The following is a 72,089-nucleotide window of genomic DNA, read 5'->3' as shown; positions in this document are numbered from 1 at the left end:
AATATAACATAATATAATATATCTCACATCTTCTTCATTTATTCATCTATCAATGGACACTTGGACTGCTTCTATAATTTGGCTATTATAAATAATGCTGCTATAAACACTGGGGTACATGTATCCTGTTGAATTAGTATTTTTCTGTTCTTTGGGTAAATACCTAGTTGTGCAATTGCTGGATCATAGGATAGTTTTATTTTTAACTTTTTGAGGAAACTCCATACTGTTTCCAAAGTGACTGCATTGGTTTTAATTCCCGCCAATAGTGTGAGAGAGTTCCCCTTTCTCTGCATCCTCACCAACACCTGTTGTTTGTGTTGTTCACTTTAGCCATTCTGACAGGTGTTACCTCATTGTAGTTTTGATCTGCATTTCTCTGATGATTAGTTGAACATCTTTTCATGTGTCTATTGACCATGTGGATAATTTCTTTGGAAAAATGTCTATTCATGTCTTCTGCTCATTTTTAATTGGATTATTTGGTATTTTGGGTGTTGAGTTGTAGAAGTTCTTTGTATATTTTGGATACTAACCCTTTATCAGGTATGTCATTTGACAGACATATTTTGTAGGTTGCCTTTTATTTACTTGATTGTCTCCTTCCCTGTGCAGAACATTTTTATTTTGATGTAGTCCCAATAGTTTATTTTTGCTTTTGTTTCTTTCACCTCAGGAGACATGACTAGAAAGTATTTGCCTTGGACGATGTCAAAGAGGCTACTGCCTGTGTTCTCTTCTAGGATTTTTATGATTTCATGTCTCACATGAGGTCTTTAATCCATTTTGGGTTTATGTTTGTGTATGCTGCAAGAAAGTGGTCCAGTTTCTTTCCTTTGCATGTTACTATCCAGTTTTTCCAACACCACTGGTTGAACACACTATCTTTTTTTCATTGGACATTCTTTCCTGCTTTGTCAAAGAATAATTAGCCATTTAGCTGTTGGTTCATTTCTGGGTTTTCTATTCTGTTCTATTGATCTATGTATCCATTCTTGTGTTAGTACTATACTGTTTTGATTACTAGAGCTTTGTAATATAACTTGAAGTCCAGAATTGTGATGCCTCTGGCTTTGTTTTTCTTTGTCAAAATTGACTTGGCTGTTCAAGGTCTTTTATGGTTCCACACAAATTTTAAGATTGTTTGTTCTACCTCTGTGAAAATGCTGTTGGTATTTTGATAGAAATTGCATTAAATCTGGATATTGCTTTGGGTGGCATGGACATTTTAACAATAACAATATTTGTCCTTTCAATCCATGAACATGGAGTGTTTTTCCATTTCTTTGTGTTTTCTTCCATTTCTTTCATCAATGTTTTATAGTTTTCAGAGTACAGGTCTTTCATCTCCCTGGTTAAATTTATTCCTAGGTATTTTATTGTTTTCGGTGCAGTTGTAAATGGGATTGTTTTCTTAAATTCTCTTTCTGGTCCTTCATTATTAGTGTATAGAAACTCTGATTCTATATCCTGCAACTTTAAAAAATTTTTTTCTTTACGTTTTTGAGAGACAGAGATTTTATATCCTACAACTTTACAAAATTTATCAGTTCTAATAGGTTTATAGTCATCTTTAGGACTTTATATAAAAAGTGTCATGTCATCTTCAAATAGCAAAAGTTTTATTTCTTCCTTACCAATTTGGATGCCTTTTATTTCTTTTTGTTGTCTGACTGCTGTGGCTAGGACTTCCAGTACTATGCTGAATAAAAGTGGTGAGAGTAGAGCACCTGAGTGGCTCAGCTGATTGAATGTCTAACTCTTGATCTCAGCTCAAGTCATGATCTCATCGTTTATGGGTTCGAGCTCCATGTTGAGCTCTGTACTAACAGCATGGAGCCTGCTTCAGATTCTGTCTCTCCTTCTCTCTCTGCCCCTCCCCTGCTCATGTGTGTGATGCATGCACAAAACTCTCTCTCTCAAAATAAATACATAAACTTTAAAAAGTGGTGAGAGTGGATACCCTCATCTTATTCCTAACCTTAGGGTAAAAGCTCTTAATTTTTTTCCCATTAAGTATGATGTTAGCTGTTGGTTTTCCAAATAAAGCCTTTATTATGTTGAGGTATGTTCCCTCTAAACCTGCTTTTTTGAGGGTTTTTATCATGAATGGATGTTGTACTTTGTCAACTACTTTGTGTGTGTGTGTGTGTGTGTGTGTCTATTGGAAAGATCATATGGTTTTTATCCTTTCTCTTATTGATGTGATGTATCAAGTTGATTGATTTGCAAATCTTGAACCACTCTTGCATCCTGGGAATAAATACCACTTAATCATGGTGAATAATTTTTCTTAATGTCTTGTTGGATTTGGTTAGCTAGTACTTTTTTTTTTTTTTTTTTTGAGGACTTTTGCATCTATGTTCATCAGAGATTTTGGCCTGTAGTGGGTTTTTTTGTTTGTTTGTTTGTTTTGTGTGTGTGTGTGTTTTTTTTAAATTGGATTTAATAAAATTTTAACGTTTATTTATTGTTGAGAGACAGAGAGACACAGAGCGTGAGCAGGTTAGGGGTAGAGAGAGGGGAAGACACAGAATCTGAAGTAGGCTCCAGGCTCTGAGCTGTCAGCACAGAGCCCAACTCAGGGCTCCAACTCACAAACCATGAGATCATGACCTGAGCTGAAGTCAGTCACCTAACTAACTGAGCCACCCAGGTGCCCCTGTTTATTTGTTTGTTTGTTTCTTTGTTTGTTTAAATGGTGTCTTTATCAGGTTTTGGTATCAGAGTAATGCTGGCCTCGTAGAATAAATTTGTGAGTTTTCTTCCTCTTCTATTTTTTTGAAGAATAAGTATTTGAGAGGAATAAGTCTGAGAATTAGTATTAACTCTTTTTTAAACGTTTGGTAGAATTTTCCTGTGAAGCTATCTGTTCCTGGACTTTTGTTTTTTGGGAGTTTTTGATACTAATTCAATTTCATTGCTGGTAATTGGTCTATTAAAATTTTCCATTTCTTCCTGCTTCAGTTTTGGTACGTTTTATGTTTCCAGGAATTTATCCATTTATTCTAGGTTGTCCTATTTGTTAACATATAATTTTTCATAATATTCTCTTATAATCCTTTGTATTTTCATTGTGCCAGTTGTTATTTCTCCTCTTTCACTTCCAATTTTATTTGAGTTATTTCTCTCTCTTTCTCTCTTTAATGAGTCTGAATAGAGGTTACCAATTTTGTTGATCTTTTCAAAGAACCAGCTGCTGGTTTCATTGATCTCTTCTCTTGTTCTTTTAGTTTCTATATCAATTATTTCTTCTTTAATCTTTATTATTTTTTTCCTTCTGTTGGCTTGGGGCTTTATTTGTTGTTCTTCTTCTAGCTCCTTTAGGTATAAGGTTAGGCTTTTTATTTGAGATTTTTCTTGTTTCTTGAGGTAGACCTGTATTGCTATAAACTTCCCTCTTAGAACAGCTTTTGCTTCATCCCAAAGATTTTGAAACTTTTTGTTTTAATTTTCATTTCTCTCCATGTAATTTTTTTATTTCATCTTTGATTTCTTGGTTGACCCTTCCATGTATTTGTGGTCTTTCCCAATTTTTTCTTGGGGTGGATTTCTAATTTCATAGCATTGTGGTCAGAAAAGATGCATGGTACAACTTTGATCTTTTTGAATTTGTTGAGATTTGTTTTGTGGCCCGATATCTGATCTATTCTGGATAATGCTCCATGTGTACTTGGAAAGAATGTGTATTCATCTGCTTTAGGATGGAATGTTCTGAATGTATCTGTTAAATCCAACTGGTCCTGTGTGTCTGTCATTCAAAGATACTGCTTCCCTGTTGATATTGTTTGTATCATCTGTCCATTGATGTAAATGGTGTATTAAAGTCCCCTATTATTATAGTATTACTATTGATTAGTTCCTTTATGCTTGTTATTAATTGTTTTATGTATTTGGGTCCTTTCATGTTGGGTGCATAAAAATTTATAATTGTTATATCTTCTTGTTTGATTGTCTCCTTTATGATTATATAGTGTCCCCTTTGTCTCTTATTACAATCTGTTTTAAAGTCTATTTTGTTCAATATAAGTATTGCTAACCCAGCTTTATTTTGACATCCTTTTGCATGACGGATGTTTCTCCATCCTCTCACTTTTAGTCTGCAAGTGTCTTTAGGTCTGAAATGAGTTTCTTGTACACAGCATAAAGATGGGCCTTCTTTTTATCTGCTGTGTCACCTCATGTCTTTTGATTGGAGCATTTAGTCCATTTACACTCAAAGTAATTATTTATAGATATGTGTTTGTTGTCATTTTGTTACTTGTTTTGTACCTGTTTTTGTAGTTTTTCTCTGTTCCTTTCTTGCTCTCTTTCATCGTTTGCTTGCTTTCTTTTTTTTTTTTTTTTTTTTGGCTCAGTCAGTTGAGCATCCAACTTTTGATTTCTTTTTTTTTTTTTTTTTTTATTTTTATTTTTTAATATATGAAATTTACTGTCAAATTGGTTTCCATACAACACCCAGTGCTCATCCCAAAAGGTGCCCTCCTCAATACCCATCACCCACCCTGCCCTCCCTCCCACCCCCCATCAACCCTCAGTTTGTTCTCAGTTTTTAACAGTCTCTTATGCTTTGGCTCTCTCCCACTCTAACCTCTTTTTTTTTTTTTTTTTTCCTTCCCCTCCCCCATGGGTTTCTGTTATGTTTCTCAGGATCCACATAAGAGTGAAACCATATGGTATCTGTCTTTCTCTGTATGGCTTATTTCACTTAGCATCACACTCTCCAGTTCCATCCATGTTGCTACAAAAGGCCATATTTCATTTTTTCTCATTGCCACGTAGTATTCCATTGTGTATATAAACCACAATTTCTTTATCCATTCATCAGTGGATGGACATTTAGGCTCTTTCCATAATTTGGCTATTGTTGAGAGTGCCGCTATAAACATTGGGGTACAGGTGCCCCTATGCATCAGTACTCCTGTATCCCTTGGATAAATTCCTAGCAGTGCTATTGCTGGGTCATAGGGTAGGTCTATTTTTAATTTTCTGAGGAACCTCCACACTGCTTTCCAGAGCGGCTGCACCAATTTGCATTCCCACCAACAGTGCAAGAGGGTTCCTGTTTCTCCACATCCTCTCCAGCATCTATAGTCTCCTGATTTCTTCATTTTGGCCACTCTGACTGGCGTGAGGTGGTATCTGAGTGTGGTTTTGATTTGTATTTCCCTGATAAGGAGCGACGTTGAACATCTTTTCATGTGCCTGTTGGCCATCCGGATGTCTTCTTTAGAGAAGTGTCTATTCATGTTTTCTGCCCATTTCTTCACTGGGTTATTTGTTTTTCGGGTGTGGAGTTTGATGAGCTCTTTATAGATTTTGGATACTAGCCCTTTGTCCGATGTGTCATTTGCAAATATCTTTTCCCATTCCGTTGGTTGCCTTTTAGTTTTGTTGGTTGTTTCCTTTGCTGTGCAGAAGCTTTTTATCTTCATAAGGTCCCAGTAATTCACTTTTGCTTTTAATTCCCTTGCCTTTGGGGATGTGCCGAGTAAGAGATTGCTACGGCTGAGGTCAGAGAGGTCTTTTCCTGCTTTCTCCTCTAAGGTTTTGATGGTTTCCTGTCTCACATTCAGGTCCTTTATCCATTTTGAGTTTATTTTTGTGAATGGTGTGAGAAAGTGGTCTAGTTTCAACCTTCTGCATGTTGCTGTCCAGTTCTCCCAGCACCATTTGTTAAAGAGACTGTCTTTTTTTCCATTGGATGTTCTTTCCTGCTTTGTCAAAGATGAGTTGGCCATACGTTTGTGGGTCTAGTTCTGGGGTTTCTATTCTATTCCATTGGTCTATGTGTCTGTTTTTATGCCAATACCATGCTGACTTGATGATGACAGCTTTGTAGTAGAGGCTAAAGTCTGGGATTGTGATGCCTCCTGCTTTGGTCTTCTTCTTCAAAATTACTTTGGCTATTCGGGGCCTTTTGTGGTTCCATATGAATTTTAGAATTGCTTGTTCTAGTTTCGAGAAGAATGCTGGTGCAATTTTGATTGGGATTGCATTGAATGTGTAGATAGCTTTGGGTAGTATTGACATTTTGACAATATTTATTCTTCCAATCCATGAGCAGGGAATGTCTTTCCATTTCTTTATATCTTCTTCAATTACCTTCATAAGCTTTCTATAGTTTTCAGCATACAGATCTTTTACATCTTTGGTTAGATTTATTCCTAGGTATTTTATGCTTCTTGGTGCAATTGTGAATGGGATCAGTTTCTTCATTTGTCTTTCTGTTGCTTCATTGTTAGTGTATAAGAATGCAACTGATTTCTGCACATTGATTTTGTATCCTGCAACTTTGCTGAATTCATGTGTCAGTTCTAGCAGACTTTTGGTGGAGTCTATCGGATTTTCCATGTATAATATCATGTCATCTGCAAAAAGCGAAAGCTTGACTTCGTCTTTGCCAATTTTGATGCCTTTGATTTCCTTTTGTTGTCTGATTGCTGATGCTAGAACTTCCAGCACTATATTAAACAACAGCGGTGACAGTGGGCATCCCTGTCGTGTTCCTGATCTCAGGGAAAAAGCTCTCAGTTTTTCCCCGTTGAGGATGATGTTAGCTGTGGGCTTTTCATAAATGGCCTTTATGATCTTTAAGTATGTTCCTTCTATCCCGACTTTCTCAAGGGTTTTTATTAAGAAAGGGTGCTGGATTTTGTCAAAGGCCTTTTCTGCATCGATTGACAGGATCATATGGTTCTTCTCTTTTTTTTTGTTAATGTGATGTATCACGTTGATCGATTTGCGAATGTTGAACCAGCCCTGCATCCCAGGAATGAATCCCACTTGATCATGGTGAATAATTCTTTTTATATGCTGTTGAATTCGATTTGCTAGTATCTTATTGAGAATTTTTGCATCCATATTCATCAGGGATATTGGCCTGTAGTTCTCTTTTTTTACTGGGTCTCTGTCTGGTTTAGGAATCAAAGTAATACTGGCTTCATAGAATGAGTCTGGAAGTTTTCCTTCCCTTTCTATTTCTTGGAATAGCTTGAGAAGGATAGGTATTATCTCTGCTTTAAATGTCTGGTAGAACTCCCCTGGGAAGCCATCTGGTCCTGGACTCTTATTTGTTGGGAGAGTTTTGATAACCGATTCAATTTCTTCGCTGGTTATGGGTCTGTTCAAGCTTTCTATTTCCTCCTGATTGAGTTTTGGAAGAGTGTGGGTGTTTAGAAATTTGTCCATTTCTTCCAGGTTGTCCAATTTGCTGGCATATAATTTTTCATAGTATTCCCTGATAATTGTTTGTATCTCTGAGGGATTGGTTGTAATCATTCCATTTTCATTCATGATTTTATCTATTTGGGTCATCTCCCTTTTCTTTTTGAGAAGCCTGGCTAGAGGTTTGTCAATTTTGTTTATTTTTTCAAAAAACCAACTCTTGGTTTCGTTGATCTGCTCTACAGTTTTTTTAGATTCTATATTGTTTATTTCTGCTCTGATCTTTATTATTTCTCTTCTTCTGCTGGGTTTAGGCTGCCTTTGCTGTTCTGCTTCTATTTCCTTTAGGTGTGCTGTTAGATTTTGTATTTGGGATTTTTCTTGTTTCTTGAGATAGGCCTGGATTGCAATGTATTTTCCTCTCAGGACTGCCTTCGCTGCGTCCCAAAGCGTTTGGATTGTTGTATTTTCATTTTCGTTTGTTTCCATGTATATTTTAATTTCTTCTCTAATTGCCTGGTTGACCCACTCATTCGTTAGTAGGGTGTTCTTTAACCTCCATGCTTTTGGAGGTTTTCCAGACTTTTTCCTGTGGTTGATTTCAAGCTTCATAGCATTGCGGTCTGAAAGTATGCATGGTATAATTTCAATTCTTGTAAACTTATGAAGGGCTGTTTTGTGACCCAGTATATGATCTATCTTGGAGAATGTTCCATGTGCACTCGAGAAGAAAGTATATTCTGTTGCTTTGGGATGCAGAGTTCTAAATATATCTGTCAAGTCCATCTGATCCAATGTATCATTCAGGGCCCTTGTTTCTTTATTGACTGTGTGTCTAGATGATCTATCCATTTCTGTAAGTGGGGTGTTAAAGTCCCCTGCAATGACCACATTCTTATCAATAAGGTTGCTTATGTTTATGAGTAATTGTTTTATATATCTGGGGGCTCGGGTATTTGGCGCATAGACATTTATAATAGTTAGCTCTTCCTGGTGGATAGACCCTGTGATTATTATATAATGCCCTTCTTCATCTCTTGTTACAGCCTTTAATTTAAAGTCTAGTTTGTCTGATATAAGTATGGCTACTCCAGCTTTCTTTTGGCTTCCAGGAGCATGATAAATAGTTCTCCATCCCCTCACTCTCAATCTAAAGGTGTCCTCAGATCTAAAATGAGTCTCTTGTAGACAGCAAATAGATGGGTCTTGTTTTTTTATCCATTCTGATACCCTATGTCTTTTAGTTGGCGCATTTAATCCATTTACATTCAGTGTTATTATAGAAAGATATGGGTTTAGAGTCATTGTGATGTCTGTATGTTTTATGCTTGTAGTGATGTCTCTGGTGCTTTGTCTCACAGGATCCCCCTTAGGATCTCTTATAGGGCTGGTTTCGTGGTGACAAATTCCTTCAGTTTTTGTTTGTTTGGGAAGACCTTTATCTCTCCTTCTATTCTAAATGACAGACTTGCTGGATAAAGGATTCTCGGCTGCATATTTTTTCTGTTTAGCACACTGTAGATATCGTGCCAAGCCTTTCTGGCCTGCCAAGTTTCAAAGGAGAGATCAGTCACGAGTCTTATAGGTCTCCCTTTATAAGTGAGGGCACGTTTATCCCTTGCTGCTTTCAGAATTTTCTCTTTATCCTTGTATTTTGCCAGTTTCACTATGATATGTCGTGCAGAAGATCGATTCAAGTTACGTCTGAAGGGAGTTCTCTGTGCCTCTTGGATTTCAATGCCTTTTTCCTTCCCCAGTTCAGGGAAGTTCTCAGCTATAATTTGTTCAAGTACCCCTTCAGCACCTTTCCCTCTCTCTTCCTCCTCTGGGATACCAATTATGCGTATATTATTTTTTTTTAGTGTATCACTTAGTTCTCTAATTTTCCCCTCATACTCCTGGGTTTTTTTATCTCTCTTTCTTTCAGCTTCCTCTTTCTCCATAACTTTATCTTCTAGTTCACCTATTCTCTCCTCTGCCTCTTCAAGCCGAGCCATCGTGGATTCCATTTTGTTTTGCATTTCGTTTAAAGCGTTTTTCAACTCCTCGTGACTGTTCCTTAGTCCCTCGATCTTTGTGGCAAGAGATTCTCTGCTGTCCTGTATACTGTTTTCAAGCCCAGCGATTAATTTTATGACTATTATTCTAAATTCACTTTCTGTTATATTATTTAAATCCTTTTTGATCAGTTCATTAGCTGTTGTTATTTCCTGGAGATTCTTCTGAGGGGAATTCTTCCGTTTGGTCATTTTGGAGAGTCCCTTGCGTGGTGAGGACCTGCAGTGCACTTCCCCTGTGCTGTGGTGTATAACTGGAGTTAGTGGGCGGGGCCGCAGTCCGACCCGATGTCTGCCCCCAGCCCACTGCTGGGGCCACAGTCAGACTGGTGTGTGCCTTCTCTTCCCCTCTCCTAGGGGCGGGATTCACTGTGGGGTGGCGTGTCCCGTCTGGGCTACTTGCACACTGCCAGGCTTGTGGTGCTGGGGATCTGGCCTATTAGCTGGGGTGGGTAGGCAAGGTGCACGGGGGGTGGAGGGGCAGGCTTAGCTCGCTTCTCCTTAGGTGATCCACTCCAGGAGGAGCCCTGTGGCAGCGGGAGGGAGTCAGATCTGCTGCCGGAGGTTTGGCTCCGCAGAAGCACAGAGTTGGGTGTTTGCGCGGAGCGAGCAAGTTCCCTGGCAGGAACTGGTTCCCTTTGGGATTTTGGCTGGGGGATGGGCGGGGGAGATGGCGCTGGCGCCTTTGTTCCCCGCCAAGCTGAGCTCTGCCGTCAGGGGGCTCAGCAGCTCTCCCTCCCTTTGTCCTCCAGCCTTCCCGCTTTCCGAGCAGAGCTGTTAACTTATGACCTCACAGACGCTAAGTCGCGCTTGCTGTCGGAACACAGTCCGTCCGGCCCCTCCGCTTTTGCCAGCCAGACTCGGGGGCTCTGCTTGGCCGGCGAGCCGCCCCTCCGCCCCGGCTCCCTCCCGCCAGTCCGTGGAGCGCGCACCCCCTCGCCGCCCTTCCTACCCTCTTCCGTGGGCCTCTAGTCTGCGCTTGACTCCGGAGACTCCCTTCTGCTAATCCTCTGGCGGTTTTCTGGGTTCTTTAGGCAGGTGTAGGTGGAATCTAAGTGATCGGCAGGACGCGTTGTGAGCCCCGCGTCCTCCTACGCCGCCATCTTTCGGAACCTCCGCTTGCTTTCTTTAGTGATATACTTGCATTACTTTCTCTTTATTGTTTGCATATCTTTTACTAGTTTTTGATTTGGAGTTACTATTCAGTCTGTATATAACATCTTCTGCAGATAGCAGTGTATATTAAGTTGGTGGTCACTTAAGTCTGAACCCATTCTTTAAAGTTGGATCATCTTTTAAAGGATATCCTAGTTTTCCTTAGAGGAGGGAAGGATAATCCTGTCTTATTTCCACTGCAGATGATATTAGCCAATCTTAGAAAATTCCCCTTCCTCTCAGGCAAGTGTAAGTCAGGCAAATAGCAGGAGACCCACATTACCTTCCATCCTAACTGGACCATTTCTATGAATTACCAATCCTTACAAATTGTTCACTATTTATATACCTACAGCTTTTGGCTTCCATTTCTTTTTCTATATAAAACAGAGTTATTCATTTTTATTCCTGGGAGAGTTCTACTGGGTGTTTTGAGATGGGCAATGGTTTTGAGGATCATCTTAGATATATGGATAGGGGAAAGTCATCTGTATTCAAGAACTCTGGCATATCAAGAAAGATTTTCTATGCATAAAATATCTGCACTCCCACTATCCCAAAGAAAAATGGTAAAAGGAATTTTGAGATGTCTAATAAGTCTTTAGGACCCTCAACTAAGACTTTGAAGACGCTTGAACAAAAAGAGAAGCACCAAATGGTTCAACTAAATGGATGTGAGGAAGGTGAATCATACTGTCTTTAGAAAACCAACAACTTGTCACATGATAGAGACATTTGAAGAGCATACATCCCTTTCCAAGATATTAGCATGTGGTTAGAGGGAACACTGTTGGTATGATTCAATGTGATGCCAGTATTTCTGTCCTAAAAACAAATGCTGAGTGCTGAGTGTGCAGGTCATCAGTGGAATCTGCTAGGATGAGCAGTGGTATGGCGGCAACAACTCAGGAGCACAAAGCAGCCTAGGTCACAGGATCCTGTCAGTAGAGGGACTTGGAATTCGGTAACAAAGCAGATGAGGTCTCTATGACTATGATTGTCACCCAAACACTGGATGATTTCCAGACTAATAGACTCTGAGAAACAAGGAGTTAGGTATTATCCAATGTTGTCTAAATCCAAACATAAATATAACACAAACATGCACATTATCAGAGATCTCACCACCTGTTATTCTTGATCCCCTAAATCTGGCATACCCAGAGGGGCAGGGCAAGACAAAATTCTGTTGTCCCTAAACAGAGCTCTGTTTTTCACTGTCCACTTGAAACTTTAAAGCAGGCTTAATGTTTTATTTCTTAACCCACTCATATTACTCACTACTAATAAACTGCTAATCTTATTTGATTCATAATGGAAAGGTGCTGAAGATGAGAATGTCCAGTGCAAATCAGCTGGTTGGTGTAAAATATGCCTATACAAACATATGGAGATTTATCTCTAAAACTATTTTTCCCTTTGGTATTTTGAACCAAAGCAGTGTGAATACTGAAATCCAATCTGGAATGGTTATGGACCTGAGCCTCAAAAGCAGTAACTGAACACACCCTCCCCGCATGTCACCTGTTCTCCTTGACCCTCCAGGGAATGACGGTATCTGTCTCTTAAACTTTCAACAGGTCTTACTGCTGACGATTGAAAGATGACCAATCAGAACAGTTGTCCCATCAACTTTAGGAGGGAAATTCAACATTAATATCAAGAACTTTTGTTTACTTTTTCCAAAATTGCTGTATTTTTCAGCCCATTCCCACAATACCTACCAAAAGAAAAAAAAATGATGACAACCAGAAAGAAAAACAAATTTGCTAATTTTACCTCAGACTTTACTTCTCTTCCTTGTCCATCTCCATTTTTTCCCAAGAGGTTGCTTATCTTCAATTTTAGGTCATTTCATTTTGCTCTTGACAAGGTTTGCACTAGAAATTATCATGTTGTTTTAGAAGAGTGTCTCTAACTAATATTGAAAAATTCTGCACACGGGGCGCCTGGGTGGCTCAGTCAGTTAAGCGGCTGACTTCGGCTCAGGTCATGATCTCGCAGTCTGTGAGTTCGAGCCCCGCGTTGGGCTCTGTGCTGACAGCTCAGAGCCTGGAGCCTGTTTCAGATTCTGTGTCTCCCTCTCTCTCTGACCCTCCCCCGTTCATGCTCTGTCTCTCTCTGTCTCAAAAATAAACGTTAAAAAAAAGTTTAAAAAAAAAAAGAAAAATTCTGCACATAATCATAAAGAAAATATCTAGACTTAAAGACATTTCTGCCAGATTCCTCAGAAACTTTGCTAGTTAGTGACTAAGGCAGCCTAATCACAAGTATCAAATAAGCCAGGGCTCACTGAATCAGGTGCAGAAGAGAAATAGCATGGTTGTGAGTTTGATATAGAGAACACTTAGTAAAGAAATAAGAATTGCACACCTGTCAGCATCTAACCAGGAACATTGCAGTGCAAAAAATTTTCAACCCAGTGTCGTCAGCTAAAATGGATTGGCTTTGGTTGTCAGTGGACCACATGTAAATACCAAATGAAAGAACAAGACCCAAGGTCTGATTCCCATCCCATGAGGTATTGGAAGATCTGTTAATCTGAGAGGAAAATTATTTGGCTGGGCCATAAAATAGTATGCTTATCTGTCAGTGTGGTCATGTTTTTATTGAGGAAATAGATTATCCAGAAATATGTACTGTTTATAGTTCTATCAGATCAAAGAGTTGTTTCTAACTCACATAACTTCTTTCTTGTCAAATATACAGCCCCAGCAGTCTTCTTCAAAAAGATGGCACAAGTCCTGAAGCTCAGGTTCTTCATTCATTCATTCCTGTATTCATCAGACAATGACTGAAAACCAGTGATGTGTGAAGACCTATTAAAATTTGATTACATAAACAGAAAATCAAACAAATGAGCTGGCTGAGGATATAGGCACAAAAGCAGATAATTATTAGTTTGAACTATATGAAATTGCCATTTTTATGTCAAAAATGATTAATATTGGCAATTTCATATGGTACAACCATTTTAATGCAATTTGTTAAACTCAGTGACAGAAATATGTATAGAGTTTTCATTGTTTGTTTGTGTTTCACATTAGAAAAGGATATTGGAGCTGGAGATTATGGATTGGAGAATGGGGACAAGCCTATCTGGTTAGGTTTGCTGGAGGACACCTGGTTACAATAGAAGAAGATGTGAATTCTTCTCTATTCTTCTCCTGAGAGAACCTTCTGGAGCAGCATGCCTTTAGAAAATTATCCTGAAGTGGCCTTAGTTATTTAATCAGGAAAGTTGTTCAAAAAGAGAACATTAGGACAAAAGTGCTGATGTCCTAGGGTACTGATACAGAAGCCATCTCATATCTAATTGACCTTTTGGTTTCTTGCTCTTACTGACCTGGAGTGTTCCACACCCTTTATTCACTTACCTCCCACCTTAATTCCTGGAGATGGTTCACTGATCAGCAATCTCTGCAATAAGTGGTAAAGACCTTAAGTACCTTATGATTCACGGTCATATGTGAGGAGCTTTTGGAAATAGTCCTTACACCTACTGTCTGGATTCTAAGCCCTGATTTTTTTTTTAAATTAATGTTTATTTATTTATTTTGAGAGAGAGAGAGAGAGAGAGAGAAAGCATGTGCGTGAGCAGGGGAGGGGCAGAGAGAGAGGGAGAAAGGGAGAGAGGGAGAATCCCAAGCAGGCTCTGATAGCACACAGCCTGATGTGGGGTTTGAGTCCTCAAACCTTGAGATGATGACCTGAGCTGAAATCAAGAGTCAGAGGCTTAACTGACTAAGCCACCGGGTGCCCCAAACCCTGATTTGTTGATTCAAGGTTGATGACTCCAAGCCTATAAATGCTGACTTTGGCTGGGTTTAATATTGGCCTCACCCTTGCAAAATCTTTTGGTTTTCATTTCCTGACTTTCAAAACCTCCGCTCTTAATTCAACTGGTGCTTGCCATATATTAAGCAGGTCTCATTCTCTGGTTCTGCTTTCTATTCTGAGCAAGCAGTCCCAAGTTCTGAGAAAAGCCATTTTGAAGATCTAACACAAGAGCACAGGGGACAAGAGCATATTGAGTTAGACTCCAGTAAACTTGCAGCGATTCAGGGTTCTCTTAAAAGTTCATTGAAAGTGTGTTACCACATCACTGTCTGGGAAGCTCTTGATGGTTCAGGCTGCCAATGGTTTCACTTTACACTCTGTGGCTTACCACGCAGACATTTATGGAGGAGAAGAACACGCTTTCAGCCTAATAATTCATTAGAACTGGAAAACGTGTGGCTCATGAAGATAAAAGGTTGTATACATACACATGTTTCTGGATATGCATTGCCATGAATGATGAGAAAGAAAACATGACAGTTAAGAGGAATTATATCCTTCACGAACACTCTAGAATGTTCTCTGCATCACAGAGAGTTTGGGCTTATTGGACTTAATGCCTCTTAAGGTTTCATCCAATTCTATGATCCCGTGACTTGCAAAACACCCCAGATGTGAAATAGGATGCTTTGTTACCTAACATCACTAAGGTAATATTACTGTATGTTCTATGAAGAATGTGCTGCATTCCTGGGGACATTTCAAATCATGTACTACCCCAAGCTTTTAATCATTCCAGGAAAGGCCTGTTGACCCATTGATAAGATCAGAGTGTGTGTAGAAGGTGGTTTAGAGCCCTAGACCGCCACGTCTAGATGATGACGTGCTTTGAGACACAGTTGGAGATGTCATTTGTGGCCATCCCACTTCTATTTTTTTCCCGCTATCAAGGAATAATCACTTTCTGCATGGGCAAACACAGTTTGATGCTTCATTCTTACCTTTTTAGTAAAGTCTACCAGGAACTTGTTTTCTATGATGACAAGATGCATCCCAAATTACTCTAAAGATGATATTGATTTTCTTACAAATAATAAGTCCAGCCGCAGGAGAACCATAAAACTTCAAGCTGTTGCTTCAGTGAGTGTTACCATGTAATGTCAGTAGCTTTGGTTTTTATTTAATTTTGTGATTAAAGTTTTTATTGATTTCCCTGCAGGGTAGAATATATCAATACCTTTGGTTTCAAAGGAGCATTCAGTAACAAGAAAACATAAAAGGACTCAAGTACAGAAAACTGTGCAATATTTTAAAATTTAAAAAACTGCCACTATGAATCCCCAAGGTATATCTTTGGAAATAACTTTGGATGGGGCCACTCAGCCTTGTATGTTAGCTAATCCCTCCAGTAGCAGCTGGTTCATAGGCCTATGAAGTTTTGTTGAGAAATGCTTAGCTAGCAGTATTAAGAGCTAATACTATTTTGCCAGAAGCGGATGCACCAGCAAGTGAATCACACTCCACGTTATCATAAATCATATGTGTTTCTTTCTCTTCACCAGAGAAGGAGTAGCCTAATATTGCCCAATCAATGGAGGCCTGTGGGAAGCCTTGTGTGTTTTTAAGAGATTGTTCTTTTCAGAGGTATTGCATCATTGAGAAACACCGTCAATGCTAAGACTGAATTTCTGACTCAGAATGGACGCCACAATGATTCTAGAGCATCTACGAAACTATACAGGAAATGTGTGGTTTCCTTTAGAGTTAGAAAGGGGGCGTGCCTGGGTGGTTCAGTTGGTTAAGCATCCAACTTCAGCTCAGAACATGCTCTCGCAGTTTGTGAGTTCGAGCCCTGTGTTGGGCTCTGTGCTGACAGCTCAGAGCTTGCAGCCTGCTTCAGATTTTGGGTCTTCCTCTCTCTCTGCCCCTCCCTTGCTTGCACTCTCTGTCTCTCTCTCAAAAATAAACATTAGGGGCACCTGGGTGGCTCAGTCGGTTAAGCGTCCGACTTCGGCTCAGGTCACGATCTTGCGGTCCGTGAGTTCGAGCCCCGCGTCGGGCTCTGGGCTGATGGCTCAGAGCCTGGAGCCTTTTTCTGATTCTGTGTCTCCCTCTCTCTCTGTCCCTCCCCTATTCATGCTCTGTCTCTCTCTGTCTCAAAAATAAATAAACGTTAAAAAAAATTTAAAAAAATAAATAAACATTAAAACATTTTTAAAAATTTAAAGTTAGAAAGGGTCATGCTACTCTCAAAGTCACCCAATTTTGTGTGTTATCCTCTTCTCCCCTTCATACTCAGTAACCCCACAGGTTGTCTTCCCTTTTGTGGGATGGACATGGGGGACATTCCCTTTGTCTAAACTACTTACTATCACACAGACGGACTGGTTATATATCCTTAACACTTACAGTAAAATTAGGGTTTCACAAGTGACATTTTACCTGATCCTTCTGATGGCTCCAATGGGGCAGGATTTTCCCATCCTCATTCCACTTACAAGGAAACTAAAGATTCCAAGGGATGCTAAAGGTGTGTTTCATGACTGTAGGTAGCAGATGACAGAGCTAAAAATTAAAACTAGGTCTCTTGTCTACTGACACTTCCACCTACCCTACCGCACTGAAGTCACATGAATCAACTAGCCTTCTTAACTTATTGGCCTTGGCAGATTCATTTGGCTGTTTGTCTTTCTATCTGAGTTGACTGCTTGTTCTAGTGTGGGAGAACCGTGAGGGTCTGGTCACCCACCAGTCTGCCTTGCACACTAGTCCACATGTAGTCTTCTTTCTAGTAACTGGGTGGGGGGGGGGGGTGTATTTCTTAGAGCAGAGCATCTTCTAGCAGAGAAGCAGGGCATCCTTCAGTGCTGGAGAAATTGAAATGAGGACAAAAAGAATTTTGCATTCTCACCGGTCGTTTGTCTGCAATCAGAAAGACACAGCAGTTTTGACTCCCTTCTCCTTCCTCCTTAAAAATGCATTCCCCTTTGTTTGAAATCCCAACCAGTTTTTAAAAGAATAAGGCAGAATGATCTCTGTAGCACACAATCCCAAAAATATAATTGAGTGTACTGCAGCTGGGGAGAGAGCCAGGAAATGGAGTTAGATGGCTGTTCATCAATAAAAACAATATTAAAAAGGAGGCCCTGTCCTCTGGCTTCACCATAGTCACCTCATCTTTGCTGTTCATCCTGCTTCATCAAAGAGAAAAAAAAAAAACACCTCAGTTTAAGTCAAAGAATAAGGAAGAAATTCATGCTGGATTCTCACTACTAGAAAGTAAATCCATATTCACATTTGATCTTTCATTTGTTCATTTGAACATGCATGCAACCAGGAGAAGGTCCATGGTGAGGAGAGCAGCCCCGAAGAGCTTCATGGAGTCAACTCCAAGAACACAGCTCACCACATCCAGCCCCCTCATGCATGGGAAGGCATTACCTGATGGTCCTAAGAGACAGGCCAAAAGATAAACAGAAGTGAGGTGACAAAACATGTTTTCCCACTATGTTGGACTGAAGGATCTATATTAATGACTTTTTGGATTAAGATATTGCTGATACTAAAGTGAAATGTTCAATGGTAGGGCTATTCCCTAAGGCCACTCTAGCACATCAACTCTGAATGAATGCTTGTTGAGTTCACTATTCCTGCTTTTTTTTTTTCCCACAAAGTCTCTGAGGAATTACACTTAAGGAAGGTAAAGGTGAAATGGTCTGAAGGTTTTGCCTTCCCTCAGGGGTCCTTAACTATCTGGAGGGAGGGGAATGTGGGAAGGGAGATGCCAAAAAGGAGCAAGGGAAGGGGGAGAGGGACACTATGGAAAGGATTTACAATTTATCTCCCACAAATCGTTAGGTGGGTAAACTCGGATTTCCCTAACTGGGCCTCGCTGGTCCTGTTTCTTGTCGCTGTTGTGAAAATCAGCACTGCGAGAATCCTTAGGCTTTTTTTCAAAATACCCTAAGAATAGGCCAAAGAAAAGGGCAGAGAGTGGTGTTGCTGGGACAACGCCAAGACAAAGAAACTTTTAGATTTCTGGGGACAAGAGGCCATGTGAAAGGAATTTTCCCTTTCACACACACACACACACACACACACTCACACGTACACACACACACACACACACACACATTCACATACACTAAAATTCAACAGAGGATGTATACGTGCATGTGGCTGGCAGAAGTTTGATTAATTAGCTAGCAGCATCAGCTTTAAGTTAAAATAATTCAAAATGTAGAAGGAGAAAACATGGAATGGGATGCAATCTTTTTTTTTTTTAATGGGCCACAATCTTAAAATGAGCACATGAACAATAAATGGGGAATTAGAGACAGAGCCATTTCGAAAAGTGAATCCAGACCATCTGGAGCTGAGGACTAGAAGAGTCAACGAAGCTGCAAGCATATGGGACGCTGTTTCCTCTTGTGGATGGGGGCATGAAGGGTGTGGTGGGAGGCAGGAGCAAGGGGTGGAAGCCAACCCATCAACAGGTCTGGCAGCAGGGCCAGATGGCCTCCTACCCGAGGGCTTGGTTCCCGTGACAGTGCGTGGGGTGGGAGGGGAGCCCACGGTCTCCCTGAAGACAATAAGGAGAAACAGACCCTGGGGCTGCTGGCTCCCCAGCCCACTTCTGGCCTGCAGATCAGATGCCAAGTCTCCCTGGACAGGAAATGAGTGAGACTCCACGGAGATCGGTTCAGGGACTCAGAGGAAACCATCGACCCTGGCAACAATAGGAAGAAGGGAGAGCAGGGGGGTGTAGAGGAAGAAGTTTGTTTGCTTAATGTTGATCTATTAAAGGTCAGTGATAAATGTTTGCAAAAGTCTTCGGGCTGCGCACATCGAACTTGCCTCCCCACTCACTTTGGCAGCCTCCCCCCCAAGTAAGACCAAATGCTTGGCATTGTTTTGTAAGTCAGATCCAATTTATTATTTCTTAGCTCAGTCCAGGCAGCAAGAACTTGAGGCCCCATGCTTCATAAAACTCATCAAATGATGCCTTGGACAAGTTACCTCAGTGCCCTCATCTGTAAATTGGACACAACTAGTTTGTGGAGTATTTTAAAAACTTAGCCTTTTACCCAACACTTAATAACTTCTGAAAAAGTGGTAGCCATTCTATATTAGGAGTATTGCTATTTATCCAGTCATTTCCATTTGTCATAGTCACAAATAATACTTTAATAAGTATCTTTATATTGAAATCTTCACCTGAATGTTTTGATTATTGCTCTGGTGTAAGTTTCTGAAAGCGGGTAAACTGAATAAAAAAAAATAAACTCTTTGCAGGTGTTGGATAACATTGCCAGATGATTTCCTATCATGATTGTGCCCACATCTTTCTCCACCTTCCTTGCATGGGAACACAGGTAGAATAGCCTTGATGATCCTGGGTTGAGCCACTGAAAGCCATTCCATTGGCATATATTTATTGTGTGCTGTTCTGGGCACTTGAGATATAGTCACAAACAACAACAAAAAGAATTTCCTGTCCTCCAGACACTCAGATCTTGTGGGAAGACAGGGAAAGTAAATAAGTATAGAGTAGACTGTTATGCAGGGATGGATACGTTCTATGAAGAAAGTAAAGCAGGGTAGGGAGCTGGTGGGGTGATGCTGTTTCAGTGGAGGTGCTATCTAAATAGTTTAGGTAGACAGCATCTAAGTCCGGAACAGAGAGAAATGAAGCCTTGTGAAGATCCAAGGAAATAGCATTCCAGACAGCCGGGAGAGCAGGTACAAGGGCCAGGAGGTTGGTGTTGCTCCACAGTTTCAAGGGCTGGTGGGAAAGCTGTAAATAGAGCAGCAAGAAGGGGAAAGAGCTGAGTAGGTGCTTGGAGTGGCCGCCAGTCAGCAGGAGGTGATGGAGGGTTGTTCTTAGTGGGAAACCAAGGCTAGGAAGTCCAGAGAAGCTACTCCATGCTTCTCAAGATTTATCAGCATCACTCAGGCTGCTTGCTGTATGCATCTCAGATGAGACAGTAGGGTGGCAAGTATGGAAGCAAAACCAGTTAGAAGGCCATGTACTAGTTGCTAATTTGATAGACAAGAAACATATTTCTCCTTTTAATCTGTGTTCTTGATTACTTGTGAGGCTGCCTTTTCCATGTACTTATTAAGCATTTGCATGAATTCTTCTTTGAACAGTGAACTGAATTTAGCCTTTCCCCAGGACCACCCCTGCTCTGCCTTCAGTGGGATGGAGACCTTTTAGCTCCTACCCTAGAGAGGGACTTAAAAGGCAGTGCCTAGAAAGTTCCAGCCAGTTTCTAGTCTATGTGGTCTCCATCTTGGAGGCATTTGAGGGAGTTCTGTGGCTCTGTTTCTGGCTTTTCTCACCAATTTTTAACAGCCTGTTTAAAATATGTGCTTTATTAAGCTGTGATTGTGCAAATTGGGGGATGGGGTGGCTTTGGATGTATTAAAGCTGAAAATTCAGGCTGGATAAATATTACATTGGATTTACTCTTTTATTATGCTTTGAATCATTCTGTGAATGTTTTTTCAAGAAGTGCTGGCATCTCAGGAATGGAGAATCATTCAGCATCATGCTCTTTAAATGCAAAAAAAAAAAAACACTAGATAAATGGAATCTTTAAAATAACTAAAGGAAAGTGTGCATTTGTTATGCAACATCACACAATTGTTCCATTGGCACACCTTCCTAATGGCTTCTTTATGCAAACGTTATCGCCTTGTGCCATTTTCTACTTCTGCTGTTTCCGGTACATTTATTTCAATGAAGACTGCTAAAAACCTTGAAAGGAATTGGGGAGCCTGGCCCTTTGCTTCATGCGTCAGGATGTGCATTTACAGGACGAACTCGCCTCAACTACCACAGATGAAATCGGAAAGGGGCAGTCTCCTTGCTTAAAGTTTGGAATCTATTCCTGCAGAAATGCCGAGCACATGCAATCGATTTTGATCTTTCAAATATTTACAAAGATCATTAATTAAATGCACAGAACCAGCGCTTACATTGAATCTGGCCTTGGGAGGAGCTTAACTTCAGGTCTTTATAGATTCAGTAAATTTGTAGGGAGTAAGAATGTTGTACTGGCAGAAGACAAACACCTTTCCCAATCTGGACCCTGTTTTCTGTTTCCTTTGTGATGTAGAGCTTCACTAAGGCACACGGACTTGATTAGAGGTGTCTTTCCGGGATGCCTCATCTTTTCGCACATTTTGTTTGGAGTTCACTCAGAACTGCCTAATAAAGCCCTGCATATTACAGACCTTTTGCTTTTATTCACGTGTTTTACTCACTTCACTGATGTCTGATGCAAGCAAAGCTGATAGCATTTGAGAAGTTGACTGTGGTACTTGGCAGTTCTAACATGTCCTTTGTTCCCAATCTACATTAAGATACAGCCACTGGGAACACCTGGAGAGAAAAGACAGGCCACTGTACCTGAACGTGCTCTGGGTCTGAGTCTCTGCTATGAAACCCAAACACATAGAAAGTCAACCCATTATCACTGATGCACAGGACCTAATTGCTTTAGTGCAGAGGTTCTAAAACTTTTTTTCATTCTTGACACCATTTGTTTTGTTTGAGCAACATATTCCCATTAATAGCATCCCGCACTTCTGGGAGGCAGTGTAACAGAACGGTGAGGAGGTAGGTTCCTGTCAGCCATAGATGAAAATGCAGGAAACTATTCAGACCATTTGAACCCTACTCAAGTGCTCCTTGTCCTATAAACAGCATTCATGCAAATCACTAAGAAATATTATATATCTTTATATTATATATTCTTAGGATAAATTATATACCCTTATATATTTATATTATTATAAAACTTCAAATTTATTTATATTTTATCTATCATTTAAAAATTTTAGAATATAAAGGAAATAGTAGCCAATTTGGAAAAGTTAATTAAAGTTTATTAATTGCATATGCTTCTTTGTCACAGTTGCCTTTATTAGGTTGCTTAGATAAGGTAACCTTTGTCAGTGAATGAAAACCCTCTAACTTTCCCTATACAAGGTGAATCTTCTCACATTCTAAAATTCTTGTATAATGCAAATTGTTTCCATTAATTACATCTTTAATGGAGGTACATCCTCTTAAGCAATAAATTGATTTTCAAAGTGGAATGATAAACAGATTTTATTTCTGAATTCAGTAAGAGAATTTTCTGGCTTGATGTCAGTGGATTTTCATTTCTAGTGAGGCCCTTATGCTTAGAATAATGGTTTTGAGCAAGCATGGAAGGAGTTTATAAGAATGCTCCCTGCTGGTAATGAATGTTGTAACTTTTTTAAATTTAGAAAGGCACAGACAGTATCATTCTAAACCAGGAGCTGGCAAACTATGCCCCCAGGCCAAATTTGGCCCACCACCTGTTTTTGTAAATAAAGTTTTATTGGCGCACAGCCACGCCCTTTCATTTACATAACCCTGTGGCCTGTAAAAGCTAAAATATTTGCCAGCTAGTCCCTTAGGGAAAACATTTGCTGACACCCAAACTAAATGATACTGGGTAAAATAGGACCAACATTAACCAAACAGATGAATAAACAAATCACATTCATCTTGGGACTTGGAATGGAAAGTAGTTTAAAAAAATTCTGGTCTCCACAACATTCAGATCTTTACTCATCAACTGTTGGACACCCGTTCTCTCTCAAAATCACACAATTCATGGATTTCAAAATATGTGCCTCCCTTGGTCAGTCCTGAGTGCTCTGTCTCATTTCTTTTAAGATGTCATGGAGAGAGCTCTGCAGGCTATGGGTGTGCACTACCCACTAAACCCCAGTGTGTGGGAGTGGGGGCATTTCACCAGGTATGAAGACCAGGTACCTGGTTCCACCATGGGCTTTCTGACAAAGGTGGAAGCATGAAGTCTTTCTTACTTCTAAATTCAAATCTAAATTATCTTCCAATATGTTACTTTGTATGTTTTCTGGAAACTGGTACCTTCATCCATAAAACTGGTTCTATTTTGTGAAATTGGAAGAAACCTTTAAATTTAAAGTATTATTTAGCCAATAGAGCCAGGAGTTCAGTGTGCCAAGGGAATAATATCTCTGGATTAAAATCAACCTTGATAAACAATGAGATAAGGTTGGCACTGTGAAAGGTAGTGGAGTTGGAACAAAAGCCAGGAGACAGGTTCTCTTCCGGCGGGCTTCATCACTAGTTATCTGTGTGACTGGGGGCAGGTCACTTTGAATCTCCATTTGTTTATCTGTAATTATTTTTCATCTGGAATAGCAATGTCTATTTTATCTACTTCACTCTGATTGTTGTGAGGATAAAATGAGATAGCAATCGTAATTTTTTGTGTAATGACCTGAATGAGCCTGGGATTTAGTTCAGGAACTAACCATGTGTGGTTTGAGGAACCACACCGGGAAGGCTTCTTTGATGTTAATTTAGGCAGATTTAAGATATTGGACATTCTGGAACATTCAGAGTCTTATGTGGAAGAGGAATAATTTGGGATAAACTGTACTAAGAGCTGGGAAGTTAGCCAAGATGCAGGCTCGGTCCCCTAGGGAAGCCAGATGATCTCATGCCGACTGAACGCAGGCCTTTTCCAGTGGGTCAGTATTGAGGGGTCTGGAACAGAAAAGACTCAGCTTTCTTGCAAGGGGACTCTAGTCAGCAGAAGGTGCTATGGAGTAGAGAGCTCTACCTTTTGAGAGAGGATGTGGGTAAGTATCAGACTAAAGTGAAGCAAAGAATTCTTAGACTCCAAAGACTGGGCAGAAAGAGGGACGATTCAGCATGGTGGGAAGTAGGGAAAGGGAAAATATGCAGTTTTTGAGTCACCTTGGTGTCTGGGACTGTATAACAACAAAACCAATTCCAAATCCCATCTTGTGGTGACCTGAGGCTGTGGACATATTCTTGCTTTGATTGAAGTGGCCAGAGTTGTCTTGTTTGAGAGGGCCAAGTAGAAAGCTCTTCACTCAAATACAGTTCCCTCACTGGCTGACCTTCAGGTGGATATTTCCAATTTTTCTTTTTTTAATCAGGAACATTTGAATGTTTCTGAAAGCTTCTCAATAAAAGATAAATCATCTGGGAGATAGCACACTAAACCATTAATAGCCTTTCTTCCTAATGTGAATTTACTTCATTGGGTTATCTGCTTCCACCATGACAGCCCTGAGGAAATGAAACAGAGAATAGAGAATTTATAAACCACTAATCACAAACTTCACCTATTTGCATTCTCTGACTAGTCCTTGAGAGAAAGTCTTCAGGAAAAGATGTGTGGGTTGTGTACTACCACAATAGTAGAGAGTAATGCTTCCTACAGACCACAGCACAGAGAAAGGTGCTTCCCCGAGTGGTGGATAATTGCAACTGCCCTGCCTGGAGGAGACATCCTATTGTTCTATGCCGTGAGGCATCCTAAATTCTTGAAAATATCAACAAAGCACAAGCCCAATAGTTCAGGTCCACTGGTTTCCAGACTGCAAGGTCAGAAGAATGTGGAGGAATTCTGCTTCTTACAGAGTTGGGGTCCCTTTGCAGTGGGCTGGAAGGTATGAAAGGGGTACTCTCTCCTTTGCAGCTTGGAGTTCAAGAGGAAAAGAGGCCCAAGCTGACAGAAGGTCAGAGCAGTCAAGAAGCAGCCAACCACCTTCAAAGACTGTCTTATTTTCAATGAAAGTTTCCAAGTGATAATAACATCTCTCAGTATTGAGACTTTGAGAATGAATTTGCAGCTCCCCAGTGATAGATAAAACACCATCAGAAAGTGTGACAGTCCCCTGCACATCCAGCTCAGTCAGAAGGAAATGGATCACACTCAAGGAAAAGAAAAATCGCAAAGCAGGCATCCCAGAACGTATTGCAATCATAACCCAGGAAAACCCTCAACCAAATTTCTCTTATCTGCAAACAATGTGCTTGGCTAATTTTCTGCTGACAGTTTGCCTGCACTAAACGGGCTTCATTAACTCAATTGGAAAAAAATGATTTTGCAATTTGCATACGGTTTAAGAGTATAATTAATACAATTCATAAAAGGCCAGTGCCACTTTGCAGACATTAGTCCCATAGGGGATTATGAAGTAGTTTTCTTTGAAGAGAGTTCTTATGTCTGCAATTCCAATAGCCAATACTGCCCTGCCTTCTTGGTGAGCCATTCTCATCTGTATGATCAATAAAATTAGACTTGCATTGGCTTTTTCTTCCAGGTTTCTGCCCACCAGTCAGTTCCCTCTCCCTAGTCATCCTGTCTTCCAGGGCAGATGTTGTCATTTGGAGGAAAAGAAAAGAATGCTTTCAGGTTAGGGCTCAGGGATGGAGTCAGGAAGATGTGATGTCACCATGCACCTCCCTTTTCATCCAGTTTTCTTGTTGCGTATCCATGTTCTAAGAGGTTAGTTGAGTGCTGAAGGCCTGTGTTTTTATCTCTTACAGGGAACAGTTAACAAGCCTGACCTTTTAAAAATTTAGGTCCAAACAGGGACTACCTGGAATTTAAGGAGGGGAGGAGCAGTTAGATGGAAACTTCAGGCTTTGAGAATGAAGGGAGAGATGTGGCCCCACAGTGGTTGTCTATAAGTAAGGAGAAGGGTATTTTGTAGTGGAGGAGGGCATTATTGGTGAAAGGGAAACATAAATCTGTCTCTCTATTTTTTTCAGTATGTTGACAATACTCTGTCAAAAATCTCTTTCCTGTCCCTTAAATTTAAGGCAGATGCCATCATTTCCATATATTTTCATATATTAAGAACCCATTCAGCTGCTCATCACTAGCCATTAGGGAACCAAAATCACAATGAGATACAACTTTACACCCATTGTTATAGAAAAAAAAAAACTGTTCTGACACTTTTTAAAATGGGGAGGAAGAATTTATTGTAAGTGTCAAGACTATTGCAACAGGAGAGAGAGATCTGCTCCATTCCAAACACAGAAAGACAGTTGGGGACATATAGCTATCAAACAGAGTTGTTGGGGGATGATCAATGGATGGGAAATTACTAGGGAGGGGACAACAAAGAAAGGGGATTTTGCTACAACTGGACTAGGCAATTCAGGCCAAATAGCCCCTAAGGATGAGGCCCAGTTAAAAAGAAGGCTCAGAGGAGTGGAGTCTGACTGAAATTAGGTCAAGGAGACAGTCTTTGTCACCATTAGGATGACTATTATCCAAAAATGGAAGACAATAGGTGTTGGAGAAGAGGATGAAGAACCCAGAATGTGCATTTAGGAATGTAAAATGGTGCAGCCACTGTGGGAAACTGCTTGGCAGTTCCTGAAAAAGTTAAGTGTAGAATTATTATTAGAGTCAGCAATTCTACTCTTAGTTAGGCATTACCCAGAATATTTGAAATCAGGGCCTCAAACACATACTTGTAAAACAGGAGTCACAGCAGCATTATTTATCAAAAGGTGAAAATAACCCAAATGTCCACCAAAAGATGAATGGATAAACAAAATGTAGCATATGCATATATTCAGCTTTGAAAAAGAATCAAGTTCTGGTACACATTCCAAAGTGGATGAGCCTTGAAAACATGCCAACTGAAATAAGCCAAACACAAAAACACAAATATTGTATGATTTCACTCATATCAAGGACCTAGAACAGGCAGATTCATAGGGATAGAAAGTAGAACAGAGGTTACCAGGCCATGGTGCAGGGTGGGCAGGGGGAGGAGAGGAAGAAACAGAGAGTAATTTTTTAGTGGGTGCAGAGTTTCAGTTTGGGATATGGAAAATGCTTTGGTGACAGCTGCACAACATTGTGAATGTACTTAATGCCACTGAACTGTGTACACTTTAATTCAAATGATAAATTTTATATTATGTACAGTTTATTACAATTAAAAGTATATAATAATAAAAGCCTATTCAATTTAATGAGCCAACCTCAAGCTCAGTTTAAATCTCGGGTCCCCCATCCCTAGGTTGGATTTGGCAGGAGGCCAGGGGCACGTGGAGTGAGGAAGAACTTCATCTGTTCTTTCCTTGCTCCTCCCATCCTACCCTCTTGAAAAGTTGAAGGTGGAGGGGAAAAGGGCTATCAATATAGGCACAGAGTGCCATGTTTTCTAACTGTTAGCACAGTAGTGATGGGGAAATGTCTGGATTCTCTCTGGTTCATTGGCTTCCACTTCTGCTGAAATGGAGGTCTCCCCTGTAGGAACTCAGTTTTATTCTCTGTGCTGAAGATCCCAGTTAAGAGGGATGGCTGTGTCTCTCTTCACTTTGCCTCCTCGCCAGCACACTCACCAGTTCTTACTTCCAGCCTAGTCTTCTCTTATTGCCATGGTACTTCCTGTGGAGCTTGAGAACCATTAAGGTTTTCTTTTTTCAAAGACCTTGGAGAGCTGAAAGCCCATCGACCTGTATTTCCTTCTTAAATCCTTTTCTCAATGTTTCCCAACAAGCCTACTTACTGCCTCTGGAAATCTCCAGATGTTCTGGAGATCTCTGTCTGTTCACCTGCATGTCTAAATGCCTGAGGACCCATGTCAAGCTTTCTCAAGAAATCCCCTAACTCCTTTCCAGTCCCTTGGCAGAAGCAGAGTGGGTTTGAAGTTTAATAGATCAGCAAGCATCCAGTAAAGAAAGAAGATGCCTGTCTCTCTTTCTTGAAGGCAATCTCAATCTCTAAAAAGTCACAAATATGGTTGGATTTTTTAAGACTATGGAGCACTTAATCTTTTTTGACACACACTGGGGGGTTTTATCCTCTAATTCCTATGTAACAGAGAAAAAAAATCCCACTTAGAAGTCTGCTACATGAGGACTCCATTTGATTGCAACTCCCAAAGGTGTTCTGTGTGAAAACCAGGGAGAAATGACCATTAATTGCCAAGAAAAATGTCTTTTTGGCAAAGTCTGTAGTCAGTAGAGGGGACAAAAACATCATGTGCATTCTAAGTATCTTGGAGAAATTCCTCTTTATTATGCAAGCATGTTTTCATTCCAAACTCACAGTAACCATATGAGTTAGTATTGTTCCATTTAATAGGAGAGGAAACTGAGACTTACATAAATGTTCTGAAGATCCAGTTCTGGATGATTTGCTACACAGCTTCCTTAAAGGCTATGCTATGCTGTATCTTATGTTGCTAAAATACACTGGGTCTACAGGATGCAACTAAAGGTGTCTGAACTCTCTACATAACGACCTTGGGGAGTACTGACCTATGCCCCAAATCAGGAGCATGCATTCCTCAGGGCCTGAAAGTGTCAGGGAGGCTTCTTAAAGATGTCACAGGGTCAGGATCTCTGCAACTAGTGATCTCCATTAATAAAGAGACAAGAAAGTGGTTATTTAGTTGAGCTGTGATAAGGAGGAAAAGAGTCTTGGAATAAACACTTGAACCTAAGGCTGAAATTATTATTTTTTCTAAAGACTGCCCACGGAGACTGAAGAGAATTTGAATTTTCTCTGCTGGTGAGGATTGGGAAATGAGGCGAAGTACCTGGAAAATTTTGAGAGAGGGGATATTTCAGATACCTTGAGTGAGGCCAGCAATGGCAAGCATGGCAGTAACTCTATGGAGTCCTTCCTCCCAAGGCCAAGGAAGAAGGAGGAAGCCACTATTGGTCCCAATGGAGAAGCACACATGACTGCTTTGGCATCTCAGATGACCTGTGCTCTTTTGCATGATGGTCTTTAGAGGGATGCAGACTCCTTTGGGGAGGTTCTTCAGGAGAAGCAGCAAGTTGGGCTAGGCCAAGTCAAGCCCATGAAAAATAAAAACCCTTCCAAGGGATCATCTGCTGGATGAGAATGTCCTGAACTAGAGAGGAAATTTCCTTTGCCTTCTGCCCTGGGAAGAATTTGTTGGGAAAGAAGATACTTGGAGTGTATTGAGAGTAGGGATGGGGCTGACCATGTGGAGAATCAGTTTTAGGGGGTCTGCTAAAGTTAAATATTTAGTGTCCTTGACCTTCTAAAGAGATTTGAGTGGTTCTTTTCAAATGAGGATCAGAGGCAAACAAGGCTGACAAGTCATATAAAGTGGCAACTAATTTAAGAAACAATAATTACAAGGCACAATGACAGGTCCATCAGAGTAGTACTGAAGTGGTCGGTTGAAAATGTCTTCTGCCCAATATATCCACAAAATTCCCTGGAACTGGTGAGTGTTATCTTATTTGGAAAAGGCTATCTTTGCAGATGTGATTCAGTTAAGGATCTTGAGATGAGGAGATAATCATGGCTTATGTGGATGGGACCTAAATGCCATGAAAAGTATTCTTATAAGAGAGAAGAAGACAGACACACAGACGGGAAGGCGATGTGAAGATGGAGCACAGAGATGCAGTCACAAACAGAGCAATGCCACTGGAGACATGAAGCTAAACGAGACAAGGAACAGATTCTCCCCTAGAGCCTCTGGAGGGAGCTTAGCTGTGCCAACACTTCAATTTCAGACTTTTGGCCTCCAGAACTGTAACAGAATAAACTTCAGTTGTCTTAAGCCATTAGTTTGTGGTAATTTGTTACAGCAGCCATACAGGAGACCAACATGGCAGGGCAGCTGGAGTATGTGGTCAGGGCACCTGACCAAATCCAAGTGGATGAGGGTCAGGGAAAGCTTCCAGATGTCATAATAAGCTTTGAGAGTATTTAAGAGAAAGGAAGGAAAATAAATCATCTATTCAGGAGTAAAAGTAGGTGTGAAAACCTGGAGTCAAGAGAGAGTATAGTGTGGTCTCCAAAGTGGGGAGAGGGTGGCAGAAGATCACACCATCAGACAGAGGTGTCAGGTGGATGAGAATGCAGACTTTGAGGGCAGGGAGTGGAAGAAGTGTACATAAGCAGGCAGTATGCTGATTAGGCAGAAGTTACATGAGGCTCTCTCTGGAAGCCTCAATTAGAGCAAGTGAAAGAGAAACGTTCAATCTGGTAAGATGATTAGGCTGGAAAACTGGCAGGATTTTGATGGGGAAAAGTTAGAAAAAAGAAAGTGTGAACACTGGTGTCCATTTTCTGGATTCAGAACCAAATTGGTGATGACATTCATGACCAAGATAAGGAAAAAAAGAGAATAATGTTTCCAGTAGAATGGGCATTTCAGAACAAAATTATTGGCCCAGGAAAGGCTTATTTCATGGATGGGCAGTTGAGGCAAAACATCTTTCATGACCTCCAGAATCTCCTTCTTTGGCCCTGACAGTTCCAGTAATTTCCATATTATTTGTTAGTTGGAATCACAACACCAAAATTCATGTTAAAATATAAACACGACTTCGGAAGGAGGCTTGATCTGCCATGACCAGCCTTAAATGCTTCAGTCTGAAATAGATTATCAGCTTGGCCCTGCAGCAAGGGGAGTCCTTGAGAGTGTAAGGAAGACAGTTACTATTTCTGGAGGGAGGACTATATTTCCACACTGGCCCTTACCATTGAAGACAGGTGAGAACATATTGGGAGGTTGAAGTGGATATCATGAAGGCATCATTAGGGGAGCCCTGAAAAGAAGTGGGGGGTGGGGCGAGGATGAGCTTGAAGGAACACATCACATTAAAAGTTAAAGCTGCTTTCCTTTTCTACTCTGAGCATGTACAAATGGACGGGGTCCTGAGCTGGGGATTATCAGTACAGGGATTAGAACAATGGCCACATCCAAAGTCTAAAGTATTCTCTGGCAAATTGCCCTAACCTGTGATAAGAGGTAAGATAGGTAACAATGCATGGAGAGCGGGCTTTACCTACGAAGGGTATGAGAATATGCCACCCCAAAATCTGCTACATTGGAATAAGGATTGTGTTGAGTCAAAGGCAATTAAAAAAACAGCAAACTCAGCAAGAGCTCCCTGCCCTCTGCCATCTGCCTTCCCAAAAGTGGGACATAAATATCCCTTTGTGAAGGCTTTCTCCCTCTCCTCTCCCATACCAGAGGAGAAAAAAAAGCAACCATTTTCACTAGAGATGTAAAGTTAGCACTGAGATGGGTCTACACAAACAAACCCTACAAAAATAATCTTTATCTTATGTTAGTTTCCCTATATGTTTATCTTCCCACAATTTATTGCTCCCAGAAGCACAAACCCCTTTTCCTTTCTCTTGGCACTTCTCCAAACATTTGTCACCCTTTGTTAAAATGGTATATAAGCCCCTAGGTAAACCACCACTTTGGTTCTTCCCCCCCCCCACTTTTTTTATGAAGGCTTCCATGCATATAAAATTAAAATATTACCATCAAATAAGATTTGTATGCCTTTTCTCCTGTGAATCTGTCTTTTGTCAGTTTAATTTGCAAGCCCCAGGCACAAATATAAGATAGAGGAGAAGTTTTTTTTTTTTTTTTTTTTTTTTTTTTTCATACACCGATAAGATCTACACATTGTTGTTCAATGCTATAGGGCTTTTCAACAGGGAAAATATTTCTCCTATTTCCTTAATAGTTCTACATGTATTCTTATTTTTTTAAAGGCTCCTCTTTTTTATTTCAAATTTAATAACAGCTATGAGTTGAAAGAAAAATAAAAGTAACCCTTATTATAATAATCTATTACCAGTATTATGATTTATCATAGAATTATAAAGTGCCTGGAGCTTGAAGGAAACACAGACTTCAACCTGATTGTATTTTTGCTGCTGGGTGTTTATTAATTTATTGTACAACTAAATCATGATTATTTAGTCATCTTCCTTTCCCTAACATTTTTCTAACACCTTCTAGAACTTTCCTAGAACAAATCATTGTGCCCGAATACTCCCGGTGCTTCTGGTTTTGTGACTCACATTCTTAAAATCTCACCTCTGATATTAGCCACCTCTGGGAGGACAGTTCATTCTGAGCTCTCACTCACTTCCCACCTTGAACCTATGACTTGGTATAGGCTTCCTTCTTCATCTCTGTCCCCTGGGATCCGCCATACCTACTGGGGATTGCCCAGTGCACATGTGCAAGCTGGAGTTAACATCCCTGGGGGCCACTATCAACCAAAGGAGATTGGGCACTGATGGATGAATGTTCCCACCACTTAACCCTTGGGTGGACAATTCTCAGCAACACACTATTATTGGCTTTTTCTACTTCCCTATTTTGTTCTCCTTGCACTTTTGTACTATTCCCTGGGATGATACCCCAAATAAACTATCTGTACAAAGACCTTGTCTCAGGCTCCGATCTTAGGGAATGCCAAGCTAAATTATGCGAAAAGTGTACAAGACTCACATTCAGCAAACCTAGGTTCTAGTGGCTCTCTGGGCACCATTAGAAACAAATCAGTTATTGGGGTGCTTGGGTGGCTCAGTTGGTTAAGCGTCCAATTTCAGCTCAGGTCATGATCTCACAGCTCATGGGTTCAAGCCCCACATTAGGCTCTCTCTTCAGTGCAAAACCTGTGTTGGATCCTCTGTCTGCTCTCTCTCCCCTCCCCTGGTCTCTTTCTCTCTCAAAAATAAACATTAAAAAAAAAGAAAAAAATAGCTTATTTACACTGACCTCTTGTTTCCACTTATATAAAATGAGGGACTAATCCCTTTGGTTCTCATTCTTTCTTGTATTCACTCATTCTCTCATTTTTTACTCACTCTTTTTTTTGTTTACTTATTTCCATTCTTCATTCATTTAGCCATTATACTTTCTGTCATTCACTCATTTTTTACTTATTCATCCAACCATCCATTCTTTCATTCATTTACTTCTATTCTTCTTCTGTATTTTCTTTATTCATTCACTCATATATCCACTGATTTTAAAGCAGTCACTAATTATTTTACTTATATTCTCATTTTTCATCCATCCATTGACTTTTTACCCATTCATTCACTTTTTTTTCATTCTTTGGTCTATAATTTGTCAGACAGTTTTTCTTGTACTCTTCCTTCCCTTCCTCCTTTTCTTCCTCTGTATCTCTTTCTTTCTTTCTCTCCTTTCTTCCTTCAACTGGTTGCTGAGAGTCTGAGTACCAGCCAGCATTCTACCATTGTTTGGAATAACACTGCTTCATGAGTAATCACTTCTGTGAATCAGACACACACTATAAGGGATAGGTGAGGGTAAGAACAGGGTGGTCCCCAAACACTATACATGAGGAAAATGTAGGTTCCAAATTCCAGGTACCTGTTTAATCATTTTTATTGTTGCTGTTATTTATGAAGACTACAAGAAGTCTTATTTTAGCCACTAGGGGGAAAAAAAAACAAACAACTATTTCTGATATTCCTAACCATATAAAAAGTTATTCAACAGCTTTGTGGGAGATTATACTCATATCATCTAAGTGTTTATAAGTTAAAAAACCAGAGGAGTACTCAGCTGAAAATGCAAAACAGAATGTAATTGGACACATGCTTTCTCTCAGGAAAAAGTCTCATTATCAAAACTACCTATTTATTAGCCTTCATAGAAAAATGTATGAATCCTTAAATATTTTATGGGCATATATCTATAATTAAAGATATGTTGACATATATAATATGGTGCGAAAACAATTTTTTCAAAGCTGAGTATTATAATCAAGAGGTTCATATCATAAAGGTTATTCACTATTGAATTGATAAATGAGCAACTGCAAATGTAAAATAATGTGCCAGCATATACTCTCCATGTTGTATTTGCACTCCCACAGATATAATCCACAAATTTTAAAGAATGAGGTACAGTGTGTGTGTGTGTGTGTGTGTGTGTGTGATTTTCTAAGTTTTTAAAACTAAATTGCAAAAATATTATTTATTGTCATATTTTTAAAATTTATTTCTTTATTTTAGAGAGAGAGAGATAGAGGGAGAGTGTGCTTGAATGTGAGCAGGGGAGGGGCAGAGAGAGAGAGAGAGAAAGGGAGAGAGAGAGAATTCCAAGCAAGCTCCAGGCTCAGTATGGAGTCCGACACAGGGCTCAATCCCATAACCCTGGGATCTTGACCTGAGCCAAAATCCAGAGTCAGTCACCCAACCAACTGGGCCACCCATGTACCCCTTTACTGTCATATTTTGTAATGTAGTCCTATACAGAAAATTGCATGAAACAGAAATGTACATTTATTCAATTATTATAAAATCAACACCCTTACAATTATTACCCAGTTCAAAAGAGACCATTGTCAACACCTCTAAACCTTCTGGTTCTCCTTCTCAGTCACAGGTTCCTTCTGTTTTGAGCTGACTTTTGTGGTAATTAGCCCCTTGCCTTTCTTTATGCTGTTTGACTGTTTTTAAATTTGCTATAAATGGAGTCATACAATATTTATTACTTTCTGTCTGGTTCTTACAATCAACACTATGTTTGTGAGATTTACCTGACTTTTATGTGTACTCATACATTGTTCATTTCAATTGTGGCATAATATTCTATTGAATGAACTTACCACAATTTATTCATCCATTCTTTTGTCCATAGACATTTGAGTTTTTTTCCAGTAGCTGGTTATTATAAGGGTGTTCTTGTGAATGTTCCCGTATATGTAATCTGGAGGACAAACACACAGAGTTCTCTAGGACATTCTTTAAGGCAGAAATGCTTGGTTATAGGGTATAAATATCATCCACTGTAGTAAAAAGCACCAAACTTTTTTCCAAAGTAGTTTGACACCCCCACCAGCAGTATATGACAGTTCTCAATTGCTTCACATTCTTGTCAACATTTGCTATTGTCAATCTTTTTAATTTTAGCAATTTGGGGGCAGGGGTGGTACTTCACTGTAGTTTTAATTTGCATTTTCCTGGTGATAATGATATTGAGTGCCTTCTATGATTTTATTCACCATTTGGATAACCTTTCTTATCAAGTACCGTTCAAGGTCTTGGCTAATAGACTTTTTGTCTTTTTGATTTTGGTTTGAATTTTTAAAAGGCATATATTCTGAATATATAACATATATTTTTCTGTGCCTCTGTGTTTCTTTTACGACAGTATCAAAAAGAAAAATTATCTAACAAAAACGTACAGTACCTCTTTATAGAAGACTATGACACACAATTGAAAAGAATTAGAGAAAACCTAAATACGTAGACACAGAATATTCATGTCTTAGAAGAATAGTATTGCAAAGACTTAAATTCTTTCCTGAATTTTTCCATAGATCTAAGGCAATTCCAGTTAGAATATCAATATTTTCCCTTTTTTGTGGAATTTGGCAAACTTATTCTAAAATTGATATGGAAAAGCAAAAAGCAAACGTAAATAGCCATGATGTTTCCAAAGAAGAAGAAAGAGGAGGAAGAAGACTTTCTCTATCAAGTATTGAGGCTCATAGGAATCCACAGCAGATAAAGCAGTATGGTATGGGTTAAGGATAAGCAGATAAATCAAATCAGTGGAACAGAATATAAAATCCAGAGACAGACCCACATATGAATGGAGACTTATGTATAGCAAAGGTGACCCTGCAGAATCATGGAAAAAAGACTAAACAGTGCTGGCACAAATGATTATTCAGCCATATTGGAAAAATCAGTTCTAGGTTGATTCATGACCTAAATGACAAAGTCAAAGAGTAGAGCTTTTAGACCTTAGGAATGGGAATATTTTTCAAACAGATAGAAAAGTTCTAACTAAAAAGAAAACAGGTTAACAAATTATTCATCAAAGGGCATCTCTAAGAGTATAAAAAGCAAGTCACAAAGTAGAAAATACAACTATTTTTTTAATTAAAAAAAATTTTTATGTTTATTCATTTTTTAAAGACAGAGGGAGACAGAGCACAAGCAGAGGTGGGGTGGAGAGAAAGGGGGACACAGAATCTGAAGCAGGCTCCAGGCTCTGAGGTGTCAGCACAGAGCCCGATGCGGGGTTCACAAACCGCGAGATCATGACCTGAGACGAAGTCGGATGCTCAACCAACTGAGCCACCCAGGTGCCCCACAACTATTTTGATTGTGAGTCTTTCTAAAAACCATGATACTTTTTGTTTTCTTTTTGTTTTTTTAAAGAAAATGCCTGAATGAAATATTTTAGTCCTGTATGAAAGTAAGACTCATTGGATAATTCATTTAATACTTATCAGATGCAGAAAAGTACCTATAAGTGGTTTTTTGGAAGTGCTTTCCTCCTTGGAAGATTCCAGAAGCCACAAGTCATATCTCAATCCATATTTCCTTCCTTTCTTGAATGTATCTTTTTCATCCTTTCCTACAGAGAAGAACTGGTGTAGGATTTTCAAGTCATTTGGCAGACATGAACCTCCTTAGGGAGGCACTGACATGCACACAGCCTTTGGATTTTAACAAAGAATCTGCCAGATTTGTGTTGCTTTCCCTTCTCATCAGGGTTGCAAGGTCTGAGGTAGGTTAGGCAGAAGAGGGGAAATTTACTGACTATTCCTTTGATGATATGATTTTTATGAAATCTAGTACACCTGATAGCTCATAAGATCCCTGTGTTAAGATTGTTGATTGGGTAAGACACCTTCACTGTAATTTTGTTTTTATAAAATAAGACTGCAAAGCCACCATCTTTTCTTTCTGCACATCTGCACATGATAAATTATTTCTATTCCCTTTAATCCATTTTTTATTATTCTTCAAAAATATCTCATGCTTTTTGTCCCTGGTGTTGTTGGAAATAAATCCCTGCCAAGACTCAGCTCTATTGTCAGGAGGCCAGCATCAAGCAGGATGACCGTTTCCTCAAGTTAATGAATTAGTAAATTAGCAAGTGGTGAGTTGAAATTAGATAATTGCCTTAACTTGAAATCTATGTATTCATGAAGCCCATTAACTGAAAAAAAATATTTATTGTCACTGACATCTTCACGCACTCGGTATTTCTGGGCTTCAGTGCTGACCTATTAAGGGGAAACAGGGGAGGGGTTTGAGTGTCTGGTTTTCTGTGTGTGCCAACCATGAGGATATCAGCAACAGGCCCATTTAGGGCTTCAGATAACCTTCCACCTGGAGTAATATATTTTTATTTCACTTCCACGCTGCTGGTTATTATAGTAGAAACTGCAGCAATTCCCTACTCTCCTGTAGCCAGCTTTTTACTCTCAAGTACCCTGAGGAATTAAATGGATGTTTGTAATTTTTCCACATTATGGAGAAAGTTCTAAATTGTATTGCAAATAAATAATAATATTGAATGCTGATAAAAAAATCCTTCTCTATGCACTCTCCAAGCCTTAATTAATTAAGCCTCACAAACACCCTGTCACCTTGGTAAATGCATCACCCTATTTTAGAATGTCAAGCCTGGTAACCAGTAATTATTAAAAAGTTGAGGAAAGAGCATTTAGATGGAAGTACAGTAACAATGTGGTGTATTTTCAAAATGGTCAGAGGAGTGAGAATGTTCAGCTTTGTGTTGTGAAGGATTGCATGGTGACTTTCTGGGAGAACTGAAGTCTTCTCTGAAGACTGTTGCCGATGTGATGGAAGACACCTGAGAGGGCAGAGTGGTTGACAGGTTTCTGCATGCCGTGACATGGGAAGTACAGTCAGGCACCCAAATTTCCAGTGAGGTGAACTACAGGGGCTCCCACAGACAGGGACACCATTTTTAATTTTTTTAATGTTTATTTATTTTTGAGAAAGAGAGAGAGAGACAAAGAGAGCAAGCTGGGGAGGGGCAGACAGAGCGGGAGACACAGAATCTGAAGCAGACTCCAGGCTCTGAGCTGTCAGCACAGAGCCCAACGTGGGCTCGAACTCATGAACTGTGAGATCATGACCTAAGCCGAAGTTGGATGCTTAACCGACTGAGCCACCCAGGCCCCCCCATGGCACACCATTTTCTATAGAGAATGGGTCTGTCCTTATGTCTAGAACAACATTCTTTGGACATCTCAAACTATAGTGAATGAATAAACCTCCTGGAAAATTTCCCATAAATCCAGATTCTAGGGCCCCACTTCCAGAGAGTCTATTGGGGGCAGTATATGCTTGAACTTAGAATTTTGTCTTTTTTTTTTTTAAATCAACACCCAGGTGACTCTAATACAAATGATTCCAGAGATGTTGCTAGTACTAAGCAAATTCCATTATTGTTTGGGAAGTTTTGAGACAGGTATCTCTAGTTTTCCACCTTTCTGATAAAGAGTTTCCATCCTGTGGTGTATCTGATTTTGATCAGCACTGCCCACCAGTAGGTCTGCTCAACTGAATTAACTACAAAACATTCTCTCAGGTCACCTCAGCAAATTGATCTTCTAGATGAAGTTGCTTAGTACTTTTGGAAGTCTGTGATACACAACAATTTCAGTTCAACTGAAATGCTATCAGGTTATCCTTTGTCTTCAATTCACCAAGCATAAAGTTTTAGCCTTCAGACCTGATCAAAAGTCAGCTGGTCATTTAGTGACTGTCATAGGCCTGGTACATTCTGAGACCTAATCCAGATACCATGCTCAGAGTTCACAGTGTAGCTGGTAGCACAGAAATTGCATATTTGAAAATGGCAAAAGGGACATTTAAAAGATGTAAATGCAAAAAAGTACATACCTCATGGTCTGGAGACATTGGTCTGAAACACTTTTTCTGACTCTTCCCTAGCAGAGACTCACATAGGAAGCCATAGTGAAACAAAATGGCAGTTCAAATCTGAGTTACCATCCATGGCACTCCAATGAAATGCACGATTGTGGCATAGACTCAGACTAAATGTTTCAAGTGCATTTGGATAGAAAAACACGCAGAATGATGCTAATATGTAGTTGTATCATTAAATGTGTGTGTCTATATTCTGGGTATAGGGATTTCCAGTACTCTTTCTGTGCATAATATGTAAACAGAGCTTTGCTTGACTCACACTTGATCTGATTTTGTTGTTGTTGTTTTTTCTGTAAATTGGGACTGAGTTATAAAGCTTGCCTGTTTTGTCAGTTTAGGTAGCATTATTAGTCTTAAAATGAGACCAGTGAGTAAAATAATAGATTAATGAATATGCATATATACATAGTATGTACATTCTCACAGAGATCTATGAGATTTATATAATTCTGTTTATTCTTTTGTGTACATTTACTGACCTCCTATATCTCTATATTCAATAAATATTTTCTATATGACCTCTTATGGGGCAATCAACCCCTAATTTTTAAAAACTTCATGTTGGTTTGGTTAAAAAAAAAACAAAAACAAAAACAAAAAAACAAACACCTCTATTGTGCCAAACAAAATTGTTAGGTCAATTGTTTTGAAACTATAGTTTTTTTATTTCAGCAATTTCTCAAAGTGTTCCAATCAGTAAACTGTAGAACCACTTTAATAATCTCAGAATAATCTTCTCTCTCACATCCTCCATATTTCTTTATAAATCTATATTAATTTTTAAAAAATCTTTAAGAAGATAGATTTGATTTATGTCATGAGTAAAGGAATCTCTAGATATTGCAACAGAAAGGAACTACCACTGAACAAGGATTACCTCCTTCCACGTACACCCACCTCCCAATATTATCACCCAATGGGTTTTCTTGTCCCCCACTTTTCCAGTCCTCCACCACCCAATCTGGACCCATTTACTTGGCTGAACAGATGTTTACCTTTCCACGAGCATGCCAGGCTGTTCCCTTCACCTAAAATGACTTTCTTCTTATTCATCCCCCATGTCTACTTATCATTCAAATTCAGGCAGAAGCCATGAACTTGATGAAGCATTTCTGGAAACTTTCTTGACCTTCCCACTGTCTTTTGTCTCTTAGGTCTCACTGTGCTATCCCAGAACCTGTAAGATTTTTGCAGAGATGTGTCTATCTTCTTGCATCCCACTTATGATAAGCTCCTTTAAAGGAAAGACTCAATCTTATTCATGTTTGTATTGCCAGCACCAAGAATATTCTGCTGCTCTGTAGATGAGGAATATACATTTGATGAATGCATGAATGAACGGATCAAAGGCAACGTATAGGTAAGGAAGCCAAAGCATGCATATCTTCTTTAGACCAAAAGGAACAACACTGTGGAATTTAATCATCTCAAACTATTTTTATGAAAAGCACCTATGTGCCAGGCTATAAAGCTCTACCTTCAGATACATTGTAAACTGGTTAACTGAATTTTACAGTAAGCCCATAGTAAAGGAAGGTAAATTAAGGCGGGAAGGTAGAAAAATATCTCTTTTACTAGCCACCTTTTTTTCAGAGACCATAAAACTTAAGTGATACACAGGGCTTCCTCAACTTTTTCTAGATTTTGAATTCCTGTACTTCTGTGTCTTGCACACAGTAAATGGTTAATACATATTTGTTGTAGGACAAATGAATGAATGAATGGATAAATGAATGAATGAAGGCTCTGATTTTGTGTGGCTCTCAGAAAGAAATTGATTCCATTTTCCAAACATGGGCATTTGTATTACGGTAGTAATATTTGAATTAAATTAAGATTCCTCATTTATTTGTATCTATCATAGGATCCACTCAATGTATAATCTTTAGGTTTTTTAATAGACTGGTGTGGCTGGCTATATGAGGGTTTCTTCTATTGGATCATCCTGAATATATCTTCAGGTTTACCAGTTGCATTCCCCTGGGGATAATGGGATGGTGGACTCTATTTTTTCTTCTTCTCACTTTTAATGTTCTTAGGCAGAAAGCAGAGATGTGATTTTAATAGTACATTATTTATTCCTGCATCTCAGGGGGAGGAGGATGGAAGAGGATGGCAATGTGTTTGTGAATGTAATATAATGTGGATTAAGGTATGAGAAGCTTTTTATCATGGATAGTCTCATTACAGATGTTGCCAGCACCTGTTGAGGATGAACTGCATTAGAGAAATGTCTCCCCAACTTGCCTCATTTGGGGTTTCTGTTTGTACTACTATTCTAAACCCCATCTCTCAAGGGCTTCTCCTTCGGAGCTAAGCTTTGCTCTTTGTTGAAACTTGGCAAACAAAATCTCAGCTTGGGAACAGTCTCTTCCCTCTGCTTCCTCATCTTCTCCCCCACCCCCTGTTTATTAATTTCTTCCCAGAACTGCTCAACTGCATTTAATTGGGTACACATTTTGCTAAACAAAAAAATACAGCAATTAAATCTTGATCCCCCCTTCTTTATTGTAGGCTTCTTCTAATTAAAGAAATGTTTTGATTATTTTCCCCACTAACCCCTCAAAAGAAATCTTAAAATAAGTGGTGACATCTCAAATACTCCGGAATAAATTCTTCTTTGCAAGTTTGGAGTTGAGACACGGTCAAATTCTACCCTATGTGTCATGAAAAAAGTTCTCTCTCTCTCTCTCTCTCTCTCTCTCTCTCTCTCTCTCTCTCTCATAGAATGAAAATCCAGATTGAATTTGTTACACAGCTTCCGAGAACACTCAGGCCCGGCTTCCAAGTGCAATCCTCCTGCCGGGAGTCAGCAGCCCACGCACATGCGCACAGGGCGTTGCGCCAGGGCCGGTTCTTGCCTTGCCTGACCCTCTGCAGCCTCTGCTTTTCTGGAGCTTGTGGTGCGGTGTCGCCTTCTCCGCGGGCACGTTCCGTGGGTTGCCCTAAGTGCACAGCCTCTGGTCGAAATGCCATCGTCTTAAAGGTGTTCCAGCTGAACCAATGTCTCCCAAACGCTTGCTCGCAGTGCGTCTATGCTCCCCCACTGTTCTGTCTGCCTCTTGTCTAGCTGTCCTTCTGCTGCCAGCGGTGACCGCCGCCCTCAGCCACAGTGAAATCCTCCATGCTCCCAGTTGGGGCATCTCTAAACAGTGCGGGCCCAGTGCCTGGAGAAGATCATGCTATGCCTTCCTCACTCTTGAGCTGGCTGACATTTTTCACACAATCTTCATTTATAAGCATTGATAAGCCGTGGAAAACAGAGTAAAATAAACGTGATGATTAACTCACGGCCATACCTAAGAAGTTATCATCACTTCAAATTACAAATCCTCTCATCCCGCTTTCTGATCATGACCTTCTGTCCTTCCACCTCTCTCCCTCCCAACCATATGCTGGTCAAATGCACACTTCCATCCCCCAAGCTTTCCAGGTCACTGTAGCTGTTTTCTCTAATCAGCCCCTGGCCTTTTCCTTCCCTATTCAGTCTAGAATCCAGTATTTATGCTTCATGCTACTTCTCACCAACACCCTCAATACGTTTGTCCTTATCCTGTTTTTCCAGACTGAGAAAATGCCAAGCCAACTTTCTGCCTTCTCCTATCCTACATCCAGGCCTAAGAGATTCCCTGGAGGAAAAAGACAGCAGCAAATCCATGTTTCTGCAATTCTATCTTCTCCTACCTGAGCCAGGTAATCCTTCTGTTTGATTGTGATTAATTCCTTCTCCCGTTTCTTGTAAGGTTCCTTCAAGCACTACCCTCCACTCTTATGCTTTCCATAATGCCTTCCCCGCCAATCTCAGGAGATGACTTCACTTCCAGTCTCATATAGGGAAATAATTAATGACAACAACATCTATTTCCTGTACCCTGAGAGAACACATTTATCTGCATCCATATAAATCCTTTTCTCTTTCCCTTCTTCCTTACCATTTCACTAGCAACTCCTTCAGCTTCCTGAGGACCTTGCTCCATCATCTGTATTCCAACTGTCACTTCTCTCTCCCTCCATTACTCCCCCTCGCTCCCCTTTACTCCTCCCCCAATCTCTCTCTCTTTCCCTGCACAGCCACCAGCCTTGAAAATAGTCTCTGTTTACTGCCTGCACTGTGTTACTTTCCATTTACTATTCAACTCACTGCCCTTGGGTTTCTTGCACACCCCATGTCTCCACTGAAAAATGTTCTAACAAAATAACCAGTAGTGTTTGAATTGCTAAACCCATTCATAAACTTTTGGCCCCTATTTTGCATAACTTTTCTGAGTCACTGCTGGCTATCATCCGTGCACTTCTCTAAATCTCCTCTCCTGCTAACACGCCCTACTCTGTATGCTGGGAAGCTGAACTCTACCAGTTGTTTCAATGGGTTCCCTTGTACTTTGGCTGCTAGTTGGGTTTGACCAGTGGAAAGCCCCAGAAAATTATAGAAGAGTCACAGCTGGGTGTATATATCCCACTTCTTTCTAAGGGACAGGACTGCAGTGGGCTGCTGCCCTTGACAGAAGTCACAGCTCTTCTTAGGGTATCTTCTCCAAATAGCAGTGCTCTCTTGTTCATTCTCTCTCTCTCTCTCTCTCTCTCTCTCTCTCCCTCCCACCCTCTCTATTTTTCTCAGAGTCCCAGGATCCACTCTCTCTGCTCAGCTGTCTAGACCTTAGAGGTACTGACCCTACTCTCTGCTCTTACCTGCCAGTGAATATTCCATTAGTACTTTTGGGTTCTCTATACTTGCCCATACCTTTGTAAATAGTCTCTTTATTAAACTTTCCTCAAATTTCCCAATTTCAGGGGTGTCATCTCTTTCCCACCAGGACCACGACCTGTATAAGGTAATTTAACACTACCAACAACTCAGGCCCTCCTGAGTCTCATGATGGTGTCTCTTGTTCTTCTGCTAACTTTTTAGCTCTGCCTATCAATCCCCTTTAGACAGTGGCTGAGTGTGATGCTTAAGGAGATGGGCTCCAGAACCAGACCAGGAGGTCTGTGCCACCAACCAGCAGTGTGACCTCGGGAAATTTCCCAAACCTCTCTGTCTCAGTCTTCTCCTCTATAAGTGGTGGATAAGATGCTTCCCTACCTCAAAGTCTAATGGAGATGAACTGGCTTAAAACATGTGAAGCACTTAGAATAGTGCCTGGTGCACATTAAACCATAAATGCTGGTGTTTGTGTCCTTATTACTGATCACTTTCTTCTCTCTTCTTCTCTTTGCCCCCTAGTTGTTGGGACTTCCAGCATTCTTTTTTGGCACCTTTCTGTTCGCTATTTGAAAATATCACTGGGATGATCTAAAACAATTATGATAATAGTTAACATGCATTATACTCTTCTTCCGTATATGGCACTGTACTATGAGCCATGGAATTAACACAAAACCCTTTGTGTTAGGCAACTGAGTTACCTCTCTGAACCTCATTTTCCCCCTTTGTAACGTGGGGGAAATGATAGTATCTATCTGATAAAGGCTTTTTGCATGAATCTGATGACTTAATACAAAAATAAATAAATAAATAAAAACCCTTCCCCGATAGGTATTAGGATTGTCCCCAAGTTGTAGAATGAGGCAGAGGGAGGTAGAGTCACTTCCCAAAGTCAAGGAACGGAACTATGCTTTTATTCGAATCCAACCAGGCTGAGTCCATGCTCCTGTCATCAGCAATGAATAATTTGGGTAGACTCCAGTTCCCTTACGCAGGAAAAAATTCAAAAAGTGGCAAATATATGAGCTTTTGAAACCAGCCCCTTGATTTCCTAGAATGCTAATAAAAGCATTTTCATTGCCCTCACTGATGAGTGCCTAGGTAGCATGCAGGCACGTCTGCTCTGTTTCCACAGATAGGAAATCAAACTGGGCAGCACTTGACAGACAGAAAGACTGTTCCATCATTTTCCAAACCCAGTGAAATGAGAAAAAGAAACCAGTAGGTTAGATATCCCTGGGGCATATAGCTCCCCTTTGGGCATCAGTTTCACACTGACTTCAAAGGGAGTAACTGCTGAACTGGACAGGAGGGAAACTGGGCCCAGAAGGATTGGGCTTGAAGAGTATAAATAGTGACAAGGAACGGGGTCTGGGAAATTGGCGTGAATACTCTGCAATACGTTCTAGCAATATACATGATTAAGTTTTCCATGTAAAGTGGGATTTTCTTTTCTCTCACAAGTGTCTTCTTAAACAATGTTTTTAATTAGGACCCTTGTTTTCCTTTACTTCTTTATTAGGGAAGCTTCACACTTAGCCTGACATTAGAATGTTCTTAGAAATAAACAGTTTCCATAAAGGCAAAATTTCTCCATAAGATCATTACTATTATGTTGTGTGGGGAATGGAATAGCACCTCTGGGAATTTAATGCTGTCAAGAGTCTATTTCAGTAATATGTGACGTTCTCCAGGAGATCCGCCCTGTCTCCATTTGCTCCTACTTCTCAGGAAACGAGAGGAGAGAACCAAACCCTTGCCGCTGATTAAAATCAAAAGCATTTTCTTGCATGAATAGATAAATTATCTTTTAAAAATGGAGCCCTTTGTTAACATTAGAATCCCCTGGTGCCTGTTGGTTGAACCCTGTGGTAAAAATCTGCCAACATGGAGGAGGAGGAGTGAGAGAAATCACTGCAAAATGGAGATGCTCCCACTCTTTAAGATGCGATTTTAGCTTTTCCTTTTATTTTTGCTTTCATTTGAGGATTTGGAAGAATGAGGAGAGAATGTGTCAAGATGAGGCACCCTCTCTACTGCACAGAATTTCAAATCTCTGTGGTATTGTGTAGAATTTCTTAGCTCACAGGTTTCCTGAAGACAGACTCTCACAAACACCTACGATTTTAGTATGGACATGGCTGGGACTCATTCTGGGCCTCAGGCAGACCGCCTCCTGACCTCCTTCAATGACTCATGTGTAATATAACATCTGAGTGTGAATGTAAGCATTTTAATATGAAAAGGATTGATTTTTCCTACAGACATGGGATTCTAATGATTGGAAACAATATATTGATTTTTTTTTTTTAATTAAAGCCATCTTCCCACTCATAATGGAAGGTCTTGCCCTTTGTGAAATTTATATCCATAGTCCTTGGTGATATCTGCAATTACAACTCCCAGTGGCTAGCATCACATTTGGGAAGGAGGAAGTACTAATAGGAGAGAAATTATTCTCACTCCCTTCTTGGTAACGGGCTTTTAGTGTTGGTCAAAGGTGGCTGATGGAAGGCTGCATGAATGTTGAAATGTCTCTGCCCCACACCACAGCCCAGAAAGACAAATTCTCCGGGGCTTTGGGACCACTCCTAACTCATATTCTCAGAATTCCCTTTACCCTTGTCCTATTCCTTGAAGCATCTGGAATAAGACAATAAAGACACTTCACTTTGAGAAAATGGTTTAAATTGAATCCCCATTCGGTGAAAGTATCACTTGCTATTGCCAATATCATTCAAGTACTGTCACTGGGATCTTGTCCCTAGATCCCACAGACCAGAGGTTAGTCCTGTCCAGGCTGGCTGAACACAAACCATGAGATGAGTAACTGGGAAGATCTGCTTGAGGCCCGTGTTAGCCCTACGCCACTCTCAGCACCCGCTCCTTCATGCTCATGTCATGTATGTACCTGCACCAAAGTCACAGATATTGTGACCTCCCAGGAACTTAGAGATGATCTGAGTGAAGTCCTTTGTTTTATACCTGAAGACACCGAGGCCAGAGGGGTTAGTCATGTGCCCAGGCTTGTTCATGGCACAACCAGGCCAGCCTGAGCTCTCTTATCCCCAGTTCAGTATACTGTGTCCTACACCACATTCTTTCAAGCCCAAATATGCATGTTTTCCCCAAATTCTCTCAGTGACTGAGGCTCCTAATGTTGGTCACTACTCCTTCCCTCATCTCTGAATAGCTCCCCCTTGCCCCTCTGCCCTCCTACCACCTGCAGATTCAGCACCCAGGATTCCTCCTTCCTACCCCCACCTCTTCTTCAGTGCCCCATCTGGTCTTTTTCTCTTCCCCCACAGACTCCTTTACTCCTTTCTATGTCTTTCCACATCCACATCCATATACACTTGGCTGTACGTGACATGTGTGTAAAGGGCATACTGAGTCAGGAGACCCAGGTGCCAAACCTGGCTCCCACATACTGACTTTATTACTCTTTTAAGGGTTAGGTTTCTCATAAGCAAGGAGAAACTGTATTTGCTTATCTCCTGGGTTATTGTGAAGATCAGCTAAAATAATGTCTAAGAAAATGTGTGTAAACTAAGTGATACCCCCAAAACATTAGAAATTATGACGAATATTCTTCCCTCAGTTTTGCCAACTGATGTGAGCACCTAAGATGAGCATGAATAGATAATAGTTGTGAACAGATCAGTATTTATGCCTCCTGAGTGACATATGTACCCCTGGTAGTGTCTTCTGAAGCTAAAATAACTGCCCAGTGGGCAACTTTAATGAGGGTATGGCAGGCACCAATGCAGGACTTAGAAGAGATTATTTTACATGCAACCGTTCTAAGCTTTAGAAAGTCCCACCTATGAAAACTTTTTCTACCATACTAAGGGCAGGCATTTGCCTTAAGAGAAACAAAAAAGGGGAGAAAGACATAGCTTGAAAATTCACATCCCAGAAAAGGGGATGGCATTCTTTTTTTTTTTTTAATTTTTTTTAAAATTTTTATTTATTTTTGAGATAGAGAAAGAGCATGAATGGGGGAGGGTCAGAGAGAGGGAGACACAGAATCCGAAGTGGGCTCCAGACTCTGAGCTGTCAGCACAGAGCCGGACGCGGGGCTCGAACTGTGAGATCATGACCTGAGTCGAAGTCAGATGCTTAACCGACTGAGCCACCCAGGTGCCCCAGGGATGGCATTCTTCAGGTAAAAGTGTGGCCACTGTGAAGCCCAAAGACAGGGCCATAATCAGTCACATTAACCAGCAGGTCTGGGACCAGTTAACTTCTTCATCTCCTGGCTTAACAATTGCAGGTACCTGAAGATGTAACTGCTCAGACAGGTTTGTGGCCTCAAACACAGATCCATGCTAGCCAAGAATGTGATTGGCATACTAAAAGATCCTTATGATGTCAGAAACACATCTGAGAATTAAATCACTTGTCAGTCATTTATTCCTTGGTATGACTGGGTTTGTTATTTCATTCTTTTACTCAGTTTGGGAGAAAGGTGGGTCTTTTGGTTCAAAAACCAAGAATGAAAATTTGTACCTCTTAATCCCCATCACCTTTTTCACCTATCACCACCCCTGACACTCTTTCCCTCTGGCAATCACTACCTTGTTCTCTGTATTTATGAGTCTGCTTCTGTTTAATTTTTTTGTCTTGTTTTTTAATTTTTAAAAATTTTTTTATTCATTTTTGAGAGACAGAGACAGAGAGCATAAGTGGGGGGAGCGGCAGACAGAGAGGGAGACACAGAATCCAAAGCAGGCTCCAGGCTCTGAGCTGTCAGCACAGAGCCCGACGTGGGGCTCAGATTCACAAACCAAGAGATCATGACCTGAGCTGAAGTTGGACTCTTAACCAACTGAGCCACGCAGGCACCCGTCTTGTTTTTTCAGATTGCACGGATCAGTGAAATCATATGGTATTTGTTTTTTCCCATCTGACTTATTTCATTTAGCATAATACCTTCTAGGCCATTCATGTTGTCATGAATGGCAAGATTACACTCTCTTTTAAGGTTGAGTAATATCCCATTTATATATTCATCTATTGATGGACATCATTTAGGTTGTTTCTATATATTGGCTATTGTAAATAACGCTGCAATAAACATAGAGGTGCATATGACATTTTGAATTAGTGTTTTGATTTTCCTTGGGTAAATACTAAGAGTGGAATTACTGGATTATATGGTATTTCTATTTTTAATTTTTAATTTTTTGAGGAACATCCATACTCTTTTCTGTAATGGCTGCACCAATTACATTTCCACCAACGGTGCATGAGTTTCCTGTTCTCCACATCCTCACCAACACTTGTCCTTTCTACAAATTGTAACTATACTTAATGTAGTAAGCATTTCACAATGTACAAACTTGTCAAATCACTGTATTGTACAACTGTAACTAATATATTGTTGTATGTCTACTATACTTCAATTAAAACAAACAAACAAATAAGGATGAGACATGTTACTGATGCCCTCTCATGGAATGCAAGCCCCAAAGCCTCTATATGAAGGGAGAGGGATGAAAAACAGTAAGTGAGGGAGGAGCCTGCCTCTTCTGGTTCTTCATCAACTTGGCCAACTCTGGAAGCTTCCTGGACATGAGCTTTGTTGTCCTTCACTCAGAGGACCTATCAAGCAGACAGCTGAGTCAATGAGAGTCTTCAAAGACTTGGTTTATTTATGGTGGTGGTAAACATGTCCCCAAGGACCACTAGATAGGTAACAGGCCAAAATGCTTTCTGGCATAAAGACTCAGTGCATCCTTATGGTCCGCTACTCACATTCTTCCTGGTGATTTATTTTGTGCCTGCTCTACAAATTTCCTACTAAACCCCACTCCAGTTCCTCTTTACAAAGATGTCAAAACTCTATGGTTTCTTCCTCTTTACTATTCCTGAGACTCTGAGTGTCCTGCTGACTGAGGCATGTATTTTTTTTTTTTTTTGCTGACAAAAATGTGTTTGCCTAGTTTCACTTATTCAATAAATTCTTTTTTCTACTTTCTTCTACTTTTCTACTATGTTTCATAAGAAACATAGGATCACATACAGAACCTCTCCCAAAGCCCTGTTCCTTTAACCTAATTGTATTTTCCTTCTTTTTTTTTTTTTTTGAAAATTCTTCATATCCATTCCATCCATCCCATCTTCATTTACCACACAGCCCATGCCTTTACACATTCTGTATTTCTTTACTGAAGGCTTAGTTCCATGCTTCCCCTTCTTTAACATTTTCCCCATCACATATGTCCAAGTCACATTCTGACCCAGCACTGTCCTAGCTGTGACTTAATTTGTATCATCTGACTGATCTCCTAAAACACCAAGAAACTATCTCTGGACTTCTAGACTCAGTACAATTTGAGGTATCTGTTTACAATGGCCAATAGGACACTTAACTAAGAGGTGAAATGTCTGTGACCCCTTGTTTTACCTATCTGCTACAGGTAATGTTGGGAGCAAGAGTGGTCAAAGGAAACAGGAGACAGCTGTCAACCTGGCAGGGACCTAATAGTGCGGGAGAAATCATTCTTTTTCCTCGATCTTTGCCAATTATACAGAAGATCCACAAATGCCATTGCAGATGAACCATGTGACCAACAGATCAGCAAATGTGTTTTTAAAGGCAAATATGTAGTAAAAGTTGCTCTATTTCAAAACGCAGTGAATTTGGATTTGTTTCAAAGGAGAGTCTTTACTCTAGGTTTTAAACTGATAGGCAAATCCCCACAAGTGGAAACTGAAGTTCCCTTGAACCATTGCCAGATCTGACACAAGATAGAGAGTGGCAATGGACTCACAGGAAGCAATGGTTAATGTTTCTTACAAGTGTTAAAAAGCAACTCACAGTATCACTCTCTTTCAATGCACCATCATGCCCTATGAAGCCCTTGGGTTCCACTGATCTATGGAAAGTCCACATGTCCAAGTTTTGATATAATAATTATAGACAGATGTGGGAAAACTGAACACTCATTCCAGAATTGAAAGTAACCATTTTATTTGGTCACTGTTATGAAAATTGTAGGTAAGGAGAAATTTGGATTCTCATCCAATATCCTCCTAAAAAAATATGCTCAGGCAAAGTTTTCTAAGTGTTAAAACTGAAGTGTGATTTGAGTACCATAGGAGACCAGTGGAGGGAGAAGGTCGGTAATCACGTGAGAAGAGACTGTTTTTATACCTTCTGATCATGGTGACCTCTACAGAAAGTTAGTCACTCTGAAGAGTAACAAAGGCCATCTGTTAGTGTCTATGGTATTCCTGCTAAAGGCTAACAGGGACTAAATGATCTTTTGATGTTTAATGCAAACCTCTAGCAGTGAGTATTCTCTGCTTATCTGAAAATGGTATATGGTGGTGGTTTAACAGAGCTAGACAGGTGGGCCACATGACTCATAAGAGTGACAGACATACTGGGCAACTTAGAGCACAGTACTTTGAAAAGGTAATCCCTTTAATTAGGTTTTCAAATTACTGAGGTAACATGTTGTTTAAATTCATGACTCTTCCTCATAAAATCCTGAGTTCATGAATTGAAATAGTGCTGCCAGGAGTCAGGTTTTGTTCATTCGTGATTGTGGAGACAAGTTGCTTCTGGGTGAATGGACTAGGAGAGGTGAACAAGATGCATAGTTTATGGAGGAGGAATATGGCTCTGGTTCTGAGAGTGTTTTCTGAGGCTTACAGAATAAGTGGAAATACATCATTTAATTTCTGCCAGGACTTCTTCCTCAGGCAGAGCCTAGTATCAAGAGGAAATTTCAAAGAATAATGTGTTGATATTTCAAAGACCTGGATTCTAATTTTCACATTAGATGTTCGAATCCGAGTTTTCTAGTCTAAAAAGTGGTGAACTTGACTAGATCATCACAGCTCAAATGGACATATTTTTTCTGTCAGCGATGAGAATGAAGGAGACATGCTTTGAAACTTGCTAGATCTTTCTAAAATCCATGGTGCTACAATCAAAAGCATTCTGAGTAGCAAAGATCCATTTGTTTAGATATAGTAAAGGAGGTTAGCTGTTGTGCCTTGTTTGGATTAAGAGACAAGGTTTGAAAAAAAATGATATTTATGGAAAGGAAGAAAATAATGGGATCTGAAGTTTTATTATGCACTGAATGTTTTTGCATTATAGTCCTTCTAAAATTAGATTTCTCCCAAAAGGTGGTTTCCTACAGAAGGCATCTTATTTGAATGCAGGATGACACTGAGTAACAATTTAGTGGCCAAAATTTAGCAGTGGTTGCTCTTCAGCTTCTGGTGGGCTGATGTTCAAGGAAGAGCCCTCCCCTACCCCAAATCTGCTGTGCTGAGTAGCAGAAATGCAAACAAGAAATTAGGAAAATACCTCCCCAATTTAGGCAAAACCACTCTGGGCTCACCTACTCTTGGGATCACTAGAAAAAATATCTATGGATCTTAAAAAGAGGATGAATGGTGAGTTTCTTGCAAGCATGTGCCATCTCAACTGGCATCACTTCTGCAGAAAGATTTGAAGAATCTTGAAAAGCAATGAATTTGGAAGCTCTAGTTCCTCATTCTCCATTTCAACGTGATCAGCAAATCCAAATATGCAAAAATGACGCTTGTTTGGAGGACAGCAGTGCAACCCAGGCCACTGCTCTTTCTGGTTTAGAAGTAGACATATTTCTGCCCTGGAGATCTGCAATCTAAACTGACAAGTTAGAATACTGGAGATACCTCAGAAAATAGTCTTCCAGGTGATTGGAGGAAGCCTTCATTTGAATTGGGATTAAGGAATTTAGCATTAAATGAATTAGCATGATGGTTCTTCTCTCTTGCCTTCTCTGTTATGGCTGGTACCACAGTCATAGTCTGGCCTCATCTGCTATTTTTATAATTCTTTTCTGCACTCAGAATTTCTGTTTCCAAATTTTTGACCATTTATGTTAATTCAAGTAATTCTTTACTTGCAGGCTGGACTGCAGCGTTTTGAGGAAAATTGCTGTCTTACCCTTGTCACACCCCTGATGGCACATGAGGCAGGGCTAGCCTGCACACTTAGTACACTCTTAATGACGACTCATCAGTAGACCCTGCCTGCCTATTATCTTTCTCTAGCCCAGTGGCTCCTACATGTCAGTCACCTAACGAGAGCCATTCTAATTGAGGTTTCCATTGATCTTCAGTGAAATGAGAAAAATGAAGGCAATGTAGATAGCTTTTCATAAAACCTAATTTATTCTATTTAGAGAACTAGTGTATTCTAAAATTATGTCTTGCTCCTACTTTGGTATTAAAATGTCCTTTCTTTTATCAAAATAATGGGGATGGTAGGTGGTTATTTAGTATTTCTAGCCAGCAGAATTAAAAATCTCAACAATCTTATGTTTCACTCCCATCTTCCTATTTGTTTTTAAATACTGTTAGTCCCTAGAATTCAAATGTCTGTAAAACCCTGATTTAAAAGGCAGAAGTTTTAGTTTTTATTTCTTTGCTTAAAACCTTATATATATAATATGTACTTTGGGTTGATTTTCCAGTAACGGTCCCTTTTGCTGCTGCCAGATTCCTTCCTTCTGAGAATTATGTCAGTTTAAGGAGCAGAAATGCACAAGTATCTGGATCTTTGACTAGACCCCTCTGACCATGAGTCAGGCCGGGCTGTGTAATTTGCTGGAGCCAATGGGACAGCAACAAATCTGACACAAGCAGAAATTTGAAAAGAGTTTTTTTTTTCCCCCACATTGGGCTTGCCCTCAAGCTATTCTTGGAACCCTGCTCCTGCCATGCTAAAGAGCCCAAGCTAGCCTGATGGATGATGAGAGGCACGTGGCCCAGTCACCCTGTTGCCCCAGTCAATATCCAGCCAACTGTCAACCATGTGAGGAAGACCATTGGTACTAGCCAGCTTCCTGCCAGCTTACCAAGTGAGCACAGACACATGAGCAAACCCAGCAGAGACCACTGGGGCCCATAAAAGAACTGCTTAGTAGAATAATGAGCCAGATAAGTGGTTGTTGTTTTAAGCTACTATGTTTTGGGGTGGTTTGTTATGTGGCAATACATAACAGATACGGTGACACAGTGCCAAGTCTTCAAAACACCATGAAGAATCTCTGAGATTTTTCTCAGACATATAAGGATATGACAACATCCATTGGATAAAAGTGAATTTGGATTCTCAGCCATGTCTTCTCTTCAAGACTTACATGCCCGTCTTTCTCTTATAAGATCGTCTCCAGAGCAGGAACCTAATAGAATGCCTGGTTTTCAGAAGCCACTCCATCAACATCACTTGAACAATCCAATCCCTGTGATCAGGGCTGGTCTGTTGTCAGGAATGACCCACTGAATGTGATTTGAAGGTTGTAGGAAAGGCTTCCTCTCTCCACACATCTCCTTGATTAATACTTGAAATTTCAACATCAGCAATTTGTTCTCTGTGCTGAAGTTGTGCTCCCCATGAGGCTTTTAAAAAATGCAAACATTCCTGGCTGGGTTAGCATACTGTCATCCTCTTCCTGTGAATGCTCTTATCAGATATCTCGGTCACCAAGGGGTCAAAGTTGGGGTGAGAGTAAACAGCAAAAAAGAGGAGAAACGTTGAAGGGGTGACAAGGTCCCAGTTACCAAACAGGAGGGCTGAACACACTTCCCACTGTGGCTGAGTCAGCGCTGTTTCCTGAGGAGAGCCCAGCTAAGAGTTGAATTGCCCCCTCCAAGGAGAGGAGGAATGGAATCTGTCTGGCTTTGGACTCTTGTCCTGGGGGCGGGGATGGTCAGATGTGAGGAAAGATTCATCACCTCCCAGTGCTAGCATTTTTCTTGGAAGCCCTCATCTGCTTTTTTGTGCCCCCAAAGCAACATTTTTTCAATAGCTTTGTAGGGTGCACATTAGCTGTCTATTCTTGGCTACACTGTCCGTTGTCACACCCTGGATGTCTCTACTTTTTCTTAGACTCTTTGGATGTGAATTGGTTTTGCCAACATGCCCAACTACAGTGATGAAAGCCACAGAGGGGACAAGCTGGGGGGATGCATGACTTGCTGCCGCCAGATTCCTTCTTTCTGAGCATTATCCGAGTTTAATGAGTTGAAACTCACAAGTATAATTAGCATGAGGCTTAAGATACTACTCTCTGTCCGTAATTGAATTTAATTTACAGCTTGAATAATTGCATTTACATGTGCAACCAAATGTTTGTCTTTGTTGGTTTTAAAAGTCTCCATCCATATTTATCTAGGAAAACTTTGCAAGGCCAAGGATCACTTATAAAAAGCTAGGGTGTTCTGGCATCTCTTGGCTTGAATTGGAAGGTGAGTTTGTAAAATGCAATCCTTGGAAATTATCTAAAAGACTTGAGGCTTTCTGATGTGAGACACTTACCAGCTTTCTAAATGTATAGCCTTAAGCCTCAAAAGAATGCTGTTCTGTTGCTTAATACAGCAACCTTAAGCCTCCTGGGGTGAAAAGTACTTAGCATAATTAAACTGCTGACTGTTCTTGAAGAGGGAAGGTGGGTTTTGTTTTAAGATTACAAGTGGCATTTCCAAGCACTTTGAGTTGAGGCCATCTTGATAGTATAGGGTATCTTGCATTCTGCAATCCTTGAATTGCAGGCATAGCAAACTGAAAGTGCTTGTAAGAGACAGTTGTAATTCCATACACATGTTCCCTAGGGTACCCCTAGACATAAATGGAAGTATCTCTTCCCTCCTTCCCCCACCCACTTCTTTAGTAAGCTAAAGCAACACAGACAATGTTTGCAAAACTGAGCTCTTCTTTCCCAGGCATTTTGGAGCAAAGACTCTAAAGACCTATGATCTCATCTTCAAGCCTTGTAAGCAAATGTAGAGGAACTGCAAAGCTTGGCCTACTACAATCACTGTCATTGAACTTCAGCTGAGACTTCTGTGTCATTTGGCTTTCTTTGTATCACTCTTTTTCAAAATAGAATAATGTGTAGATATGCTAGTATTGAATTATAGTGTTACTTAACTATGTACAAACACTAATATACTTATAGCTTCAAAAAAAAGAAAAGAAAAAATATGCAAATGAAGTAGAAACAAACCTATAAAATGCATGGCATTCAAATGCACATGTTAATTTCAAGAGAGGTTCACTCTGTTTTTGCAGAAACCACATCACCTGCGTATGAACTTGTCACAACCACTGCTAACATGCTCTGGTTAGTTTGCCCCATTGAAGCTATTAGCAGAACATGGGATGACTCAGTATTTGCCTCATTTTTCTGTTTCAGGATCAAAATTAATTTTTGACACTGACAATGACAGTGAGTCAATGGTCTTTCATGATGTGAATGTCCATCTATGTATGAAGTCTTTGTTCTGCACTAGCCCATCACAATTAATGTCATGATGCTTTAGCAAAGAATGAGAACAGTACATGGGAGAAGCTGTTGGTTGTCCAGGCAAGGATACCATTCCCCTGAATGCAGCCCTGTCTGAATGAACAATCTCCAGGCTCTAGTATCTGGGGAGCTCCTTGCAATCTTCTGAAGGGGGAAGGGGCTTGGAGAGGGATTGATGTGGTCATTCTTCCCCTTGGTCAGGTGAGCTGTCACAAGCACATATCTGGAAACAGCTTATTGTCTCAGCAAATGCCCATCTATTCCCCATGATAGCAAAGAGCAGACAGCAGTATCAGGAAGAACTTCTCTTTGTGACAAAAATACCTGGTTTATCCATAAGGATTCCTGTTGCCTGTGGCCCCCTTAAAAGGATGGTGCTCATTGGCCCTCATTCCATGGACCATGGTCTTGGAAGATGGAGTCCTCATCCTTCTGGAGACCCAATGCCATGTCCAGCACCATGCTGGTCCTCTCTCCTGCTCCGTGAAAGTAAGTGCATGCCTCATCTATGCCAGTTTCCATCTGCTCTTTCTGCAGTTGAAGTTATCCACTCCCCAGACAGGGTCTCAATCATATACTTGGGGATCTTGTCCCAGTGATGAGGGAGTAGGAGGCAAGCTGAGGAGAAAAGCACAAGTTAGTACACCCTCCCTCCCCAGGTGGGACATGTATGATATTCCTTGGACACTCCAGGCTACCCCAAAACAGGAAAAGACAAAAAAAAAAGTTAAACTGATAAGAGTCTTCACCAGTTTACCAGAAAAAGGCAATCCCATCATAGCCTAAAGTCCAGGAACTCCCTACTATCTTTTTTTTTCCTTTTTTAATGTTTATTTATTTTTGAGAGAGAGAGGGAGATACAGAGCGTGAGTGGGGGGGGTGGGTGCAGAAAGAGAGAGCGAGAGGGAGACAAAAATCTGAAGCAGGCTTCAGGCTCTGAGCTGTCAGCACAGAGCCTGATATGGGACTTGAACTCACAAACCATGAGATCACCACCTGAGCCCAAGTCTGAGGCATAGCTGAGCCACCCAGCACCACCCCCCCCCCCCCCCCATACTGTCTTAATGTTAATACTTTGCCAGAGGGAAAAACAACCTTAACTTGACAATAGCTAGGCTTCCAGTAAGTCATCTTTAGCATGTGAACGTCTCTTTGGAAACTCCCTCTTGACTTTATGTCCCCTGACTCCATAAAACAGTCACCCCCCACAACCCCAGTGCCACCCAGGGGTCCTGTCCCCATGCTTTAATAAAATCACCTTTTTGCACCAAAGATGTCTTTAAGAATTCTTTCTTGGTCATTGGCTTTGGACCTCACGAACCTCACCATTCCCCCAAAACTTCATCACCAGGTCTTCATCAACACTCTAATTCTGTCAGCATTTTATATGATTTCATTTGTACAGCTACTTTAGCAACCAAACCTTGAAGCTCTGAGTCCTTTAGAATCAATAGCTTTTTACCACCCCTTCACTTCAGGTGATTGCTGTATGCATTCTGCCATCACTCAGAGCCCTAACACCTCTGAAAGCTTAACTTCCTACATCTTACTCTCTGGCTGCCCTAAATCTTTACTTTCACTACCCTGGATCTTTGACCTCACCCAAGCATCTATAATTGCTCTAATTTATTCCATTCAACCACTTTATCTCAATGTTATATCCTTCAAACCTAGATTTTTTTGCACCATTGTTTCAATGACTCTCTTGCCAAAATTCTCAGTTTCCTTGATCTATTGTTCTTCCGTTACAAATGCCCCATAAAACTCCAACTTGAAATCAACTTAACTGTTTAACTTCTATGTTTCCTTATATCACAAACCTCTCAGATTCGTGATGATGATTTATGACCTCAATTAGACTTAAAGCTGCCCAGTAATCTTTCTATCTCTCTCTGTCTTATTCCCCACAGTGGTTATTTCAAACCTCATCTATCCTCAAATATTCTACCCTGGAATACCTTCTTATACTTTTCACAGGGAACTAAGCTCATAAAATGGAATCCATTTTACGGAAATTCCCTTCATTCTTTGCTACCCTACCTAAAACTTAGCTGCATGGGCATATACTTTTTACTTTTTGCTTCTTGATTGAATAGAAGAAGAGAATTTACCCACCTCTTCATCACTCCCATAATGTTAATCCTAGCCTAGGGCTAATTTCTCTACCTCTGCTCTGCATCAAATCTCTCATTGCTTCTCAGGAGACTTTGTTATTCATCAATTATCCCTTTTGACCCCTATACTTTAGCCACTTATTATTGGCATCTTTTTACTAACATTAGAACAGATTCAAGCTTATCCTATATTTAACTCAAAATTCAACTGTCACTCAATCTCATCCTTTTCTTCCTATCATCTGTCTCTTTATCTTCATAACAAGATCCATTGAAAGAGTTGTCCACTCACATTGTTTTCACTTAATCAATCACCTATTCACTCCTTAATCCATGACCTTCAGGCTGCTATACCCATCCTCGTGTCAAAACGCTTCTTGAAGCTCATCTTCCTGTCTCCATATCCAGTGCAAGCTTTCATTCTTTATCTTACCATCCTCTCTGTGACATGGTAGACCACTTTCACCTATTCAACACTCAGCCTTAGTTTCTGTGCATTGCACTCTTCTGGTCTTCTTCCTAGCCCTCTGGCTATTGTTTCTCACTCTGATCATTATCTCTGTTTCTTTAATTTTGAAGAGATATGGATGCAGCAAAGATGGACTTGAATTATAGCCAAGGTAAAGCCACTCAGAGGTGAATATGATCCCTAGTAATTTCATTTCTAGGAACATTGTCAGTCTTGGGTTCAACACTGAGGGTTACATTTAAAATCACTCACTCAGAGGCACTCTAATAAAGGAAAGAAAACCTACTGAGGTTCTCATAAATACCATATTAGAAACTTAGGAGATCCAAAAGTGTGACCTTTTTACATCCAAATACCACAAGATATGTATCAAGTTATAGGAAGGCATGGATATGATAAACTAAAGATGGTCACAATTTCTTAGACATTTCTACAATTGACAGTTGGGATTGCTGTCCCCTACTTTTGAGTTTGGGCAAGCTATCTGCCTGCTTTGATGAATAAAATGGTATGGAAGTGATGTTTTGATAAATTCTAAGCCAGGCATTAAGAAATTTGCAGCTCCATTTCCTGCCTCTTAGAATCCAGATGCCATGCTGTGAGAATATCCAAACAGATCCATGAAAGAGAGAAATCTGTCAATAGCCCCAGGTAAGTCTCAGTTGACAGCAGAAACTTGTTAGACATATGAGTGGGCCATCATGGAACTGGGTCCTTCCAAACCCAGTTGGAGCACCCTCACTTGATGTTCCATGAAGCAGAGATGAGGCAACTCTACCAATCCCTGCCCAAACTGCATATTCATGATCAAAACAAAGGGAGAAATTTCTGCTAGAGGGAAGTGGGTTATTTCCTCCTCAAATATTTACCAGTGTACTAGATTTCAGAGTTGTTAGGGAGAGTTGGAGGGAAATTAGGGTATTGGAGAAGGAAGTAAGAGACAAAAGAGCTAAGTCTACAACTTTTGAAGTAAAGAATTGAATTCTCTGGAGTATTCCAGGGCTGAAGAGGCAGAAATTTGCCAGGCTCTTAATAAAAACCTCAGAAGGGCCACTCACCTCTCCTTCTCTAAAAGAATGTTGGTTAAAAGATGAAGTTAGTCATGCTAAGACTAGTAAGCAGCCCTGTGTGAGCTTAATCTATGACTATGACAAGGTGATTACCTCATTACCTTATCTATCTAACAGGAAAACAAGAGGATATACTTCCTGGTTAAAGATGACATCTGGGGACACATGGGTGGCTCAGTCAGTTGAGTGCCTGACTTTGGCTCAGGTCATGATCTCGCAGTTCCTGGGTTCGAGCCCTGCATCAGGCTCTGTGCTGACATCTCAGAGCCTGGAGTCTGCTTCGAATTCTGTCTCCCTTTCTCTCTGCCCCTCTCCCACTCGTGCTCTGTCTCTCTTGCTTTTGAAAATGAATAAACATTAACAAATTTTTTTATTAAAAAAGAAGAATTTCAACAGAAGATTGTAATTCATAAAAAAGAATCAAATGGATGGCCTAGAAATATAAAATGCAGCATTCAAATTTAAGATCTTCTTGGATGGGTTTAAATTAAGACAAGAAACAGCAAAGACAAGATTAATGAACTCAAAGATGAATCCATAAAAAGTAAAGGGAAGCACAGAGTTCAGTAGGGTGGAGGTAGGGAGAATGGATGGAGCAAATAGGGAAAGCATAAGAGAAATGTAGGGTTCAGTAAAAAGTTTTTTTCATGAGTGTGGGTAGAATTCCAGGAGGGGATAAAGAATGAGCAGATTGAAGGAAATATTTGAAGTGATAATTGCTGAGGTTTTCAAAATGATTGAAGACACAAACCAGGAGACTCAAAAAACTTAATGGGTCCTAAGTAGAATACATATAAAGAAACCACCCTTAGGCACATCATAGGTCAAACTTCTAAAAACCAAAAACAAAGAAAAAATCTTTAGAGTAGCCTGAGAAAAAAGACATTACATTCAAATGAGCGACAATAAAATTTATGGCTGACATTCCAATGGGAATCATGAAAGCCAGAAGACAATGGAATGACACCTTTAAAGTGCTTAAGTAAAAACTAAAAGTAAAATTCTATGAGAAAATGGCAGTGAAATAGAAATCAAATTCAAGACAAATACAAAGACATTTTCAGAAAAAAAAAAATGAGAATTTTTTTCTCTAGACAATTGGAACTATAAGATATATTAAAGAAAGTTCTTCTAGTCAAAGAAAAATGATTCCAGATGGAAGTACAGAACTGGAAAAAGATTAAGAGCACTAAAAATGTGAATATAGGGGTACATATAAAATATCAATGGTTTATAACAAAATTACAAATAATATCTCTGGGTTAATGACATATAAAAGTAAATTATACTACATAAATGATAGGGAAGTAAATTACAGATATATTGCTATAAAGTTCTTGAATTTTGGGGAAGTAGTAAGAATACTAACTTAAGGTGAACTTTAATAAGTTAAGGCTGCATATGTAAGTTTATAATAATATAAAACTAAATAATTAATAAAGGAAAAAGCATTAAAATATATTTAGTTAATCTAAATGAATAAAAGAAAGGAGTGATAAATAGAATAGAAAAAACAGAAGGTACCAATTATAAGGAAACATAATTGGGTCACTCTCAGAAAAATCACACTTAGACTATTAAATAAAATCACTTAATCAAGGCATTGAACACTGGTTTGAGTAAATGTAAAAACTGTTACCTGGTCACCTGAATTTAACAGGGTGGGGGAGGGGACCAAGAAATGCAACTTGCATCCATTTCTGCCATATCTTAATAAGGTGCAAGCACAGCACCTAGCCATGCCTATTTGAACAGGCTGGAATAGGCTGTCTGAAAATTAGACTTCCCCTAACATTATTCAAAAATCCCATGTGTGCTCTCTCTCTTCTCCTCAGGCAGTCTTCAAAGATCACTTTTGCTATATAGCCTCGTCCCTTACCCAAAGATTCTCCTTGCTTTACATACCTGAAATAGACATTTCAATTATTGTGACTGCTGTCAAGTGTATAGTAAGTATTGACATTTAACACCTTAAAAATTGGAGGGAACAGAATGCTTGGCATCAGTCAAGAGTGACATAACACACACACACAAAATAAACAAGATAATAAGCTTAAATCCACTTATGTCAGTAATTATATTAAAGATTATCAGGGGTGCTTGGGGGGCTCAGTCGGTTAGGCATCCGACTTAGGCTCAGGTCATGATCTTGCGGTCTATGGGTTCGAGCCCTGCATCAGGCTCTGTGCTGACAGCTCAGAGCCTGGAGCCTGTTTCAGATTCTATGTCTCCCTCTTCCTCTGACCCTCCCCTGTTCATGCTTTCTCTCTCTCTGTCTCAAAAATAAATAAATGTTAAAAAAATTTTTTTTAAATAAAAATAAAAAAAAAAGTAAAGATTATCCAACAGGATAAGAAAGGCAACTATAAACTCTTCACAATACACCACTTTAAATATAAGGGCATTAGAAAGGTTGAAAAAAATTATATCAATAAAAGCACAAACAGTTACTAACCAAAAGAAAAGTAATGTACCTATATCAATATAAAAAAAAAGCATAAGACATTTTACTAGAGATGATGATTAAAAATTCAATTAAAGAGTAAGATATAACAATTCTACTTTGTCCAATAACAAAGATCAAAGCACACAAAGCAAATATTGGTAGAATTTTTAAAAAGAAGTAGATGCTTTCTCACTCATCATTGAATATTTTAACACTCCTCTCTCTGTGGATTCTCACTGATAGAATCCAACAGACAAAAATATCATAAAGATATAGAAAGATTTGACCAACATTTTTTTTTAATGTTTATTTTTGTGAGATAGAGAGACAAAGAGAGAGAGACAGACAGAGCACAAACAGGGGAAGGACAGAGAGAGAGAGAGAGAGAGAGAGAGAGAGAGATGGAGACACAAAATCTGAAGCAGACTTCAGGCCCCAAGCTGTCAGTATAGGGCCCAATGCAGAGCTTGAACTCATGAGCTGTGAGATCATGACCTGAGCCTCATTCAGAAGGTTAACCGACGGAGCTGCCCAGGAGTCCCTTGACCAACATGATTAATTAAGACAGAAAAAAAAGTTAAGATTACATGTAACAACAGCAAAACCATTCTCTTTTATGACACATGAAACACTGACCACAATGGACCATGTGCTTGGTCACAAAGAAATTTCTTCAAAACACAAAAGAATTTAAATTGTATGGAAAAGCCTTGGACTACATAATAGTGACTTAAAAATAAACAACAAAAAAGTTAATTGGAAAATCATCAAACGTTTGAAAATTAAGTAACACATTTCTAAATAATTCATGTGCAATGAAGACCTCATAGTGGAATTAAAAAGTATTTTCAGCTGGATGATAATAAAAATATGAGAACTTGTGGGTGCAGTTAAAGCAGGAGTCAGAAAAAATTTTCTAGTTCTGAATTCACAATTTAGAAATAAAGTTTGGAACCTAAATTTTTATACCAACTAGGAAAAAGAGGGATATATTGTATCTGAAGACAATAACACAAATGACAGCAGAATTATTTTTTAAATAGTTCTTTGTAAGTTTAACAAAATTGACAAACCCCTAGGAAGATTGATTTTGAAAATCATGGACAAAAACACAAATTAATTGTATTTAGAACTCAAAAGGAGGACAAAAATATAGGTTCTACAGATGTTAAAAACTAATATAGGGTTAGTGGCACCTGAGTGGCTCAGTCAGTTAAGTGTCCAACTTCAATTCAGGTCATGATCTACCCATTCGTGAGTTTAAGCCCCATGTCGACCCTCTGCTGACAGCTCAGAGCCTGGAGACTGCTTCAAATTCTCTCCCTCTCTCTCTGCCCCTCCCCTGCTTGCACACTATCTCTCTCTAAAAAATAAATAAGCATTATTTTTTTTAAATAATATGGGGCTTTTATAAATAATTTTTAATTTTTAAAATTAGATAAAATACACAAATTCCTACAAAAACACAACTTATCAAAAGTGACATAAGTAGAAAATTTAAAAACCAAATTGTTCTCTAGTAGATCTATAATTAAAAACTTCACACAAAGAAAACTCCAGGCCCAGTTTGTTTTGCTGAATAATGTTTCCAAATAATAAAGGAAGAAACAATACTAAATTTAAACACACATGGCCAGAGAATAGAAAAAGAATACTTATCACCATTTTTATTAAGCCAGCACAGCCTTGACATTAAAAGCAAACAATAAAATTGCAAAAATAAATACATAAATATATACAGAAAAGAAGGAAGGGAGGAATAAAGGAGGAAGGAAGGAAGGGAAGGAAGGAAGGAAAGAAGGAAGGGAGGAAGGGAGGAAGGGAGGAAGGGAGGGAGGGAGGAAAGAAGAAAGGGAGGGAGGAAGGAAGGGAGGGAGGGAAAGAGACGTCTACATTTTTCAATTTTTACTACAAAATATTGTTAAGAAAAGTTAAAGAATACCTAAAAATTGAGAGCTTTACCATCTTAATGAATTGGTAGACTCAATATTTTTAAGATATCACTTCTCCCCAGATTGGTCTAAAGATTCAATGGTTTCCTAGAACATTCTTCATTTTAGTAATTGTCAAGATTATTCCAAACTGTATGTGAAAATACAAAGGACTTGGAACAACCATGACAATCTTGAGGAAGGAGAACAAAGTTGGAAGTTTTACTCAAACAAGTTTGCTGAATGTCTACGAAGCTTATTGAAAACATGACATGGCACAAGGATATATCCATACACCAGTGGGACAGAAGAGAGAGCCAGAAACAGCCATTTTTAGACGGTCATATCAGATTTATGACCACTGTGCAGCTACAATTCTATAAGAAAAGAATGGTCTTTTTAAATAGGAAGGTCAGTTAGATATCCATACAGGAGAAAAAATGAACTCTGATTCCTACCCAAACCATACACATAAATAAATTAGAGGTGGGTTATAGACTTATTACACAAAAGATTAAATCATGAATCTTCTGGAAGAAAACATAAGCTAATACTTCTCCACTTTCAAGTAGGCAATGGTTTTTTAAATAGAAAACAATTTAATAAGTGGAAGTTGGTGAGTTGCACTTTATTAAGAATAAAAACCTCTATTCAGAAAAAGATTACATTAAGAAGTAAAGAAGAAAATGACTGAGTGGAAGAAGATATCCAACAAAAGACATGTGTCTGTTATGTGTATGTAACTTCCACTGATAATAGGATATAGATTGGCAACTAAATTGAAAATGTGCAAAATACTTTGAACATGCACTTCACAAAAGAGAATACCCAAAAGAAAAAAAATATATATATATATATTTTTTTAATATACGTATATATGTATATTTATATATGTATACTTATATACGTATATAAAGATGTATATATACATCATGCCTGGGTGGCTCAGTCTGTTGAGCATCCAACTCTTCATTTCTGCTCAGGTCATGATCACAAGGTCATGGGATCAAGCCCTGTGTTGGGCTCCATGCTGAGTGTGGAGTCTGCTTGAAATTCCCCCTCTCCCTTCCTCTCTCTCTCTCTACCCCCATCCCCCACCCCTCTCCCCAACTCACATGTTCTTTCTCTCTAAAAGTAAAAAAAAAAATTAGGGGTGCTTGGGTGGTTCAGCTGGTTAAGCGTCTTTTGGTTTTGGTTCAGGTCATGAACTCACTGTTTCATGAGTTTAAGTCCCATGTCAGGCTCCCTGCTGACAGTACAGAGCCTGCTTGGGATTCTGTCTCCCCCTCTCTCTGCCCCTTCCCCACTCAGCCTGTCTTTGTCTCTCTCAAATAAATAAAGTTGAGAAAAATTAAATTAAATTAAATTAAAAATTAAAAAAAATATATATATATATATATATATATATATATATATATATATGAAAAGGTGTTTAAAATCAGTACTCATCAGGAAAATACAAATTGAAACCAAAATAAGATACCATGATGCTCATATCAGAATGGCTTAAATTAAAAGACTGACAATCTCAAGTGTTGAAAAGAATGTGGAATAACTGGCACTCCCATACATTTAGTTGGTAAACGTGTAAATTAATGCAATTACTTTGGAGAAACTGTTTGACAGACCCTAGTAAGGATATCTATCTATCTATCTATCTATCTATCATCTAATCTATCTACCTAACATCATCATCTATTTACCTATCATCTAACCTTTTACCTAGTAAGCTAGTTACCCAGTTACACTCCCAGATATATATCCAATGAACACTTGTGCCCACCAAAAGATATGTACTGGAATCTTTATAACAATGATGTTTTTAATCACTAAAAGCTGGGAGCAAAACATCCATCACAGTTGAATGGACCAAAAAATTGTGATACATTTAATACAGTGGAATACAATAAAAGATGAGAAATAGCAAATTACTTCTACTAGGCACAAAATGGATAAACCTCACTGATATAATGTAGACTGAAAGAATATAGACACGAAAGATTCGATGCTGTAGGATTCCATTTGTATAAAGTTTCAAAACCAAGCATAGCTAATCTGTGATGACAGAGATAAGAACCACATTTACATCTGGATCAGCCAGGTGCTGGATATGTTCTATGTTGTGACCTACAGAGTGGGTGCAGGCATACACATGTGTAAAAAATCACCACTCTATGCTTCTAAGTTATGTGCACTTTTCTATGTTTGAGTCATACATCAGAAACTAAAATCCTAACAACTGACTGATATCTTGCAAATCTATTCACTCTCATGTCTTTTCTTGGTTTTGTCAAAAGGCAATGCTAAAGCCAAACCCTTACTGGTTGAACCAGTAAAGATACAATGAGCTACTTTTAGAAGGAGACAGTTTATTACAGAAAGAGAGAGAGCAGCCAAAGGTGCTAGTTTCCTGTAATCCTTGTCCAACACACCACACAGGCCAGTACTGAAACAAAATGGGCTGATGCCAACACCATGAGTAATGGGATACTCCATTGCTGAGGAGCCAGATTTAGACTACAGCTAAGTAGGTTTGTATTCTGGAGGTCTATTCTGAGGGGGGCAAGACAGGAAGACTCCTACCTTGACGGAACCCTGGAGGTGATGGGAAATTATCTCATGACAGCCTCCAGGGGAAGACAGGGAGGTGAATGGGAGATGGGAACGTGATATGGACTCAGAGCGGCCCCCCACAGGCCTTCCATCCTCTCTCGTTTTCAGAAGATTATGAGGCTTCCTGACAAGAATCAGATTAGGTATAGTTTTGCCTACCTGTGTATTGGACTTCCTACCTGAAACATCTTACAGGTATAGGTGACTCTATGGGCTCCTCAAATTCAATGTTTTCAGAACTATGTTGACCTCGAATGCGCCAAAGCCTCACCTGCCAAATCCAGAGTGTGAGGTCTGAAGCTCAACACCTATGTCTCCATTCAAACCACTCTTATTCCAGTGTTTGTTATCTGTGTGAATGGCTCCAGCACCTTCTCAGTTGTGATAATAAGGAACTTGAGTCATCTTTTTCATTTGTGTATCCAAGTTGGTTGTATCTAAACAACCAAGTTCTTTGGAATTTTACTTCTTAAATACCTGTTGTATGCATCCAATTCTCTTCCATTCCATCTCTACCACACAGCTCCCTCTCTATCACATTTCTTTCTTTTTATTTTTTAATTTTTAAATTTTTTAATGTTTATTTATTTTTGAGAGAGAGAGAGACAGAGTGTAAGTGGGGGAGGGGCAGAGAGCAAGAGGGAGACATAGAATCTGAAGCAGGCTCCAGGCTCTGAGCTGTCAGCACATATCCTGACATGGGGCTTGAACTCACAAACCGAGATCATGACCTAAGCTGAAGTCGGACATTTAACCGACTGAGCCACCTATGTGCCCCTACCACATTCCTTTCTAACGGGAATTTGCGTAAGCTACCTCTTTTAACTGGAACCACCTTCCCTCTTAGACATGACTCTTTCAGATTCTCAGCCCACTGATTTCTTCATGGAAGCCTTTCTGTAATATCCCAGATGAAGCTGATTTTTCCAATTATAGAGTTATATATACATACATATATATATATATATATATATTTAATTATATTCTGTCATAAAACTGTATACCCTTTGTATCTCTTACCACACATTCAGTTTTATATTCTCTTGTGTTATATTTGATCAGGCTACAGATTTCATGAAGGTACAGAATGTGATGTCTTTTTCACCTATTACATTCCCAGCAATGAGCATTGTGCTTAGTACAGAGTAGGTACTTGGTGTATAATTACTGAATGGGTAAATGAATAGTAATTACAATTGTGTGTAATCAGCTGCATAACGTCTACCTATCTCTAAAGGGCAAGAAGCACCGGTCTTTTTCACCAATGCATCCTTAGGGCAGAATGCTAGGCAAACAGTCCTTAATATATCTGTGCTGAATGAATGAATAAAAGTAAATGATGAGTACCTGGAAACTGTTGAAAAGGTAAAAAGATAGTCCAGGAAGTAGACTTAGGTTAAGATGTGGCTTTGGCATTTAGTAACAAAAGCCCACAGCGCTTCCCTGGCAGGAACCCACCTGCACTCTACCAGGGCATTTAGTATATCAGTCCAAAGTAGAGTAAATTCATCATTTAGGCACCATGGCAAAGCAAAGAGGACATACATCCAGGAAGGGCAGAGATCTCTTCATTCTGCCCTCCAATTACACACCTTTCAGGTAGCTGCAATAAGGTCAGTACAGATTGGAAGAGGGCTGGCACAGATAGCACTGTGGCCCCTCTCTATACATTTGGAACCAGTTCAGCTGAACATGGAAACTAAGCTGGAAGGGAAAAATAAAGGGGAAAGATTTGAGAAAGGTTAAAGCAAACATTGATTAGAAAGGGAGTTCTCGGGGAATGTGCAAAAGGCAACTCCATCTGCTATGTCTGGTTAATATGGGGGAATAGGTTTTAAGATCTAATTGTATATGAATCTCTGTTTTGTTTTTTTAATGTGTTTTGTTGTTATTGTTATTGTTTTTGTTATTAGCAGAAGAACGATTCCCTTGTTTTAGATATAAGGAAATGAAGCTAGTCCTTCAGAAATAAGACAGTATTCTCAAGGTTTTTGTTGTCTTGTAAATACATATACCCACTTTGGGTAGCTATAATCTCCCCCACTCTTTGCTCAAATCTGATAGATCTTTCTAGAAGGTTGTCTCTTTGGGTGACTATTTCACACATTTTGTGTGTTGGGGTGTTTTTAGTCTTCTTGAATAGTATATTATAAATATTAATTTTCCTTTTCTCTCCTTTAGTACAGTCCAGGCTTTTTTCAGCTGTATAAAGGGAAGCCAAAAGAAAGGTTCTCTGAGTGAAGCTGTGTTACAGAGTGTGTGATAATAGAAGAAAGATACAACTCCCAGAGGAAGGTGAAATTTTGAGAGACAGGGCTATTTGATGAACCACTCTCCACCACTTCCCAACTTGTGATTTTCCCTCCAAATATCTATGTTTTAATATGTTTAAAGATGACATATGTTATGAATAGAAGCATAGACTTCTTAAAATTTAAGTTTTTTGGGTGTTGTTAGCCAGCCACCAGGAGAAACAAACTGGGGAAATAATGACACAAAAGTACAAATAAGGGGACAATCCAGGGTTTTCACAGAGTTCTCATATGGTCTGTATGGTTCCTACCTCTCTTTTGCTCTCTTTTTATTTCTGAGGACTAACCATCCTGAATCTTCCCCTCTTTCCAATTTAAAGGAGAGAATCATGCACCCTCCTGCATCCTTGGCTGTCAAGGTGGCAATTTTCCTTTTTGTTTCCTGGGATCTGATTAATACACACCAGGATGATCCTCTTTGGGATTTCTTCACATTACTTTAGGCATTACCATCCATTATTACCTCATTAAGTGAGTTTATCAAATCAGTTTTGGTCTCCTAATGGGCTGGAACTCTGATTGGTCAGCTTTTATAGAAAGGTAAGAACTTAAAGGGGTAATATAGGTAGTTTCTCAAACCAAGGGAAAGACCCATAATACATCTACCTGATAATTTTTGAGGGATTATGTAGGAAATAAGATGGAGGCACTAAGTATGAGGTGTCATCTTGTAAATTCTCTTTCAATCCTGTTAATTAATCAAAAAGAAATACTCATTTTTTGCTCTGGAGAGTCCTTAGCATCTGTGTAAGCTATGTTAATCTCCCATTTAAACAAAGAAAACTGTCTTAGGCTCAGGGCAGACTACAGTATTATCAATAGTCTTTCATTTTTCATATTTATTATGTTGTTACCACGTATTAGTGGTCAGTGTTATCAGTTTTTCACTTACTCATTTAACTGAAGTAGGATATCTACTTTGTGCCATGGATACCTTTTTAAGAAATTTCAATTTTTTCTGAAGGTATGGGGAAGCCACTGTGAGATTTTACACAGAGGAATAAATGTGGCCAGATATCTTGCAAAATGACTCTAGCTTCCTCTCTTTGAACTTTACATTAAAAAAAAAAAAATCTATCGAAGTACTCTGAAATGTTTGAGAACCAAAACAACAAAAATCTCTTCTCTCCACCCTTCTGCTACTCTCCAATAAAGCACTATTTTCTATCTTCTACTTTGTGTTCTGAGAGAGTGTGCCAAGAAAGATTGCCCAAACTTAATGAAAAAAATCATAGTTGCTTGAGCGCAACTTCAGGCTACCTTAATGTTCTCTATCTTCAGCCTTTGCAAAGCTGACTCAGATTGTTTGTGTCATTGCATGGCTGGCATAGTCCTCTGCGACAGCTGGTGCAGGGCTAACTCTCAGTAAATGAGGCGGAGCCAGGGCTCAACCTGATGTATTTTGATTTGGGTTGCTCTTCCCTTACACTACAGGGCCATTAAAGATAAATGCACCATCATCCACCTGGGGCTCTGAGCTCTGTGGCTTTCCTTCTTCATGATGGGTCTTCCATGGTGTCACATACCTGGGATCTCACACCCGTTTGGTAACTTTCTCTATCAGCATCCCTTAATGACTGTCCTTTACCCTTCCCTTCCTTTTCCACATCTCAGAACAACCATTAAAAGATGACTTTCAGGGGCGCCTGGGTGGCTCAGTTGGTTGAATCTGACTCGATTTAGATTCAGGTCATGATCTCACAGTTCGTGAGTTCGAGCCCCACATTGGGCTCTGCGCTGACAGTGTGGATCCTGCTTGGGATTCTCTCCCCCTTTCTCTGTTCCTCTCCCACTTGTGCGCTCTCTCTCAAAATAAATAAATAAATTAAAAAAAAAAAAGAATGACTTTCATTTCACTTTTATACTTCAAATGATTTTTGACAGTGATTCTTCCTCCCCTTTCCGGTGGGGTTCAGTGATAATATCTAAATGTGATTATAAATAGATCTGCTTTGGTTAAGGGGTGCTTTTTTCTCAGCATCTTTAGATTTCATTACAGATCTAGCATGTAGGGTGGATGCTCTTTGCTAATTTTTTCCCCTTTCTTTTCCTTCCTCTGAGAAGCACATTATTACTATACTAAATGCCTTGAGCAAAACTTAATTCATTCCACGGATTCACATCTGTAAAACAAGCACTGATGGGGAGAGCTGTTTGAAATGAAATAAGAGCTGAAGCTTACACTGTTAAAAAAAGAAGAAGAAAAAGAAATGGGCTGACATCCCTCTCTCAGTGTGAAAGGATTAAGATGGTTTTAATTATCTCACCTGGCTTTGGTTATTTCATTTATTCTCACTCCCTATTGTTTCCTTTATATAGCTAATATGATAGCATAAGGTCTGGTGTTATCATCTGGATTTCTCCCTTTAGGAAAGTTGAAGAGCCTCAGGTTAAAAAGTAAAAATCACAGTTCAAAATGTGCATAAATGTGTGATGACAAGAGCAGAGACTTAAGTTCCTATGCCCAGTCACGTACGAATGCCAATAATAACTGAAGACTCAGGACTGAATATCTCACACTTCTTTTGAATAAAGCAAATGGGTTTCTAATGTGATCTGGATGTGAAAAGATGTAGTTATTGAAGTATTGGTGTGATCTTACGGAATGTAATCTCTGATCCAGCCTCCAGGCCAGGCCAGTTGTATACATACAAAGGCAGGGTGTTTAGGGCTTGACAGTTTCTTTTGATGACAAAAATATATACATGCACCAACACAAAGGAATTATTACTCTTGGCCTTTATTTTAAGATGATGGCTGGCATCAGTTTAATACTTCCTGTTTTCCCCTATCAAGAACTCTGTTTGACCTGACTGGGAGCAGGGAAAGGAATTTTCCATAGGTCTTTTTTCCTCTTAACACCTGAAAATTATCCTCTGATAAAGACTTGACAGCAGCCTTGAGCATGGACTATATTAAGGGAGAATTTCAAGAAGAGAGTGAATAATATATTGCAAAGTAGAGCCAATCCAGGGAACCAGAAATTATTATTGCAAACACTGGGGGTGGAAGAGCAAGGTGATACAGGGGAATGGAGACACATTGCATGGGCCCTGGGTCCTGGGCCCTGGCAGTCAAGAAGAGCAGCCTTTTCCCAGCCCTTAGGAGGTGAGAACACAGCCAGCATGGAGCCATGCAGAGGGGCCCAGGGAGGAGCCCAGGATGGACAGGTCCTGCTGTCCTGCTCTTAATTGCTTCTGTTGGGTGGGAGTCTCTTGTCTGCTACTTCTGTTCAGGATCTATAAGCACAGAGAAAGGGTAATGGGCAGAAAGTGATAAGTGTATCAGCCTCTGATAGGACTAAACTGGACAGGCAGTGATGGGCATCTAACCCTTATCCTGGCTCCAGAGATCCAAGAGCAACCCCCAAACAGGATGACATTCTGGAGGGGTAGGCCACGTGGCTCATGGCTGAGACACATTTTCAAAGGCCTGGGCATGCAGAGCATCCTACCTGGCCAATCAAGTGATTAGTGGTTGAAACTAGGACCTCTCCACCCCAGCTGTCCCAGGGTCCCCCACACCATCAGGGAGCACTCAGAGGACTTCAGACAATCTCTCCTC

General features: G+C 39.7%; 1 protein-coding gene across 5 annotated transcripts; it reads left to right on the top strand.

Annotated features, from left to right (window-relative positions):
• Positions 1-14,763: 14,763 nt before the first annotated feature.
• Positions 14,764-49,867, top strand: LOC125918689 (uncharacterized). 5 transcript variants are annotated; one of them, XM_049624809.1, is made up of 7 exons: positions 14,764-14,869; positions 39,820-39,902; positions 40,635-40,694; positions 41,270-41,569; positions 42,108-42,235; positions 43,334-43,374; positions 49,673-49,867. In XM_049624809.1, the coding sequence occupies exons 4-7, from the start codon at positions 41,271-41,273 to the stop codon at positions 49,811-49,813; spliced, it is 609 nt and encodes a 202-aa protein (XP_049480766.1). In that variant the 5' UTR covers positions 14,764-14,869; positions 39,820-39,902; positions 40,635-40,694; position 41,270; the 3' UTR covers positions 49,814-49,867. The 5 variants fall into 5 exon arrangements, with proteins under 5 accessions (XP_049480766.1, XP_049480764.1, XP_049480767.1 ...); XM_049624808.1 differs by lacking the exon at positions 40,635-40,694 and adding an exon at positions 39,697-39,721 and having other exon boundaries at positions 14,777-14,869; XM_049624807.1 differs by lacking the exon at positions 40,635-40,694.
• The last annotated feature ends 22,222 nt before the right edge of the window (positions 49,868-72,089 follow it).

This window comes from Panthera uncia, chromosome B4 (genome assembly GCF_023721935.1).
Source record: "Panthera uncia isolate 11264 chromosome B4, Puncia_PCG_1.0, whole genome shotgun sequence".
NCBI lineage: Eukaryota > Metazoa > Chordata > Mammalia > Carnivora > Felidae > Panthera > Panthera uncia.
Note: the sequence above shows the minus strand (reverse complement) of the source record. Positions and strands in the feature narration are given on the sequence as shown.

Excerpts from the sequence above, each read along its gene's own strand:
- LOC125918689 (XM_049624807.1), top strand. The coding sequence starts at position 39,877 with ATGAACGGATCAAAGGCAACGTATAG. Across the intron at positions 42,236-43,333 it reads TCTTCTCCTACCTGAGCCAG|GGGTGTCATCTCTTTCCCAC; the intron begins GTAATCCTTCTG and ends TCCCAATTTCAG. Across the intron at positions 43,375-49,672 it reads AGGACCACGACCTGTATAAG|GTAATGTTGGGAGCAAGAGT; the intron begins GTAATTTAACAC and ends TATCTGCTACAG.